Here is a 72089-nt window from a genome sequence, read left to right as displayed (position 1 = left end):
ACAAGGAAACAGCCGATGGGGTCGATGTAGAGGTTCAGTTTCTAGAACCTGGAGACTGGAGAGCCGATATCTTCAATTATTTGAAGGATCCGGCTCGGGGGGCACCCAGAAGGATAAGACTCAAAGTTATGAAGTATGTTCTGATAGGGGACGACATGTTCTATAGGACTTTGGAAGAACTGCTGCTTAAATGTTTGGGGCCTTCGGAGTTGAATCGGCTCTTGCATGAGGTTCATGAAGGAGCCTGCGGTACTCATCAATCAGCTCATAAGATGAAATGGCTGATTAGACAATCGGGATATTACTGGCCTACCATGCTTGAGGATTGCTTTAAATATTACAAGGGATGTCAGGCGTGTCAGAGATTCGGCAAGATTCAGATGGTGCCGGCATTAGTAATGAATCCTATCATTAAGCCATGGCCGTTCAGGGGTTGGGCCATGGATATGATTGGCCAGATTAACCCGCCATCTAGCAAAGGTCACCAATGGGTGTTAGCTGTTACAGATTATTTCACAAAATGGGTGGAGCCGGTACCCATGAGGTCGGTGGCATCAAAAGATGTGATCAGTTTCGTTAAAGAGCACATCATTCATAGGTTTGGGATTCATCAGACCATTACGACCGATGGAGGATCGGTCTTTATATCGGAGGAATTTAGAAAGTTTGCCGATGACACGGGGTTCAAGCTGATCAGATCATCCCCATATTATGCCCTGGCTAATGAACAGGCTAAAGCATCCAACCAGAACCTTATCAAGCTAATCAAATGGAAGATCGATGAATATCTTAGACGCTGGCATGAGGTGTTGTCAGAAGCTTTGTGGGCATATCGTATTTCATGTCACGGATCCATCAAGACGTCACCATACCATCTAGTCTACAGTCAAGACGCTGTGTTGCCATGGGAGATCACGGTCGGATCAAGGCGTGTTGAGTTTCAGAATGATCTATCGGCTGAAGAGTATGCAACCTTGATGAGCGATAATGTGGAGGATCTTACAGAGCTAAGACTTTGGTCACTTGAGAAGATCAAGAAAAACAAGGCTAAAGTTGCTTGTGCATACAACAAGAAGGTCAAGCCGAAAGAATTCCAGGTTGGAGACCTAGTTTGGGAGGCAGTGCTACCATTGGGAACTAAAGACAGGAAGTACGGTAAGTGGTCTTCTACTTGGCATGGACCGTACAAGGTTGATCAGGTCCTGCATTGAAATGCGTACATGCTTGAAGAATTAGATGGTGTCAAGTTTCCTGTAGCCGTCAATGGCCAACACCTCAAGAAATATTTCCCGAGCATGTGGGAAGGCGAATAACAAGAGCCGATGAAATCCATCTGGCTGTATTAAAAAAGACCAACACGTTGAGTTGAAATCCATCACCTCCAGGAACAGTGTGGTGAGCTGATATGTTGCCATCGCCTCAAGGAACAGTAACATTAAGGAAAGCCGATGCGTTGCCATCACCTCCAGCATATAAAAAAAAAGAGAGCAGGATCTATTCTATCGACCAATTGTTGGGAACATCGGGAAGCTACAGGAGATCATCAACAAATTGCCGATGCCGCCAACACTGCTGATACCGGTATAACGAGCAAACTTTATTTCTTACTGCAAAATAATTGGGAATTTTGAATTTAAATAGCTTAGCTCCTCAGTGATATGCTAAATTCCTACCAGAGCCATATATACACATTTAAAACCTTTATACATATGCTGCTTGTGTTTGCATTGAGCATTGTCAAATTCTTTGTGATCCTTGTGAGATTCTGTAACACCCTAATTCAAATTTCAATATTAAATAATAAATTTAATTAGCTTTATTTAATTTTCTATGATTTAATTTGCTTAGCCTTACATTTATAATTTATTTTTGCTTCATAAAGTAATTAAAATTTATTGTAGGTTCAACATGTTTGAGCATTCATGCTGGTGCATATTTTTAATTGGTTGAGTGCATAGGGTTTGAATTCAAATTTGATTTAAATTCAATTAGTCTGAGTGATGTTTGAGAAAGAAAAGAAGAGGAAGGAAATAGAAAAGAAACCCAAAACCCAACCTGTGAACCAGCCCAAACCGGCCCAACCCACTCTTTCATCACAACGCGGGCCCAGCTCACTCCTTCTCACCCCGCGCGGCCCACACCACGGCCCAGCCCCTCTCCCGCAAGGCCCAGCACCACCCTCAGCCCGCGTCCCCTTCTCACCCCGCGTCGCGCCCCAGGCCCACCAGTCATCCTCGCTTGCTTGCCATGGACGCCCGCGCTTTCCTCTCCCGTCACTCGCTGACCAACACGGTCCACCTGTCATCCCGCTCCACCAGCCTCAGCGCAACGACGCTCGCGATCACGGCCGCGTTTCTCGCCGGACTTTCCCTGGGCGCGCCTCCCCTAGATCCCCGGCTTCCCCCTTTAAACGCATCCGCGACCCCCCCTCGCAATCTCTGCCCAAAACCCTAGCGCCAACGCCCCCGCTCGCTCCGCAGCTCAGAGTTCCGCCGCACCCCTCCCGGCCCCTGCTAAGCACCGCCTCGGCTTCGCTTTGACTCCAGGAGCCTCACTGAGCCCGCTGCCCTCGGCTCCAAACTCTGCAGCTCCCGAATCACCCCGAGATCCGCCGCCGGTGAGCACATTCGGCGTCGAAATTTCTCGCCGCCACTGGTGCTCCGGCCACCCTGAACCCCGTAGCTTCTTCGCAGGAATACCACGAGTCGAGCCGTGGGATCCTAACGCCCGGACCTCCACTGCAACAACCTCCTCCCCAAGCGCCGCCCGCGACTCACCGCCGGTCCACGACGCCGACGCCCTTCATGGGCTCCCTGCTCGAGCCCGAGTCCCGGTGAGCTTTAGCACCTCCTCCCGCCCCTATGCGCTAGTTTTGGTAGGCCGTAGCCCACTGGAAACCCCCGAACGGCCTGCTCCGGCGAGACCTCACCGCCAGAGCCGCCATCATCGCCGAGCTCCAAGCTCCCAGCCCCGCAGTGCCCCGTTGAGTGCCCTAGTGGCTTACGCGTGCCACGGGCATGCTCCATTGCTAATCCGCGGTCCAAACCGGCCACGGGAACGCCGGATTGGTCATCTCCGGCGAGTTCGCCGCCGCGGAGCTCTGCTCCAGCGGTGTTCCGCCACCGCTCCGCGCACCCTTTGCCCTGAGCCGCTAGATCTCGATCGAACGACCAGAAACAAACCGGCCCAAGTCAACTGAGGGGAAAGAACGGTCAGCGCCCGCCTTTTTGCAAAAGAGACCCCACTTTTATCCGAAATCAACCCGCACTCCGTGGCAGTATAAAAGTAATTGCGGTTTGGCCCAGGTTTTTACACGTACCCCCCTGATCCTTCTAGTTTTTGAACCCGCAGTCCATGCCCTGTGTTTTTACATGCTAGCCCTTAGAACTAAGGTTTAATTACATTTAGGTCCTCGGTTTTTTTGCAGAAAACCCCCAGAAACTCTATTTTTCTTACAAATAAGCCCCTAGATCTTGTTTTAGCTCTAGTTTTCGCATTCTAGCTTCGTTTTAGGCGTTCTTTATGTTCACGGGATCGTTGTAACGCGTAGAATAGTTTTAGACTAGTTTAGTGTGCTATTTTTATGTATTGATGTACTGTTTCTTAGTTTTTGCTATTGTTTGCATGTATGTTTATGTTGTGCCTTGTTTTTGGCCATGTGGTCATGAGTAGACGTTGATCCATCTGAGGAGCCCCAGTACCAGTACCCGGAACAGCCATCTTCTGAGCAGTTTGAGCAGCAGCCGGAGCAGTTCGAGGAAGGCAAGTATAACATGAACAACACCTATCACTTTTAAATACATTTTCATACTGCATTTTAATACTGTATGCCTATAAGGATTTCCTAGCCACATTTATCCTTTATATAATTACCTTGGGTTGCATTTTGGTTAGTTGTGCTAGGTGCCGCGCTATAACACACTTGGTCCTTTTTAATTAATTTGATTAACGGTATATGCAACTTAATTCTGAGAGTGGCCCGTTTGAGGGGCTCACGTCTCGTTCTAAAATATGTTTTGTTAGAAACATGGTTTAGGGGGCCAGCACGGTGCTTACTGCTGGGTTGGCCACTCTCCATAAGGATCGGTTCATAGAGCGACAACCTGGGATAACAGCGCTACCACAAGACTGGAATGGGACGGTCTTGGCGTAATAATTAGGTCTTTTTGGTTTGGAGTAACTTACCTGCAGGGCAAGGGTGGTAAGCTTCTATGTCCCTCGTACTGAGTGGCCTCGTCTGTGGTATTTTTGACGCCCACTGGACCTGCTCCATAGTCGCCGATCGAACCCTCGCGGTTATTCCTTACCAACGAGATTCTTTGTAAAGGCCTCGTAGTGAGTTTGCTAGTCATCTCACCTAAGGAAGTGTGATGAACAACTAGCGTAGCTCACGACTTGTGGGTAAAGATGTGCAACCTCTGCAGAGTGTAAAACTGGTATACTAGCCGTGCTCACGGTCATGAGCGGCCCAGATCCTCCTTTTGATTAGTGGGGTTATCTTCCTTTGACGAGGCAGGTTTCCCCGGGTGGCTTGGTTTGGTATGGTTCTCAGTAGTATCATGATTAATTTTGATTAATTACTATGTAATTGGGTTTATGGTAATTCATCCACTTGTAGTAAAATAGCTTTAATAAAATTTTGCCAAGACTTAAAAGCTAATGCAGTTGAGTCAGCCAACCTTAGAGCCTCATAGTTTGTGTTATACTTGTTGAGTACAAGTTGTGTACCCACTCTTGCCTACTCTACTCTTTTTCCTCTTGGGGATACTCTACTGCTGCTCAGTTCCTGCCGACGCGAGGGAGATCAACCGGAGCTACCAGGAGTACGAGGACTTCTAGGCGTTCGTCTCCCAGTCGACGTCCCTGTGGCGCCCTGCTCAGCTTCGGAGAGTTTTTATCGTATTTGTACTTTGCTTCCGCTGTATCAGACATTTTTGTCATTAATGTAATAAATAACATTTGTACTCGTTTTATTATATTTTTTTACATGATATGTGCTATGATATACTGTTCATTCTGTTGTATATACGTGTGACTTGATCCTGGCACGTATATGATTGCTCGGTTTATGTCCTTTTATAAACCGGGTGTTACAGATTCGCTTCATATTTTTAAGATCGAGATCACGTACACTCCATGTGCTCAACCACTCATATGCTGACTTCTACACTGGAAGTTACGTAAGTATATGCCTTCCATCTATAAAAATGCTCCATTCCTTTTTTGACAGAACTCTTTATATTCATCATGTAGAAAGATTTGGGCTATGTAAAAAAAAAAGAAGAAAAAAAATAAAAATGTCCGTGCCCCAAAAAGCATGCGAAGAAAAAAAAAGAAGAAAGAAAAATGAAAGACAGCTCATATCTCAGCAAAAGATAAAAGGGAGAGTTTGCAAAAGGGGGATGCGAGTTCCAGCCACAAAAATTCCACACACATGCACATCTTGATCTGATTGTATGACTTGCATTCTCTATTGGATCCGGTCTTTGACTTTGCAACATGTGCGGCCCGAGTATGCTACCTCTTCATTCCCTACCCTGAACTCCACAAAAAGTCGTACTAGAGATAGGGAGAAAGGTGGCAATATAATGCTTTGGTGAGGAATCATACACATTGAACGATTTAAGAGAATCATTTGAGGAGTGAAGTTATTTTCTATTCAAAAGATCCAAGTTATTTAGCAGGAGGAGTAAAGTCGATTCGTCTCTTTGCGTTGGCTGTCAGTAAAGCATCAGCTATCAGTAAAGCATCAGCTATCAGAAGAGCAGCATCAGAAGAGCCGAGGCGCTGAGTCTATCATGCAGATTGAGGCATCGACTATACAAAGTTTCAAAGCATTCATACTTTGAGACTTGGGGGCATGTGTTATCGCCATAAATTAACAGGTTAATTAATGGGCCGCGAGTGAGTTGGGCTTAATGAAGAAATTAAAGGAGGCTTACGAATTGGCTCCTACGTGAGCATTTGGGCCGTGTGGGCCATGTATCTTTAGATTTAGTTCAGTTTGAGTTAGAGATAGAGTCCGATATGGACACTTTAGTTTAGATTGTTTTCCAAGTCTCCGGACTATAAATATGTACTCTATGACATTTATCGAAAGAAGAACGTCATCACGTTTCGCAAACAACAACTCTCGGCGCACCGCCACCCCTAATTCTAGGGTTTTCGTCCAAGTAAGCGCCATGCTGCCCTGATCGCTTCTTGCGATCAGGGCAGCATTGTTCTTGCTTTTACCTTGGTATTACTCGTACTGAAGCATTTTTGATGGCGAGTAGTGCTAGTTATCCTGATTTTCGTAGCATGACTTTTAGTAGATCTATCATGCTTTGGTTGTTTATCATCTACAAATATCATGTTGTTTCTGTGTAGTCACGTTTTAATGTTATGCTAATTCTCGTTGCATAGAATTAGTTGCGCGGAGACAACACCCTGCTTCTTTTCTATCTAGTAGATCTAATCTGTTGTGGTTTGTTCTTATGCTTAAGAATTGGCGTAATATCTGCTAGTTTAGGCCTTGCAAATGGGTTGGACGATCCGGCAACGAATTAGATGCTTTGCCTTGATCTTAAATGGGATTGATCCGGGAATTGGCTTTCGCTTGTTCTTAGGCCTCTTTTTTGGTTAATGTTCGGTTATCTTTTACGCTCGTTAGGCCTAACTACATGTAGGATGTTCCGATCTAGCAGTGAAGTTTTTACTGTCGTGGATTAGATTAGCTAATTGAAGCAGTTTTTGCAGTTATTTGCTTTATCCATTACCATCTGGATATGCAGATCCAATCTGACACCGGGACTCGATCGGCTCTTTAAAGCCGATGTAAGAGTCGTCCCGGGGGGCCGACCACGGCTCGGACTAATGTTTACACGTGTCTGTGCTTGTAGGCAAATCGTCGAAGGCACGTTCGCACCTTCCTGATCAGGAATAGGTCAGGTGGCACGCCCTGCGTCTTAGAAAGCCGCGGCGTGTGCCAGGACTGCGGGCCATTGATGAGGTAGCAGTGCCTGCCAGCGCCCCGGCAACCTCTCGGGTCTTCGTGTTGCCTGTCGCTACTCGCTGGTGGGTTTTGACCGACAACACGGATCAAGGCGTGTTGAGTTTCAGAATGATCTATCGGCTGAAGAGTATGCAGCCTTGATGAGCGATAATGTGGAGGATCTCACAGAGCTAAGATTTTGGTCACTTGAGAATATTAAGGAAAACAAGGCTAAAGTTGCTTGTGCATACAACAAAAAGGTCAAGCCGAAAGAATTCCAGGTTGGAGACCTAGTTTGGGAGGCAGTGCTACCATTGGGAACTAAAGACATGAAGTATGGTAAGTGGTCTCCTACTTGGCATGGACCGTACAAGGTTGATCAGGTCCTGCCTGGAAATGCGTACATGCTTGAAGAATTAGATGATGTCAAGTTTCCTGTAGCCGTCAATGGCCAACACCTCAAGAAATATTTCCCGAGCATGTGGGACGGCGAATAACAAGAGCCGATGAAATCCATCTGGCTGTATTAAAAAAGACCAACATGTTGAGTTGAAATCTATCACCTCCAGGAACAGTGTGGGGAGCTGATATGTTGCCATCGCCTCAAGGAACAGTAACATTAAGGAAAGCCGATGCGTTGCCATCACCTCTAGCATATAAAAAAAAGTGAGCAGGATCTATTCTATCGACCAATTGTTGAGAACATCGGGAAGCTACAGGAGATCATCAACAAATTACCGATGCCGCCAACACTGCTGATACCGGTATAACGAGCAAACTTTATTTCTTACTGCAAAATACTTGGGAATTTTGAATTTAAATAGCTTAGCTCCTTAGTGATATGCTAAATTCCTACCATAGCCATATATACACATTTAAAACCTTTATACATATGCTGCTTGTGTTTGCATTGAGCATTGTCAAATTCTTTGTGATCCTTGTGAGATTCGCCTCATATTTTTAAGATCAAGATCACGTACACTCCATGTGCTCAACCACTCGTATGCTGACTTCTACACTGGAAGTTACGCAAGTATATACCTTCCATCCATAAAAATGCTCCATTTCTTTTTTGACAGAACTCTTTATATTCATCATGTAGAAAGATTTGGGCTATGTAAAAAAAAGAAGAAAAAAATATAAATGTCTATGCCCCAAAAAGCATGCGAAGAAAAAAAAAGAAGAAAGAAAAATGACTTGCTAGATTAATAGCTGCTAGATTAGGCCTTGCAAACGGGTTGGATGATCCGTCGACGTATTAGATGCCTTGCTTTGATCTTAATAGGGATTGATCCGGGAATCGGCTTTTGCTTGTTCTTAGGCCTCTTTTCTGGTCAAGGTTCGGTTATCTTTTACGCTCGTTAGGCCTAACTAAATACGATGAAGAGCTACCCCCCGAGCACAAGCAGAAATACGATGAGGTCAAAGCTCAGTTCGAAGCCGATCTCATCGGCTCTTTCGAGAGGACCCGCAACCACGGCATCAGGTGGAAGGGGTTCTCACCCGAAGGTGCTCTCGACAACGTTGATTTGTCTGTACAATCAGAGGAGCTCACCAGAGCCCTGCGCCAAGAGATAAACTACATGGTAGATCACACGCTTCATCGGCACTCAGAAAGCCTGGTGAATGAGCTCGAGCGTGTGGTGCATCGTGTCGTCCAGGAGGTGATCAAGAACCAGTACTCCCCAGCAGGATCAATCCTAGGGAGTCACAGGGGAGAGGCCTCACTTGAGTCTAGGCCGCCAATATCGTACTCGCTCGCAAATCCAGGCCCGTAGGCTTCGCCGATCTATGTCGTCTACAAGATCGGCGGTGATCCCGGGGAGGGCCAATTCCTGAGCGTGCCTTCTAAGGAGATCCCACACGGCTACACATGCGTGTACATACCTGACAACATCAACCCAATGCGCGCGCGACAGCTGGCAAATACGGGAGCTTCAGGGACAGACGCGGAGAAACATTCATGGCTAGCGAAGTACACTACCGGGCCGAGTGCAGAGCCCTCGGCCCTAGGAGTTCTGAGTGTGGTGCAGGTCAGTGCAATATTAAGGGACCAGTTCGGCATCCTACCCAAGAGAAAGGCGATCGGCTATTCTAAGCCGTATCCAAGTGATTACGACTTGATCCCGTTGCCACCCAAGTATCAGCTCCCGGAGTTCACCAAGTTCAGCGGGTCAGAAGGGGCCAACTCTATCGAGCATGTGAGCCGATACCTAACGCAGCTCAGGATGATCTCAGTGTCGGATCCTCTAAGGGTTCATTTCTTCTCCCAGTCTCTCACGGGTTCAGCCTTTGGGTGGTATACGTCACTGCCCCCAGATTCGATCCGGACTTGAAGGCAGCTGGAAGATCAGTTCCACAACCAGTATCACTCAGAGGCTACTGAAGCCGGGATTGCTGAACTCGCCCAAGTCAAGCAGAAGCGAGGGGAAAGTGTGTCGAAGTACGTGCAGCGCTTCAGAGAGATTAAGAATCGATGCTACTCATCGCGCATCACAGAGAAAGAGGCAGTCGATTTGGCTGTCCTGGGGCTCGGTAAGCCGATCAAGGATCTGGCTTTTCAGTTCGAATTCACCTCTCTGGCGCACATGGTGTAGAGGCTCACGGCGTATGAACACTATCACCCGAAGCTGTACCAGGAAAAATTCAAGCGCCATGTTAACATGGCCCAAGCAGAAGATTCTGACGATTCTGGCGGGGAACAAGAAGTGGCTGTGGCAGAGTGGACCTGGGGGACAAACCCCGTCCCGTGCAAGTGGGTCAAATAGAAGGGGCTTGTGAAGGGCTTTGATTTTGACCTGGCCAACGCAGAGCAAATATTCGACTTACTGCTCAAGGAAAAGCAGTTGAAGCTCCCAGAGAATCACAAGCTGCCAATGACACAAGAGCTGCAGGGGAGGCTGTACTGCAAGTGGCACCACTCATTCACCCATGCCACGAATGACTGCAAGGAGCTGCGTCAGCAGATCCAATCGGCTATCGAGCCAGGCCGATTAATTTTGGCCCAACACACGATGAAGGTGGACAGTCAACCATTCCCACAAGCTAACATGGTGGAGCTGTCAGATTTTAGACCTGAAGGCCAGAACTTGGCGTTCCAGATTAACATGGCGAGACCCATGCGCCGCCATGACGAGCAGAGGAAAGAGGCCGCTTCTGGCAAACGGCCCTAGGATGGAGATGAGCCAGAGCAGCAACATGTTACTGAAGAACATATGCGGCACATCCGCAATCAACTCCCAGCTTCCAATCGGCTTTTGGAAAAATACCAGTACCAGTATAAGTTGCGCCGCCGATATGAGACGGAAGAGGAGGAGTATGAGAACAGCACAGGGAGGACGCTGGGGAGGCACCAGGCTATACGCGACCACTGGCATTGCCCGTTCTTCAGGTACTGTTGGAATTCCGGCATGAGCCGATTGCCTACTATCGATGATTGCTTGGAGTGCTGGCCTCGGGGACGCCAGCCAGGCGAGACGTCGGTGTTCCAGCGCTTGGGGCCCAAAGCACGTCACGACGACCATATTGAGCGGCCATCCAGGGATGATCTTGAGCTAGAAGGGGAAGATAAGTATCATCGTCCATGATGGTGTCCTGACGGGCTCAGCCGCTCACAGAAGCACAGAGTGCAGCGCTTACGCAATCTCGTGGAGGCAGAAGCAAGGTAACGCGACGTGCTGAGGAAAGAGCGTCCGGATCTCACTGAGCAAGTCAGACACCCGCGAAGGGTGGAAAGGCGCCCTCCAAGGAGGGAGTGGTGCCCCAAGCAGCCAAGAGCTGATGAGAATCCATCGGCTGATGTGAACATGGTGTTCGTGCTCCCGTCGGAGTTTCGGGCGCCCCAACCGGAGGAATTGGCCGTCGCATAGCTGGATCTTGGCTCACAGCCGATCATCTTTGAGAAGCCCAAGGAGAAAAGCTACAAGCACCTGAAGGGACTATATCTCAAGGGCTTCATCGACGGCAAGCCTGTGAATAGGATGTTGGTCGACACTGGCGCCGCGGTCAATCTAATGTCGTACTCAGTACTACGCCGAGTGGGTCGTTCTGCTGCTGATCTTATCAAGACCAACGTGATGCTCAATGATTTCAATGGCCAGCCGTCGGAGGCATTGGGCGTCCTCAATGTGGAGTTGACAGTTGGCCGCAAGGCCATCCCAACCTCGTTCTTCATCGTCAACAGTAAGAGTACGTACACAGTGCTGCTTGGGAGGGATTGGATACACGCCAATTGTTGTGTTCCTTCCACGATGCACCAGTGTTTGGTCCAATAGGATGGCGATGAAGTGGAGGTGGTCCATGTAGATGACTCCAGCGAGGTTTCGCTCACAGACATGAACGCCTGGGATGCGGAAGGGCAAGAGCCAATCTCAGGGATCGCGCTGGAAGACTGTGATCGGATCGAAGCGACAAAAAACGGATTGAGGCTGGTCTTATCCTCACAGAATAAATACATCCTGGCGTGCTACGGAGCCTAGCAGGTTTAGAGAGGCCGGTCCCAGCGACCGGCCCCAAAAAATAGACAATTTTTGTTTAGAGTCGAAACTGTTACATTGCGGACAGACTTTAGCTTGCTCTGGCAGTTTGTTAGTTAATGGACATTCAGTTTCGAGGGGCAATATAGAGACGGCCGGCTCGTCCGGTCGGCCGAAAATTTTCTTTTGTCATCTCCCCGTGTTTGCTGTCGACATGGCAGATGATGATGAGATGCCTGCGTCCACAGTCGATTTTACAGGCGACGTCAAGTTGGGGTACGGGTTTACATCAGCTGACGATTTGGAGGAAGTTGATATCGGTCCCGGGGATAAGCCGCGACCAACATTTATCAGCAAGAAGCTAGACCCGAGCCTGCGTAAGCCGATGATAGCACTGTTGAAGGAATACCGGGATTGTTTCGTGTGGGATTATACTAGAAATGCCTGGTCTGGATAGAAGCATTGTCGAACATCGGCTCTTGCTTAAGAAAGGATTTCGGCCGTTCCAACAACGAGCAAGGTAGATGAAGGCTGAAGTCCTGGAGGAGGTCAAGAAAGAGGTGCAAAAGATGTTGGACGTAGAGTTCATCAGGCCATGTAGGTATGCCGAATGGATCTCCAGTGTGGTCCCTGTACAGAAGAAGGATGGCCGTTGGAGAGTCTGCATGGATTTCAGAGACCTCAACAGAGCGACGCCAAAGGACGAATATCCGATGCCGGTGGCAGAAACATTGATCAACGCCGCTGCCGGTCACAAAATGCTGAGCTTTATGGATGGTAACGCCGGCTACAACCAGATCTTCATGGCCCTAGAGGATATAAGCAAGACCGCGTTTAGAGTACCAGGCGCGGTTGGCTTGTTTGAGAACTTGGTTATGACCTTTGGACTAAAAAATGCCGGTGCAACGTATCAACGCGCCATGAACTACATTTTTCATGATCTCATCGGCAAGCTGGTAGAAATCTGCATTGACGATGTTGTGGTCAAGTCCACATCGGCTAGGGGGCATCTAGAAGATTTACGTAAGGTTTTGGAGCGGACTCGGAAGTTTGGGCTCAAAATGAACCCAAAGAAATGTGCCTTTGGCGTATTGGCCGGTCAGTTCTTTGGATTCCTGGTACATGAGTGAGGAATCGAGATCGTCTTGAAGAGTCAAGAAGCGGTAAAGGCAATGAAGCCGCCTACTACGAAGAAGGAGTTACAGAAGCTCATCGGCAAAATCAACTTTGTCAGACGATTTATCTCCAATCTGTCTGGGTGTATCGAGCCGTTCATGGGTCTGGTGAAGATCAAGTCTGAGGATGAGTTTCACTGGGGGGCAGAACAGCAGTAGGCTCTTGATGAAATCAAGGAATATTTGTCGAAGCCTCCAGTATTGGTTCCGCCTCAACAGGACAGGCCTTTCTACGTGTACCTGTCCGTGGGTGACACTTCCATCGCCTCAGTTCTGATTCAGAAACATGATGATCAGGAGAGGGTTGTCTTCTACCTCAGCAGGCGCATGTTGGACGCCGAGTTTAGGTATCCTGAGATTGAAAAGCTTTGCCTTTGTTTATTCTTTACATGTACAAAGCTTCGACATATTTTGGTCTCGGCGGAAACGATCGTCATTTGTAAATCGGATGTCATCAAGCATATGCTGTCGGCTGCTATTCTAAAAGGCCGACTAGGAAAATGGATGTTTGCGTTGTCAGAATTCGATATCCGATATCAACCTGCAAAGGCAGTCAAGGGACAGGCACTGGCGGATCTCTTTGCAGATAGGGTCAACACTGACGTGTCCGCACTTTTTGTACGTGCTTGGGCCATGTTTTTCAACGGATCGGCTTGTGATGATGGGTGTGGTGTAGGAATTCTTTTGGTATCGCCTCGTGGGGCGACTTATTCTTTTTCCATCAGGATGACTACTCCATGCACCAATAATTTAGCAGAGTATGAGGCCGTCCGCAAGGGGATGGAATTACTCCTAGAAGCTGGTGCAGAAGCAGTGGAAATATTTGGGGATTCGAAACTGGTGATTTCTCAGCTCACGGAAGAATATAGATGTGAGAGCGAGCTTCTTTTTCCGATATGGATGCAGTGCCGTGAGTTGATGTCACAATTCAGGTACATTAATTTCCACTGGATACGAAGGACTTTGAACAGTGAAGCCAATGACTTGGCACAGATGGCTTCCGGATACAAGGAAACAACCGATGGGGTCGATGTAGAGGTTCAGTTTCTAGAACCTGGAGACTGGAGAGCCGATATCTTCAATTATTTGAAGGATCTGGCTCGGGGGCACCCAAAAGGATAAGACTCAAAGCTATGAAGTATGTTCTGATAGGGGACGACATGTTCTACAGGACTTTGGAAGAACTGCTGCTTAAATGTTTGGGGCCTTCGGAGTTGAATCGGCTCTTGCATGAGGTTCATGAAGGAGCCTGCGGTACTCATCAATCGGCTCATAAGATGAATGGATGATTAGACGATCGGGATATTACTGGCCTACCATGCTTGAGGATTGCTTTAAATATTACAAGGGATGTCAGGCATGTCAGAGATTCGGCAAGATTCAGATGGTGCTGGCATCAGTAATGAATCATATCATTAAGCCATGGCCGTTCAGGGGTTGGGCCATGGATATGATTGGCCAGATTAACCCGCCATCTAGCAAAGGTCACCAATGGGTGTTAGCTGTCATGGATTATTTCATAAAATGGGTGGAGGCGGTACCCATGAGGTCGGTGGCATTGAAAGATGTGATCAGTTTTGTTAAAGAGCACATCATTCATAAGTTTGGGATTCCTCAGACCATTACGACCGATGGAGGATCGGTCTTTATATCGGAGGAATTTAGAAAGTTTGCCGATGACACGGGGTTCAAGCTGATCAGATCATCCCCATATTATGCCCAGGCTAATGGACAGGCCGAAGCATTGGCGTAATATCTGCTATGGGTGGAGGTTCGGTTATGGTTTGTTCTTATGCTAAAGAATTGGCGTAATATCTACTAGTTTAGGCCTTGCAAACGGGTTGGACGATCCGGCGACATATTAGATGCTTTGCCTTGATCTTAATAGGATTGATCCGGGAATCGGCTTTCGCTTGTTCTTAGGCCTCTTTTCTGGTTAAGGTTCGGTTATCTTTTACGCTCGTTAGGCCTTACTACGTGTAGGATGTTCTGATCTAGCAGTGAAGCTTTTACCGTCGTGGATTAGATTAGCTAGATTTAATTGAAGCAGTTTTTGCAGTTATTTGCTTTATCCATTACCATCTGGATATGCAGATCCAATCTGACACCGGGACTCGATCGTCTCTTTAAAGCCGATGCAAGAGTCGTCCCGGGGAGCCGACCATGGCTCGGACTAATGTTTACACGTGTCTGTGCTTGTAGGCAAATCGTCGAAGGCACGTTCGCACCTTCCTGATCAGGTATAGGTTAGGTGGCACGCCCTGCGTCTTAGAAAGCCACGGTGTGTGCCAGTATTGCAGGCCATTGATGAGGGAGCAGTGCCTGCCAGCGCCCCGGCAACCTCCTGGCTCTTCGTGTTGCCTGTCGCTACTCGCCGGTGGGTTTTGACTGACAACACCATGATAGATGCAAAATTCAAGGGCATGATTGAAACAAAAAAATGAAAGCAAATGTCAGGCCTACGACTTTTATGTTGGATGCTTTTGACATTTATATGTGAATTTGGGACGAAAGGGAGCTAGAACATGCTGGTTTTGAAGGAACTCGAGGCAATTCAGAGATGAACAGTAGATTGTTGTTCTTATCTTCTTCCTCAAACAATAACAAGCAAGATTCATAGCACCCACATGCCGGCAAGAGGGGCGAACAACATGGGGAGTGCAAGCATATCACACCCTATTTCGAAAAGAAGACCAGATGTACCTCATATGTGTGTCAGGATCATGTTTCACACAAAAGGAAGACGTCATAAGTGAATATATCAAAGACAATGTTCAACAATGCAAACAAAATAGAAAATAAGTACTTTATTATACACTCTGATAAATAGACACGAAGGTCTTTAAATGTTTCACCGAATATCCTAAACGAGATCTTCAACAAAGGTTCATCAACTCCCACAGGAACTTTGACTGGTGAATGCTCCTAGAACTCCTCAAAGTCACTGAAGTACTCCACTTCATTGTTCTCTTCTGAACAACAATTAGGCTAGGGTGAGTACTCTTATGGTTGATACTCGGCAAGGGGGAAAAATGCAAGGCCATCAAGGAAAGGCTAAGGTTTATTGATGTTAGCATTTTAGTTGGTCAAATTTTATTAGCAAGCGCCTATTATCTAGGTATAAGTGTATACCAACCCACTTAAGTATAAGCATAAAGGATCCAACATTTCAAAACCAAGAACCACAAGTTAATAATTCTTCAAGTTCAATTATCATGTGAGGGTCCAAGCCACTTATGACCGCGAGCATGGCTGTTTTAACAGTTTTACACTCTGCAGAGGTTGTACACTTTCACCACAACTCATGTTTCCCTGAGTCGCCTGGGTTTGCAAGGCCCTTAAACACTTCTTTGGTGAGTGGCGAGGGGTCCACTACGAAGCCTTTACAAAGACATGCAATAAACTAGGTAGCACGCTAGAGTTTCAGTAGCGGTGCGGACCATAACCCTCCCTAATGGTCTGTACCTTAGCAAAGGCTACTACCCTAAGAGGACCGGGCTATACCCCATCACCGTCCCCCTCCTTGCCCTTTTGGTAAGGCTACCAGTTAACTACACACCTAATTAATCGGCTAAGGTCAGAGCCATGAGACAATGTGGTTGTACGGTTTTCTTGGGTGGTTATCCATGTTCCATTTAAACAAAGTAATCTTGTCCAAAAACCTTGATATAACAGTAAATAAAGTCATGTTTAACATTTTTCAAAGATTTATAACATAACCATCCCAAGGTAAAGCAACTAAGCATTTCTATCCAACAATATATTAAATACGGTGTTCCAAGGCTTAGGTAAAAAGACTAGGTAAAGTCCTTAATAAGATTCCCATCATTTTCATGCATATAACAATAAAGTGTATCATCATGCTATTATTGGGATCAAAATGGAACATGTAGAGGGGGAAAATCCACTAGCCTTCCTCGGCTAATTGCTAAAACTCATCCTCGTAAGCTTGATCTTGTTCTCCCTCGAACAGCACGTCGTCTATACGAACACACAAGCAAAGCAAACAAAACAAAAAAAAGAAATAGTATAAAATAGTAAAAACAGTACTGGAAAAGTTGATAAAGATGTAGAGCACGATGCAAGGATCGCGTGAGTGCAAGAGTAGCTAAAAACAGAGTTAAAACGTGAAAGATAAGGCTAGAACAAGGTTCTAGGGACTTGTTTGCGACAGGTTTGAACTTCCAAAGGCTAGCTAAGAAGGAACTAGGGGCTAACACCTAATTAAACCCTATACACAGGGGCTAGCATACAAAAACAGGGTCCAGGGATGGTGGGCACAAAAACCAGAAAGGTCAGGGGCCTAAACAAAAGAAAAAGGACCTATACCTAATTACTTTTGAACTGGACAGGACTGCAAGTTGATTTCTATAAATCTCAGGGGCTCTTTTGAAAAATCACCAGGGATGGCTCTAGTTGACCGGTATTGACCCGATTTTAGACGGATCTGTTCCGTTGGATCTTGATCCAACGGCTAAAGACTGCTTAAGGCGGCTCGGCTCAGCTCGACGCGGGGCGGCGGCTCGGCTCGGCTGCAGGCGGGGACACCACTTGGCGGGCACGTCTCACGCAGGACGGGTGGCTCCGCGGCTCGAGCGGGGCGGCGTTGGTGCCGGTGGGCGGCGGTGCACGGCGGCGAGACCGCCAGAGTTCACCGAAACAGTGCTCCGGGGCTCGGTTCGGGCTGGGTTTTGCCCGGGGAGGTAGAAGGGGCGTCAGCGAACTCAATGAGGGCTTCGGCGCGGCATTTTGGAACGGTGGAGGAGCTTCTCAATGGAGAGGGGCTACGGCATCACTGGTGATGGTCGAACCTGACCATCCAGAGCTCGACCTCGCGCGCGGGGCAGTCGAGGAGGACTAGAGGGCGACAGCGCATGTGATGGAGGGTCTTGGGGGCAACAACGACACTGGGTGAAGCCGTCGGCGGTGAGGGGAGGCCATGGCATGCTGGTGAGCAATTGCCGTGGCACCAGCGTGAGAAGGAGGGGAAGAAGGAGTTGGTGACTGTTGACGGTCACTAACGAACCATTCTGACCGTCAACTCCAGCACAAAATTCAACCATAATGTGGAATACATGCTAGGACAGTTTTATTTACTAACGAATTTCATAGATGGTGTTTGAGAATGCGTGCAGATGATTTTAAGCAAAATTTACAGCAAAACGGTGTGGCATGATCCAAGACACGATGTTCCGGCGAATCGGGACGCGACACATGTCAAAACATGGATTGGAGGGCCCATCAGAGCAAGAAACCGATATGACAAAAGCCAAGACACAAGCCAATGACAAGTGGGCCCAGAGAATAGCCCACATGACAAAAGGGGAAGGTCAGTGGGCCCACTGGGTGGTCGGCCGACCAACCCATGGGCCCCACTGCCTTTAGGTCCCACATGGAGGCTCCTCATTGGATGATGAAGTCAGTATTCGTGCAGTTGCAGATTTTATTCGTGATGTTATAAAGTACCAACAAGCTTTCTGGCGCCGTTGTTGGGGAATGGTAGTTACATTATCTTCGGACTCAGTCGTCCTCGTATCGTTTTCTTTTTCTTTATTTCTTCCTCAACCCCCGTTATCCATGTAGAAGCTATCCGTTTTACAGCTCTCTTCACCCAAGAGTGAGTTCTATGAGCCAGTGTCTCCCGCTGACCCAATTCTTTCCACCAGCTATGAACTCAGCTCAGGCTTTATAGCCTTAGTTCAGGAAAATTCCTTATCAGGAAGGGATTGTGAAAATCTCTACCAATATCGGCACAAATTTGAGCAAGTGTGCTCGTGCTTGAAAATTTTAGGCATGACACACGAAACTCTCAAAAGGAAGTTGTTTCCTTTCTCCCTTTCGGAGGAAGCGAAGCAATGGTATATTCGTATCATAGGATGTGTGAACGGAAGTTGGAATGAACTTCGAAACATATTCTGTTCTATGTTCTTCCCGCTTTCGCGAATATGTGCCATACGAACGGAAATTTTAACTTTCTGTCAGAATGATAAAGAATTGATTGGTGTAGTTTGGGCTCGATTTACATTATTGGTTCAATCAGGACCTGACTTGTCATTACCCGAGCATTTATTGCTCTAGCATTTTTATGCTTGTCTTGACAAGGAGTCTGCATACCATCTCGATCTTACTTCTAGAGGATCTTTCGCTCATCTTACCCCATCCGAAGGCAGGGAAGTCCTTAATAAAATTTTGGACAAAACCTCTTTCATTTGTATCCACAAGCCAGTTCCGACAGAACCCGAGATGTGTCAAGAGGAACCTTTAGAGATTGAATCAGAACCTTTAGAAAGCCAATCAGTAGATTCGACCCCTGAACCCTCTCCTGAACTTAAACCCGAAACACCAGAGGAAGAGGATCCTCTACTTCCAGAGTTTCGCCAAAGTATCAAGTCCGATCTCTTTGAAGATTTCGGCAACACATCAAAATACTTTTGTCAGAAGTGACCATCGGTCCCTGCAACCCCTATGGATCCCTCAAAAGAGAATTATCTTCGGGAGACGATCCAAGAGTTGACAATGTTGATGAGTAACGAATGGCTACAAGAAGGAGAGTTGTCTCTGGACCCAATTCAGCTCACCTCCCCTTCCTCATCATTCCATTGCCGTCTACGAGATCAAAATGTGGACACTCTTTATAGTCCCACTATCGGAGCCAATCTTATGTCAGCCGAGTTTGCCTTAGCTTTTTTGGGCAACCACAAGCTCACTCCGACAGATAGATAACTTAAGAGAACTTCAGGTTCTCTTACAAAGTAGTTATGGGATACTCATAGACGTGTCATTTTGGCACGATGATGTTAATGTCCGACTGAATTTTCATGTCTTCGAAGATCTCAACTTCAATTTCATGATAGGACATCCCCTTAAGGCTCTCCTTAAGGATGTACCTAAAGAAGGATGTCTAAACATCAAGTTAGGGAAGGACACTCTCCACATTCCCATGGATCGAGCACTAAAATGCTTAGTAGAAGATCTCCCTACTCTCGAGCCAATCAAGGAAATAATGGCCACTTTCGTTCCCGAGTCTTTTGACTGAAACCACGAGGAGGATATCGAGGAAAATCCAGAAGAAGTTGTCGAGGCAGATGAGGACTCTAACGAGATCGAAAAGCCATCACGACCCACGATTAAGCTAAAGCCTTTACCTTCTGGGCTTAGATACGCTTTCTTAAATAGCGATGTAGAGTCTTGTGATCATTAGCGATAAACTATCAGAGGAGGAGACACATAAGCTCATCGCTATCCTAGGGAAGTACCGATCAGTCTTAGGCTATACCCTACAGGATCTCAAGGGCATCGGTCCCGCTCTTTGCACACACTGAATTCCTCTGGATCCCCAAATAGCACCTTCAAGTGAACCCCAAAGAAGGCTAAACAACGCTATGAGGGAGGTGGTGAAGAAAGAGGTCCTCAAACTCCTCGATGCTAGAATTATCTATCCTGTTCCTTATAGTGAGTGGGTAAGCCCTGTTCAGGTCATGCCCAAGAAAGGAGGCATGACGGTGGTGGAAAATAGCAAGAACGAGCTAATTCCACAACAACCCGTCACGAGATGGAGGATGCTTATAGATTACAGAAAACTCAACAAGGCCACGAAGAAGTATCACTTCTCACTACCTTTCAACGATGAGATGTTAGAATGGTTGGTGAAGCACTCCTACTTCTGTTTCCTTGATGGTTATTCTGGCTATCATTAAATACCCATCCATCCTAAAGACGAAAGCAAGACTACGTTCACATGTCCTTCTGGAACGTATGCCTACCGATGAATGTCGTTCGGGCTATGAAATGCATCTGCATCGCTATTGGCGCCTACCAGCGTCACCACCGGGAAAACAGCGATGATGCCCGCAAATGCCAATTGGGGTGGCAGGTATTTCATGAACCATGAATAAATCCGCAAGCGCACAGAATATCGTTGTAGCATTTTACCTGGGAGTATACCAGGGTGTCATTTATATTTCCGCTGGGAAGGTGGTGAATGAAGAGATATAGACTAGTTGATGAACTTTATCTAGATTGGATATTCTCTTGCATAAACATGGGTAAGATAGATAACATGGTAGGAGGTAGTCTGACACACCCACAAACTACCCTCTAGATAAATAAATAAAAGAAATGGAAAGATGGTTTAGGCCAGGAGCAAGGTAGAAGTTGGAGCTCGAGTCAACTGTGCTAGGCTAGCTATATCTATGCCATCTTATGGTTAGATCGTCAGAGATTAAACTACACAATAGGGAGACCGCTATCGAAGCAACGGGAGGAGCCCGTACACCCCGGTGGCTTTATGCACCTCCTATCCCCCATAACGAATGTGGAGGATTACTAGGGCTCGAACAGGGCTGTCAGCACCTGCCGGATATCTACAAACCATGGGTATAGTTGACATCCAACAACTCTTAGCTAATCTAGACACCATGTTTACACTAGTAAGCGATACTCTAGTGTCCCGCGCGGAGCCCCCACCCTCCGGACGGACAGACATCATACTAGAGCAAACATACGAATACTGGAGCAGTTGATAGAGTTCTAAGGCCGATATGTTAACCATCGCAATCACAGGGCGATCATGCAATGCAAATATTGAACAATAACACAACTAGATCAAGAAGCATATATCTGATAACTCAGAACATACTTCGAGCAGATATCGGTAACCATAGTCTAATTCTATTACAAACAACAGAATATTACAAGAGAGAGCTAGAGATGAACCCATACCAAAACTCTCGAGCAACTCCGGCAACTCGATGACTCCTAGACTTCTCCTAAACTCCACTAATCCTAAAGACTATACAAGAGGTGAGTGTGTTGAGCTGTGTGTGTGTGTGTGTTCATTCTTTATGCCCCCCTTGTATTTATAGCAGGAAGCCACGGGGTGAGAAGCTGCAATCCTCGGTGAACTACCATTGGGAGCCTTTGAGACGTCACCACGTGGTTGGATTAAGGCGGTGGGGCCCACAGGCCGGTGGCCGACCAGGCTGGTCGGCCGGCCTGCCAGTGGCGCCAACCGCCCCCAATCTTGTCTGCTAGGCTTGTCTGGGCCTCCTCTGGTCTGAACACTGGGGTATAGCTTGTCTTAAGTGGATTTGGGTTGGTTCTTGGGCTACACTTGGTCCGATGAGCCTGAATCGACGCTCTGATATTTTCTGTGATTTTATGTCTAGCCAAAGTGTGCTTGCAACCTGCATATTAGCTCAAAAACACAACTTGCATTTTCTAGAAGGTGAAGTGTGGTTTAGGGACTTTATTGGATAAAGATGCTTGTAAGAAATGCAAACTCTCATGATTTTCTGATCAAGTTGACGCCTGGAAATGGTTGTTAGAGAGCATCAACAATCGTTCCAAAGGTGCATGATGTCCATTTTCTCATATATGATCAAGGAAATAATGGAAGTTTTCATGGATGATTTCTCGGTCTATGGAACAACCTTTGATCATTATCTAGAAAATTTGGACAAAGTCTTGCAGAGATGCCAAGAAAAGGACCTGATTCTCAACTGGGAGAAATGACATTTTATGGTCCGTGAAGGCATCGTCTTAGGACACTTGGTGTCCGAATGAGGGATAGAGGTGGATAAGGCAAAAATCAAAGTCATCGAGGGACTTCCGCCTCCCACCAATGTGAAAGGAATCCAAAGCTTTCTAGGCCATGCAAGATTCTATCGATGGCTCATTGCGAACTTCTCTCAGATCGCTAGACACCTCACAAGCCTTCTAGCTAAGGATGTACCTTTCCAATTCATAGACGAGTGCCATGAAGCCTTTGAAACTCTCAAGAAGGCACTCGTATCAGCTCCAATCATACAACCCTCAGATTGGAAGCTCCTGTTCGAGATCATGCATGATGCTAGTGATTACGCGGTGGGGGCCGTACTTGGTCAAACCAAGGACAAGAAGCATCACGCGATCGTGTACGCCAGCAAGACACTCACAGGAGCCCAGCTCAACTATGCCACAACAGAAAAGGAGCTCCTAGCAGTCATCTTTGCTATCGATAAGTTTAGATCTTATCTAGTGGGGACAAAGGTCATAGTCTACACCGACCATGCAGCACTCAAGTACCACTTCACTAAGAAGGATGCTAAACCAAGGCTGATCAGATGGATTCTCCTACTCCAAGAATTTGATCTAGAAATCAAGGATAAGAAAGGAGTAGAGAATTCAGTGGCGGATCATTTATCGCGCATGCCCATCACCAGCACTCAAGAACTGCCGATAAATGACTTCCTACGGGATGATATGCTTCTCAAGGTAACAGCTTCGCACCCCTGGTATGCGATTATCGTGAACTTCATGGTTTCAGGGTACCCACAGGGGAGAGCAGAAAGAAGTTGAGCTATGTGAGCAGACGCCACTTATGGGATGCACCATATCTGTACCGTGTATGTGCAGATGGGTTACTCAAACGTCATGTACCTACGGCAGAAGGATGCAAGATCATAGAAAAATGTCATGCAGTACCATATGGAGGTCACTATGGTGTATTTCGCACTCAAGTGAAAATCTGGAAAAGTGGATTGTATTGGCCATCTATGTATGAAGACACCAAAAACTTCATACGAAGATGCCCAAATTGCCAGAGGCATGGAGGGACCACAGCTCGCAATGCGATGCCCCTAACTTAGAACCTTCAAGTTGAACTTTTCGACGTGTGGGGCATCGACTATATGGGACTTTCGTAAGATCCCAAGGTTGCGAGTATATATTGGTCGCCGTTGATTACGTCTCAAAATGGATCGAAGCCATGCCATGCAGGGCCGCAGATGCAAAGCATGCCTGTAAGATGTTCCAAGATATTATCTTCCCAAGGTTTGGCACACCAAGGATGGTAATCAGTGACGAAGGATCGCACTTCATTGACTCGGCCGTCCGAAGCTTTCTCGAGGAACTAGGGACAAGGCACAACATCGCGACCCCGTATCACCGCCAAACCAGCGGTCAGGCAGAAACATCCAACAAACAAATCAAGAATATTCTGCAGAAGACCGTGAATGAAATAGGGAAGGGATGGAAGCTGAAACAACCGGATGCTCTATGGGTATACCGCACAGCATACAAGACACACATTCGAATGTCACCCTACTAGATTGTCTAGGGGAAAACTTGCCATTTACCCGTAGAGCTGGAGCACAGAGCGCACTATGCCATCCGAAAATGGAACATGGATTTAAAACAAGCCGGAGAGTACCAGAAGCACCAGATCTCAGAACTTAAGGAATGGAGAGATAAAACTTATCACAGTGCCTCGATCTATAAAGAAAGAACCAAGAGATGGCACAATAAGCTGTTGAAGCCCAAGACCTTCAACCCAGGAGACAAGGTATTATTTTTCAATTCCAGGGTCAAATTGTTTGATCGTAGAAAGCTACGCAGTAAATGGCTAGGACCGTACCACATCATCGACACTTCACCCCATGGAGTCATCACATTACAAGATGATGACGGTAATACCTACAAGGTAAATGGTCAATGCCTCAAACTCTTCTTAGACCTTAATAGAGCTCTCGATGAAGAAATAGACGTGATTGACTTAGTCGATCACGCTCACATATTTAACTAAGAGCCATATAGGCCAAAAGGGAAAGTGGGCCCACAATATCTATAACATCCTAAGCCCTACCGTCGACCAGAGAAAGCTGGGGCCCACTAAGGCCCAGCCATGGTCGGCCGACTACCATGGTCGGCCGAGCATGGGCTGGCCTCAATGCGGCCGATCCTCGGTGCACGGCCCCTCTGACCCGTGAAAAGCTCGAATCCATCATGCATGATGGCGTTCGCAAGGAGAAAAAGAGAGTTCTCGTGCCTCCCTTCCAGAAAACCTAAACCCTCTCCTTCTCCACCTTGTTCCCATCTACCCCAAAACCTCCATCAACTCCAACAGCATCCCGTACACCACTCGCCATGGCCGGTAAGGAGATAGTTCCGTTCGCTGCCGCAGAACCCTGCCAAGAAGAGGCCCTCAGTCCAATGGAGCAATACTTTGTGGAATCCCTACAAGAAGAAGTCTACTCAGTGCCCGCGACCTCACCGGCGACACCTCCGAGCACCCCGAGAAGGAGGGACCCGAGGGACTCCAGGGGATGGTCGGCCAACCATGGTGGTCGGCCGACACCCCCATGAGCCCGCTCAGCCCACGGTTCCTCCAGAGGTTCTCCCTCACTTGGTGGAGTACCTTCCATGGAGGACTGGCATCGCAAGCCACAAAACAGACCCTCGAAGAAGAAGTTAGAAGTCTTCACTATAAAGCTTTTTCAAGATGAGAATGCACCCGATCCAAGATTAAAGCCCGGTGAAAAATATGTACATTCTTGGGTAACCAAGGAGGGCCGCGTGATCAGCCATGATTACCGGCGCAACAAGATATCTCCGGATGAGCCACCACTCTAGCTGCGCCTCACAATCTTTGGAGTTCGGCCACCAGCCAAGGCAGAGGATCATCAAGGTAAAACTGAGATGGGTGAATTCTCCCATGAACTCAGAAGAGCTCACATGGCCAACGTCAAATTGGACGTGTCTCAACAAAGACTGAGGTCAGAAATCAAGGATATGCAAGAAGACCTCTACCTCTACCTGGAGTACCTTGATGACAAGCTGGATCTCCTAGTGAGGGCACTAGGAATTAGAGGTTCGAGTAGGGGTCTTAGAGAGGGGATCCCTCATTATCATTAGTTTAGTTTGGGCGATAGTTTTGGTTAATTCGTTTAGGTTTAGTTCGGTTTAGTGCGCAGAGCCCCTTTACCTTCCATATTTTGTTTTGTCTATGATCGATGAGCAGGTCGAAAACAAGTGTGGGGGGGGGGGGAGATCCCATGATGTCGCGCATACACCTACAATCATCCTCATATGTCACGCACGCCTCTCACTCTAACTCCTGAGTTTGCACTACCTCACTTGTTTCCTCCCTATTACATGAGCATAACGTTTTAAATATCCAAAAAATTGTTTAAGCATATGCTAAAAGGAGTTCTTGATGAACGCTTGCATAAATGTTGTTTCATGTTGCGCTTGAGTTTGTGAACCAAATCTTATAGGACCCCATGATGCTTAATTATTGACTAACGTGATATGTTTGGTTCAAAGCTGTTCATCCTTTCATGTTGATATGTTTACCTCCATGTATGCTTTCCTACCAGAGCCATATGATGTTTCCCACTTGAAAATCATTTGCATATGTCTCTTGACTATGTGTTGAGCTCGATCAAATTTTGTGACCCATCATAGTTTTACTTTATTCACGTTCTTGATTAAAGGTTGTATGCATAGATGAAGACCAATGCTCCTTAAATATTGTCTGACAATAGTCACAAAAAAAAGAGAGGAAGAGATGGCATGCCAAAGAAGCATGACCCAAAGAGAGAGAGAGAGAGAGAGAGAGAGAGAGAGAGAGAGAGGGGGAGAGGAAGAGATGGCATGCCAAAGAAGCATGACCCAATAAATAAAGTCAGACATGAAAGGAGCATGTAATTATCTGTGCACTAACCTAATCAGTTCACAGATATAAGTATTATACCTATGGATCCAATCTTTGATCTTGCAACGGATTTGAGTCAAGCATATGCCTTTTTACTCCCTTTCCAAACTCCACATATGCCAGCCATATCAGTAAGGCAGAGTAGAGGCAAGCCCTGGTAAGAAGATACGCATGAGTGATATTGAGAGACCTATGAACGAGAGTAAGACCATGAACACTTTCTTTATGAAAATTCTTGCAAAAAACCCCAAGTTTGGTAGCATGGCAAGATGGCACCTGAGGCAAGGTTCATTCTGTTCTTCAACAATTACAGACATCATGGTAGACACACTCAAGTTCACAAGCAAAAGCAAGGTATGGAATAACTTTTGTGCAGGATGTTCTATCAAGGACAGGCCAAGGCACCTCAGTCTTGACCTTTACTCGAGACGAGCAAAGGGCCAAGTGTGGGGGACCCTATTAATGGTCACTAACGACCTATTCTGACCGTCAACTCCGGCATAAAACTCAACCATAATGTGGAATACATGCTAGGATAGCTTTATTTACTAACAAATTCCACAGATGGTGTTTGAGAATGCGTGCAGGTGATTTTATGCTAAATTTGTAGCAAAACGGTGTGGCATGATCCAAGACACGATGTTCCGGCCAATTAGGACGCGACACGTGTCAAAACATGGATTGGGGGGCTCACCAGAGCAAGAAATCGACATGACAAAAGTTAAGACACAAGCCAATGACAAGTGGGCCCAGAGAACAGCCCACGGGACAAAAGGGGAAGGTCGGTGGGCCCACTGGGTGGTCGGCCGACCAGCCCATAGGCCCCACCGCCTTTAGGTTCCATGTGGAGGCTCCTCATTGAACGATGAAGTCGGTTCTTGGAGGTACACCTGCAGATGGAGCTCCCCTTAGCCGTGGCTCCCTCCTATAAATATAGGGGGGGAGAAACACACACACCACACACCTCACCTTCACCTTCTCCTCATTTGGAGCTTGGAGATCTTCATCCTAGATGCTTTATGCAGCCCAGGGGTGTAGAAGATTAGGAGGAGAGTGAGGAGGAGTCGGGGAACTGCCGGGTTTTTTGGCACTCTTCTCCGCTTGTACCTCAATAGATGCTTATTCGGTTGTAAGTGTTCGAGACTTTCTTATTTAGAATTAGATTTTAGTTGCATGTTATTTCTTCTGTCTTATATTGAATTGAGAGTATGCTTAAAGTAATATATGATCCTAGCTTAAGATTCCAGTTAGAGAAGGATAATCTTGGCCAGGGTTAGGATTAATACGGTAGAGCGTAGACGTGGTGTCTAGGCTAGAGTTTACCACTTAGTTGTCTTATACGCCCACAGATTAAGAGGTAGCCGGCAGGAGGTGACAGCCCTGTTCGATCCCTAATAACCCTCCACATTCAGATACCGGATAAAGCATTATTATTGGAGCTACTGGCTTGTATAAGCCAGTTGAAACCAGTTGCTCGAAGTATAAGGAGAGGGATCTCTTCTTCTAAACGTAGATTCTAAATCTTAGGAAGTACTCTGTATCCTATCTCTCTTACACCAGTGTGTGTCCTTGGATGATCCTAAACTCGTAGATAGTGTACTCACGTTCCTCAGTGTATATGATATCCTGGAATACTCTTGGGTGAAAGCTACAGCGGTATCCGTGCGCTTCCAGATTTTATTCGTGACGTTACATAGGACCAACAGTGACGAGGCTTGACCCAAGGCGAAGCTCCGGCAGTGGTCGTAGTCGTCTGGGATGTAGTGAGATGGCAGATCGACGGCGCAACCGAGCGTGGAGGCGCTGAGCAGAGGTAGCAAGCAGAGCAAGATCGAGAGCGAGGAAAGGAGGTGTGGCGGGGCTCTGGTGCCTTTTATAGGGCGGGTGTGGGAGCAGATAGGTCAGCAGGGAGAGGAGAGGGTGGAGCTCATTGGTGCGGCACCAATGTCAATGAATGGCGCATGGTGGCGTGGCCGTTTGCAGTGGGAAGGAAAAGAAACGGAAGAGGGATGCGGGGAGGTGGAGCTAGTGCTCCACTGAGCTCGGCCGGTGGCACCATGACACGGGGAGGTGAGAGGGCGAGAGGAGGAAGGAGGATCTGACGCATGGGACCAAGCTGGCGGTGACGGGGAGAGAGGGAGAGGTGGGATGGGCCGGGTTGGCCTTGTTGGGCTGACTGGGCCGCGCAGGGAAAGAAAAGGAGGAGAGGAGGAGGGTGGGCTGGGCTGGTTTGAGGAGAGAAGAAAGTTTTCTTTTTTTATTTTTTTTAACACAAACTTCATTTGAACAAAAAATTTATTTTGATTTCAAACTCAATTTGAATTTTGGGTGTTACAAAGCATGAGGTGGCCCATGTTGGCGGTACGAAATCAAATAAAAGCCACATTGAGACAGTCATCTTCAACCTCCCGCCGGTTGGTCCCTCTTTTTGCTGAGCTCCCTTTGTTGCTGAAATTCATCACCATCGATCCATTCCTATCCGATTCCTTGCAGCCACACTATCACAAGCCAGCCACAAATTCTTTTGAGCCGTTCCCGAGTCAAACTCTCCACCGGAATTGCCTCACTGCCGTCATCTTCCTCCTTCTGCCACAAGCCACCACCGATTCGGCCCCACCGCCGCCTCCAGCACCGCACGGGACGATGGCGAGCTAGGCCTCTGGGAGGAGAACCTGGCGCGCTGGAGGAGGACAAAGCGCACGGGACAAGCAGATGGCGAGCGGAAGGGCCTCGCGAAAGATGACTAGAGAAGAGTGCTGGATGCAGAGCTGGATAGCGAGGAGAAGATTCTGAAGAGACTGTTGGATCCGATTTTTACCCAAGTTTTGCTATTTTTATCTGGTTAACATGTTTTACAAAGGCTCTTGGAGATGGTTAGCATTTGCTAATCTCATCTGCTAAGTCCGACATGTACCGCATTCGACATAAGGTGCATGATAGACAAGCATTCGCAGTTTCATAATTAAAGGGAAACAAATACACATATAAGCTGTGCTACCTCCATTATATATATAACGGAGTGTAGATAAAACTCGTCCTACGTACACACACCTGAACATACACTGTCTAGATACATAGCAAAATCTATGTATCTAAATAAGCTAACACGAATTGTAATTTTGGATGAAGGAAGTACGTATGCACGGTCGTATAGCATGCAAGAAGCAATACAAGCACCAGTCTGCCAACACGCAAACTTATTTAAAACTACATATCCACCCCATATAAGCTCTGATCTGGTTCACCATGGTATTGGAAAAGATGCAGATATATTGCATGAATGTCATGGGTAGACCTCGATGATTGACCGAACGCCAAGAACCGGTGTTATCTTGTAGTCGTGGAATCCTGCTTCGAAGAAGATCTTCTTCCACTGGTTCTCATCTCTCTCAGTGCCGTTGATAAACATGATGAACAGATCAAAGACGACCTGCATCTCTCTCCGCTTCTTTTCAGACTGTCCTGCACCAATCACAATATCTATGATTACCAACTTTCCTCCTTCGTCTCTTGGAGGAATAGCTTTTTTGCAGTTCTTCAATATCTTAACACATTCTTCATCGCCCCAGTCATGCAAGACCCACTACGAGAAAAAAAGAAAAAAAGTCATATTTATCTTATAAAAGATTATGTCATTAATTAAGTGCAGAGAAGCTGAAAATTGAAAAGAATCATATTTATGTTGTTAATATTTAGAAGCAGAAGCATTTCAAAAGCAAAAATAACCCGGACCAGCCGACTGGTCTGATAACGTGCTACACGACCACATACCTTGAGGAATATCATGCTCGCTGGTGGCACAGTCTCAAACATGTCGCCAGCGATATAGTGCACGCTGGTGTCGTTGGGAGCATCTGCAACAACATGGCCAAGTTCTAGCACACTGCATTTCAGATGCGGGAACGCCTTCACGATGGCATGTGCCGCGCCGCCATGTCCCCCTGCGACGTCGATCAATGAGTCTGCCCCGTGGAATACCTCCCCGAACTCATTGACAACAATGTCCATGATGAGTTCAGTGTCTGAGTTCATCCCGTTGTTGAAGAGCGCGTTGAACGCTGGGTCACTGTCGGCTAGCTCCCAAAGTGTGCGATCGTTCCTCAGCTGGAACATGCATGGTTCGGGCAGCTCACGCCGAAGCCACCCGCCAAGCTCAAACAAGGAGGAGACGAGGGTTGATTGGAGTAGCATGGTGGTGATGGGGACCTGGTTCCGTGAGCCGACAAGGAGGCGGGACATTGGTGTGAGCGTGTACAGGAGCTGCTCGCAGCTGCTGATGCCCGGTGGTGCCTGTTGGGCATTGAAGACACCAGTGGCCGTGAGCACACGCATGAGGCGGCTCAAGCAGGGGATCTTGGCCGGAGGGACCATAGCTCTGGTGGCTATTTGGGCTAGGGTGGCGCCGCCTCCATGGTGTTGGATGGTCTCGGCGATGCGGAGGTCTATGGCAGATTTGAGGGCCATGGATTTGACATAGGCAAATATGTTTTGCCAGAGATCAAGCTGAGCGTCAAGCAAGGCCTGGCCTGCGAGCGCCATGGTTCTATGCTACTGCTGCCGTTTTCTATTGTAGTGATCCATCTGTAGGTATAGAGCCTCTTTATATAGATGTTGTCCGAGGAATACTTCATCAACCCAGGCTGGACCAATGATCATAAAGTTTTAGCAAATTTTTATTCTGTTTAATTTTTTAAATCAACTTTTATGGGCCATCGTACTCCTACAGATACCTTATTTTTAGCTGTGAAAAGTAGAAACTCTTGGTATATCTATCCCAAAAATACTACTTTATCTGTCCCTTATAAACACTTTTTGTAATAGTAGTTTTGTGCCGCTGGTGCACGCCCACTGCTGTGATAAGAAAACGGCTAGGGTCCTCGATGATGCCACTTTCAAGTCAAAATTTGCCGATCTAACTTTTGAACACTGTATGTATACGTATTCTCTTTGAAATTCATTTAATTTAGCTTCAGAAAGGACACATATGAAAGCTCCTGCTCCAAACGAACATGTGTGCACATGTGCAGCTGCAGAAAATAAAAAAACAGTTGCCATCTGATGGATTGCGACCAGCCCGAAAAGGATTGGAACTTATGTAGCCGCGCGTTTTATTGGTCGCCTCTTATATACCATTTGATTTAAAGTTAAATTCTAAAAAAATTTAGCAGTTTATACTACATGGTCTGGAATGGAAACTGATCTTTCTAATATAGCAAGCACATGGACACGAAACATTCATAACATGCATGCATCCATGGCTATGGGAAAATACTTTTCTACTATACTCCCTCCGTCCCAAAAAACAAGTCATCCTAGGAATTCTAGAATATATTAACAAGAACGTAAAATGACTATATTTGCCCCTACTTATTATCCATATTTGGCACTAATTGATTCTTGCATGCACATGCACTTTCTAAATAGGGTAGGATGACTTGTTTTTTGGGACAAATTTTGAATCCTAGAGTGACTTGTTTTTCTGGATGGAGGGAGTAGGTTGGATATAGTTAGAAAACATGTTTTGAGATCCCGCAGAACTCACTTGGATAGGGGACCCACTTGTCCTGCCAATGTCATGGTCGTCGTCGCTCATGAACCCCGTGGGTCCCGCCATCACCGTCCTCCTACGCGTCCGGGGCCTTCTCATCGCGAGGTCCGCGGAACGGGGGACGTGGCGTCCTCCCATACAAGCGGCGCACACCTCTACCCTACCCTATTGCTGCATAGGCGACGTGGGGCGTGCACTCCACTGTTCACCATGTCGGCAAGTGTCCCATCTCCCTCCTCATCTGTTTCCTTGTCGGTGTGCGGACGAGATGGGTCACTGTGGACCCTTCCTAGGGGACAAGCGGAAGGCAGCCATCCGATCAGAGGTCGGTCGCGAGGCCACCCTCCAATCAGAGGTTTGGCGCGAGGCGGCCCTCTTGTCAGAGGTCGGGCGAGGCAGAGCCCTTCCGTAGAGGTCGGACAAGGCGGAGCCCTTCTGTAGATGTCAGGCGAGGCATAGCCCTCCCACAGGGATCGGAATGAGCAGGCTTGACGCGTTGTCCTTTTAGGTTGACTCGGGCGTGTGTCTGTTCATCCCATGCTTTGGGTATCCCAAATACCCGACATGACGACGGCACCCCGTGCGGTGGTGGTCCTCCCCGTGGGGTGATGTCAAGCCTTGAACACCAGGGCATAGGGGTCTTGGGGGGGGTGATGACGGCGGCAGAACTGGTCGGGGGATATTTGAATTTTGAATGGTGCATGTTGATTGGATTGTGGTCAGGTGCGTGGGCGACGGCTGGGGATGGATCACGGGCAGGGATACCCACGCGGCGGTGGTGGAGAGCAGAGTGCGGGAGATGGGGACGGGGTGGGAGGTAGTGGAGCGGTGTGAGAAGGGCGCACCGCGGAGCGAGCCCACAGTCACACGTGTGGATGATTCCTTAATAATAGGGCGCACTGCGGAGCGAGCCCACAGTGTGTCACACGTGTGGACGATTCTTTAATAGTGGTTTTGTGCTGTTTCATGGTTCCCACGGCCACGGTTGTGAAAACAAAATGACTACTGTAAAAGCCCTAAAATAACGACTGTTGTAAAATAGATGTCATCATTAGGGTACGCGATCATGTCACTTTGATGAAATTTACTGATCTAACTTTTGAACACTGAGCGTATATATTCTCTTTGAAATTTCTTTAGTTTAGCTTCAAAAAGCACACATATGGAAGCTGCCTGCTCAAACATGTGTTCACATGTGTAGCTGCAGAAAATAAAAAACAGTTGCCATCTGATGGATTGCGACCAATATGTTTCTTGTAACTAGAAACCAACACTAGCGCTAGCCACAAACTCCCCGTTTCCGAAAAAAGATTGGAACTTAAGTATCAGCCTCAGCAGTTTTATCGGTTACCACTTGCATAGCATTTGATTAAATTTAAATACTAAAAAAATACTTGCATCTGTAGCAAAATTTTGAAAATATCTGCAAACTTGTATAGCATTTGATTTAAATTTAGATACTTGCGCATGTGCGAGCCTCTTCGTAGATTTAATATTTTTTTGGCCAAAACTGCATTGGTTCCGGGTGGAACCTTAACTTGGTGCTGATAAGAGCCTTAGCTACCGGGTGTTTTACCCAGTGACAAAGACTAAAACTTTTCGTCTCGAGTTTCACAGTACCGGTTGCAAAACTGGTATAAGGCTCTCTCCAACTGGTGCTCATGGCGTGTTTTCTAGTATAGTGTCAGTTTATACATGGTCTCGAGTGGAACCTCTGATCTTATCTACCACCCAAGCACACGCACACGAAGCATTCATAAAATACATCCGTTGCTAAGGGAAAACACTTTTCTAGTATAAGTTGAATATATAGTTAAAAAACGTGTTCCTTGATATATTTGAATAATTATCTTTGTAATGAATATTGTCTAACTATGGTCCCAGCTGCGCCAACGACTAAGAATGCATATACATATCCTCTTTGGAATCAATTTAATTTATTAGCTTCAAAAAGGACACATATGAAAGCTGCCTGCTCCAAATGAACATGTGTGCACATGTGCAGCTGCAGAAAATATAAAACAATTGCCATCTGATGGATCGCGTCCAATATATTTCTTGTAACTCGTTAACTACCACTAGTGCCAGCCACAAACTCCCATTCCCAAAAGGAATGGAACTTATGTGTCCGCGCGCGTAGGCAGTTTTATTGGTCACCTCTTATTTAGCATTTGATTAAGATTCAAATTCTAAAACATTATATCAGTTTATACATGGTCACGAATGGATCGGAACCTGATCTTATCTTCTACTGCCGCAAACACATGCACACCGAAGCATTCATAACATACCATGCACTCTGAGGGCTTTTTTGCTTGGAGACCTGGTGTTGACACTCAAAATTGGCATGATCTAAAGCAAGCAGGATAAAGGCCAAAATAACCAATTCAATATTAACTCCTATTATTTTGCAAGTTTGGCATGTATAACTATTGTGGAGGACATAAAGATCGTTTTTGGATATTTTGGACATGATTTCATCAATGAGATAAAGAATGACTCAAAACAGCATTAAGATGAGGTCAAATCATGAGTTTGAGTGCACCAAAATGAGGCCCTTGTCGAGATGATCAAAACGGATATACGGATCGCCTAATTTGCAGTCCAGACATAGGAGATATGGCACTTGAAAGTTTCCCTGTCTGAGTGGTCACCGGTCTGACCGGTTTTATCTGCTGTGCGCCGTAGTAAATCCGGTCTGACCGGATTTGGTAACCGGTCTGACCGATTTTTAGCAGTTTAGTCTGAATTAGAGTTGTGATGTATTTTCGACCTCCCACGGGTACAGACCTTTCCACCATATAAATATAAAGGGTCATGGCCTATTGAGGGATCCAACCCAATCAAATTTATCAAATCAATCTACTTTTATCGTTTTTACCTTTCTTCCTCATTACCCTACTTTTCCAACTTCGACATGTTGTTCTTTTCTCGTCTCCATGGCATTTGAAGACGCCCTAGCTGGCCCGCCGAGCCTAGGGCAACCCTACGCGCGCTTGCCCCGACAGGGTCCCTCCCGGGTGAGCGTTCGTCGGATCATCACCATTCTGCATGGCGACCGGTCTGACCGCTCTATGCAGGAGGCGCTGCAAGGAGCCCCTCCTCCCACCGCACGATCTAGCGCATTCGTGTGTTGACCAGAAAAGGCGTCAACACAAATTGGCGACATCACTGGGAAGAAAATCAAGTTGTCATGGCCGATTTGTCCCTAGCAATATGGCGATGCATGATAAGCTACTTGAGGAGTATAAGCGATAACACAATGGGGCAGTCAAAAGGTTATTCTTGTCCCATTGCCATACAACAAAGCAAGGAGTCAAGGTGATAAAGGAGTGGCAAATACCATCCACCATTGACATATTGATGTAGATGCGATCTTCAGGTAATTTATCGGATATTGTATCTAGTATTATTAAAGATTTGATTGATCAAGAAAATAGTTCAATTCAAGCTCCTGTTGTTCAAAAGTTGGTTATTGAAACGCCGGCTAACAATCCTTGCAAAAGTTTGCCTGATGTTGCTCGTCAAGATACAATTCGGCCGTCTCAAGCCAAAATTGTTGAACCAAATTCTCCTAGCAAGTATACAGAAACTAATTATAGTACTTCTATGCTCCGGGGGCAACAAAACAAAGGCAAAGGCGTTGGTTGTACCACAACCGGTCTATCCGCCTCTCCCGCGGTTCCGCAAAATAAATCAAAGCCAAAGATGGTTAAGCCCAAGAGACCTGAGATTGGTGTTTGGAAAATTGTTGAATCCAAAATCCGTCATAAGTATGAAAAAGAAAAGCCGAAGCCAAATAAGAAGCTTTCGGCTAAATCCTCCAAATAAAAGGATATCAAACATGCTAGTCAGGCTAAAAATTCCAAGCAATCAAAATTTGTTCCAAAACAAAAATTCTATAATCAAAATCGGCAATGGAATTATACTCTTATGTCAATGCTGTTTTCGTCATATGGATTCCCTATGAATATGCCATGGGGTGCTGATTTCAGTTTGTCTTATTCTTGTGCACCATGGTTTTATAATTCATATATGCCGTCCCTCCCTACGTATTTGTGCCCAAATTATATTACCTATAGAGAGCCGGCAATTATTAAGCCATCACCTACGAATAATGGCTGTTTTGATCCTAAAAATCGGCCTGTGCAGAAAAAGAAACATAAGGTGATCAAACAAGTCTACTGTGTCAAAAGGGATGGTAGATTAAATAAAAATTCAAATTTGACACTAGATAAAGAAAAGTCGGTTGTTGAAGAGCAATCGGATAGCTCAATTGGAAAAAATTTCCCCAATGATGATCATGATTCAAAAAATATAGTCGAACAATGTTTAAGTTCGGCTGGGGGGCAAGATAAGAGCAATCATATCGGTTTTGACAAGACCGGCCCAGCCGGTTCGTCCGACCGGTCCGCCCGGTCTGAACCTAGGAATTCTGGTGGTGCAAAAAATAAAACCAAGCTAACCTTTGAGGAGCTTCTGGATAAATACAAGATATCTGAACAAAAACAAAGCAATCAACTGAAAGGCAAACGAAGAAGGAATTCTTCACCACCAAGATCAAGAAAGCGTCAACGGTTATCATGTTGGTCTTCATCATTTATTCCGTTGATGCATGTGCCATGGAATGTATATTCAGGTATACCCAATTAAAATTCATGGTTTTGATATAATCCTTGGTTGCCATGTTATGATTATCAATCTCATACTTATACCTTACCAAGGGGCCATGATTTGAATAATCGGCTGCATTGGCCGTATCAGGATTTCTGTTATTAGATGTGCTAAGGAATTTAAAAGCTGAAATAATTTGCTGATTTTAAACCATAAATTGTTGTATTTGCTAGTTCCTTATTTTGGCTCTATTAGCATGCCTAACAAGTATAGAAAAGAAATATATGGCCGATGTATTATTTGTCATCGTCCCTAAGCAATTTTGATCGTTGGGAATGTTTCTTGGTACGCAAGTTTTACCAAGAAACAGGGGGGCATATATTGACACTCAAACTGGCATGATCTAAAGCAAGCAAGATAAATGCCAAAATAACCAATTCAATATTAGCCCCTATTATTTTGCAAGTTTGGCATGTATAACTATTGTGCAGGACATAAAGATCGTTTTGGTATATTTTGGATATGATTTCATCAATGAGATGAAGAATGACTCAAAACAACATTAAGATGAGGTCAAATCATGAGTTTGAGTGCACCAAGATGATGCCCTTGTCGAGACGATCGAAACAGATATACGGATCGCCTAATTTGCAGTCCAGACATAGGAGATATGGCACTTCAAAGTTTTCCTGTCTGGGTAAATCCGGTCAGACCGGATTTGGTCACCGATCTGACCGGTTTTAGCTGCTGTGCGCCGTAGTAAATCCGGTTTAACCAGATTTGGTAACCGGTTTGACTGGTTTTTAGCAGTTTAGTCTGAATTAGAGTTGTAAGTTGATTATAGTTCGGTTTTTATGTATTTTCGACCTCCCACGGGTACAGAACTCTCCATCCTATAAATATAAAGGGTCATGGCCGATTGAGGAATCTAACCCAATCAAATCTACCAAATCAATCTACTTTTATTGTTTTTACGTTTCTTCCTCGTTACCCTACTTTTCCAACCTCGATATGCTGTTATTCTCTCGTCTCTATGGCGTTTGAAGACGCCCTAACTGGCCCGCCAAGCTTAGGGCAACCCTACGCGTGCTTGCCCCAACGGGTCCCTCCCGGGTGAGCGTTCGTTGGATCGTCACCATTCTGCACGACAACCAGTTTGACCAGTTCCTCTGACCGGTCTGACCGCTCCATAGGGGTGCTGCAAGGAGCCCCTCCTGGCACCACGTGATCTAGCGCGTTCGTGTGTTCACCAGAAAAGGCGTCTAACACCTGGCAAAACTGCGTGGTGCAGGCAGCGAGCCCAGGCATCCGATTTCGGTCGCGTGGGGCCAGGATCGCTGCCTGGGCGGCAAGCTGCCTGCTAGGCTCCATCCAAACAGCCCTTCTTTGCATCGATTGGCTCACACATGCATCATCAAGTAGACTAGACCACATCATCTCGAATTGCCTTATACTCTCATTTCTCTTTTAGTATACATCGCATTGAATTCTAATTGTGATAGGAGGATTCCTATCTCCCACGAAAGTACATGCACGCGAGCAATTATTCAAAACTTAAAGAATTATAGTTCTTGAATCGGCCATCAATTTCAAATTCTGAAAAGACTTTCAATCAGACGTCACATATACTTCAACAATAATTTTTATGGACAAAAAAAATTGCTTATGTAGAGTAGAAGAATACCAATATACACAAGTAAAAATGCTCGGTTGACTTGCTAAATTTGCCTATCACTCATCATGCAATAAACATCCACCTACCAATACAATTGTTTGCTATAATTCTCTAACCACATTAATATTACAAAATTTTACTTTTATGATCTGTGACTTTATTAAGAAAAGTAACTTTATACTTTGTGAAGTTAAGAAAAAGCTATATCGTAGTATATGAATTTTAGAAAAATCTAATTCGTGACAGAAAGTAACGTACCAACAATATACATGATGAAGTAACTTGTGACTAGTTTATATGGTAGACGAAGTAAGATTTTTTTTGAAAAAGTAGATTTTATACTTCGTGAATGTTAAAAAACACAAGCATTGTAATATATTAATTTAGAAAATGTAACTATATTAATATTAGAAAATATAACTTTCTGGTTCGTGGTAGAAAGTAACTTGCTCATAGTATACACATGATAGGAAGAAACTTGTCACTAGTTTTATATATATAGCAGAGGAAGTAAGATTTGCTTTTGAAAAAGTAACTTTACCATTGCGAGCAAAACATATTCAGGAGGGGGGCTTATATTGAAGCTCTAGTTAAAATGATCATAATTGTATAATCGGATTTTGATTTGGATATATGGTTGTAGAACTATTGATTTTTTTAGAGTTGGGATTTATCATGCAACATAGGGAAAGATGGGAGGAAGGCACGTCCTTTTTCTAACACTGGAAAGGCGCATGCATCGTGCAGGAGGGAAGACTGAGTTATATTCCAAACTAACATAGTTGAACAAAAATAAATTGTATGGAGAGGCATGCCCGTGTAGTTGCCTCCTTACATTATTGTGCCAGTTCCTGTTGAAGCTAACCCGCGGAGTTTGAATTTTGAACCAATGGGTCACCTCCACACTCGGTGATGATGCACATAACTTTAGTCCGACTCGGAGGGGTATTGTAGACCGTCTTGAGTCTTGACTCGTAGTTTCCCACATGCACGTTGCGTCGGACACCGTAGCCCAACGGGAAACCATCCAACAAAAGTCGCTGGCTCGCACGCGGCCGTCGCAAAAGCGGACCCGGCCTCGTCGCCGCCGTGCTGCTCGATCTATTCGATCGTCGAGTTCCTCCGGACAACAATGCCGAGCGGCCGGGAAGCCACCACGTTCATGGCGCTCGTCGCCCTTCTTCTCCTCTCCGTAATGCCCACCACCACCATAGCCGGAGCTGTAGCCGCTGATGAGGGCACGTACGTTGACTACTTTCTCGGCGACTTGTTCCACAACCCTGAGAAGAAGATGGTACGCGTCTGTTCTCTACTATTTCACAAATGTTGCAGCCTAATAAGAAAATCCAACACTCGAATTTATTTCTTGACGGAGCTCAATCGATCGATTCCTGTGCTCTTTTATTTCATCCTCTGCAGGAACCGAAAACGCTGCGCTTCCGGCCGTGGCAGATCTTCAACGTCTCCGGCGGTGGCGTCCCGGCGTTCCACTGCGACGGCGACGCCCCCACGCTGCGCCTCGTTCCGAGCTCTGATCACCCCGAGCGGGTCGTCAGCAACATCGACGGCAGCCTGCCGCAGGACACATGTGGCGGCGGCGGCGGGACGCCAGTCCAGTACAAGTTCAGCCGCCCGGACAAACCCACCGGAGGGTACTCGGCACTGTTCTGGGCGCGGCCCGCCGGCGGCGGGGATGAGAACGGATCTCCGCTCATGCCGGTGCCGAAGCTGCAGCTGAAGGCGATCCTGAAGGCCCTGGCGGCGATGATGGAGGCGGCGTGGAGGGGCGAGAAGGGCGAGGCCATGCCGGAGTCCGTGCCGTTCCAAGCTGACACGGTGGCTTTTTACGTCAAAGAACTCGGGTGGCTCGTCATCATGGGACGTGAGGACGTGGAGTTCCGCAGGCCATGGGAAAGGCTCGAACGGAAGATGAGGACTCTCACATTAGGAGCCGCCGTCGTCTAGCTGCGTGCGTGTGTGTGTGTGTATATATATATATATATATGCAGGCAGCAAGTTTATGATGCTGTCACTTTTGTGGATGTTTTTAGTGCACTACCAGAGCCCATGTGCCGTGTGCGGCACACACATATTTTAAAATCAAGTAATTTCTAGCAGAGCAGCCATATGTGGCACACTCGTGTTTAAAAAATATGAGATAGTAAATTTATATTTATATCAATAAGTCAATAATAGACATGTGATAATTATATAAGAACCTAGGAGACAAGATATTTATATTAACCAACAATTTAGCATAAATCATAATTCATATGGTAATTATTTTTATCCACTCATTATATTATATTATTCATTTCTTCTCTTCTCTATCTCTACTACTACTACTAAAACAAGATTAAGGGTGATGTTTTTTCGTCTACATGGTCGCCCTCCCTCTTTGGTTAAACCTCCGACGGTAGTGATTCGTCCGTTTGAATCTCCACCTGCGATCCTTCTCCTATGATTCAATCTTGCCGCCTCCGCCCGCTAATCTCTGTTAGGTCCGACGATCACGTTGGTGAGCCGGCGACCACGTTGCCGCTGTGCCCGGCGACCACCTTGATGAGCCTAGCGACCAAGTACAGCCACCCAGCGAGCACACACTAGGCTAACTCACGCGAACACTTGGAACAAGAGAGAACGAGGTGATGATGACATTGTTGCCGAGGAAGAACAGGACGCCAGAAGTGCTCTTTCTTGTGTCAATGTCCCCTGCAAGGCACTGTCACTATATCCCACCAGCCTTGCCTCCCACTCCCTCTGATAGAAACAGCCATAGTGGAGAGTTCCTGCAAATGTACCTCAGAATTCTCTTCACTGCTGTCAAGTGTTCAGAGGTAGGATTCTCCATGAACCTGCTCACATACCCCACTGAAAATGCCAAATCTGGCCTAGAATTCACCAAGTAACGCAGAGAGCCAAGAATGGATCTGTACTGAGTATGATCAACAGCAGGAGCAGAGCTTTTCTTACTCAGTTTCAATCTGGACTCCATTGGTGTTTCACTTGGATTGCAGTCTGAAAGTCCTGCACCTTCAAGGATCTTAGCTGCTTATGCCCTCTGACTTACAGTGATTCCTTCCTTGGTTTGAGCCACTTCCAGCCCAAGGCAGTATACTATACTAGTATTTCAACAGCCCCGAGTCACTCATCTGGAAAGTGCTCTTCATCTCTTGCTTGAACTTGTCAATGTCGAGATGGTTCCCTCCTGTAATCACCAGATCGTCGACATACACGCCAACAATAAGCCTCCTAGCACCCTGACCTCGTAGGTACACAGCATGTTCTGATGTACATCTGGTGAAACCAAGCTTTAGCAGTGAGGCGTCCAACTTTGAGTATCAGGCACGAGGAGCTTGACGAAAGCCATACAGTTCTTTGATCAGATGAAGTACCTTGTGTTCTTGCCCCTTCCTCACAAATCCTGGAGGTTGCTCTACATAAACATCCTCTAGCAGTTCACCATTCAGGAAGGCTGACTTTACATCCATGTGGTGTACCTGCCATCCCTTAGCTGCAGCACATGCTAGCAAGAGCCTCACAGATTCCAGCCGAGCCACAGGTGCAAACACTTTATCAAAATCAACACCTTGGCGTTGCACATTCCCTTTCGCGACGAGTCTACCCTTGTACTTGGAGATCAACCCAGCTTCATCTCTCCTGGTCTTGAACACCCACTTGAGACCAATTGGCCGCACTCCAGGAGGGGGATTGACCAGAACCCAAGTGTTGTTGGTCTCAATTGAGGTGAACTTATCCAGCATGGCGTGGTGCCAGTTCTCGAACTTCTGCGCCTCTTCAAATGTCGCCGGCTCAGCCTCACTTGCCAGTAGGAGACGCTCCTCCAGCTCACGTGCAGCAAGCCTTGGTGGAGAGGCTGACCCTAGCACGTTGTCGATGGTGTGGAACCGGAGAGGAGCTTCATCGTCGTGATCTGCATCCAGCAACTCAGACATGCTCGAGCTCGGTGGAGATAGAATGCTGGTGACGCTGGTGATGCCGCGCTCTGCGGCGCTGACGTGCTTGGTGTGGAGCTCCCAGGAGCGAGTCCTGGTGTCAGACCTGGAGCAGTAGGATTGCTCACGGGTGTGGAATATTCCAGAGTAGGGAGTACTACATGGGTACATCCTACCTCTACTGTAACTACTCGTACACCATCGCGTTCTGATCTCAGTGAGTCCCTACTCATAACCACTCTCCTCAGGATACCCCTCGGAGAACCCGACGGTAAAACACCGACAGCTGGCACCCACTGTGGGGCCTCTCGCCAAAGATCATCGGAAGAATTCGATGGCATCCTTCAACTTTGGCTTCCCGGCGATCGACGCCGGAACCATCTTCGTCTTCGGGTCGTGGGTCTGCATCGCCAATGGATCAGGAGGCTTCTCTAGCCATCTGATCAACCCCACAAATACGAAGGACCCCAGGAAGAACAGCTCGGCGAAATCACTTCCGCCGAAATCCTTCTTCCTGGAATCGTTGAGGAAATCGAAAACTTGTCCTTGTCGGACTCGACACCTACTCGTTTCCCTTTTGGACTGAAGAATTCGGTCGTGACGTATTCAACACTCTTCCGCCAACGGAACCGGACTGGAACTCGGAGTCCTCCCCTGTTCGACTCCAACCCGGACTCGGACGATGACTTCGATCTCGACTCGGATGCACTCGATTGCCAGAATCTGACCATCCTAGCTGAATGGAGAGAAAACCAAGTACCTACCCCGGCATCCATATCAGATCACTGGACCATGTACTTCGACGGTTCACTAAAATTGGCGGAGGAGGAGCAGGCGTACTTTTCATCTCCCCAAAAGGCCACAACTCAAGTATGTCTTCCAAATTCTCTTCAAAGTATCCAACAACAAAGCAAAATATGAAGCTCTCCTACATGGTCTCCGACTGGCCATCACACTTGGCATCAAGCGACTGCTTGTCTACGGAGACTCCCTCCTTGTGGTTCAACAAGTAAACAAGGAGTGGGACATCAACAAAGAAACCATGGACGCGTATGTTGCAGAAATCAGGAAACTTGAAAACAAGTTTTTAGGATTGGAAATCCACCACATCGTCCGGGACAACAATGTGGCAGCGGATATCCTTTCAAAACTCGGATCCGACTGAGCAGAAGTCCATCTGGGAATTTTTGTCCATGAGCTTCATCACCCCTCAATCGATACTTCCACCCCAATGGAAGTCGACTCAGTTCCTCAAGAAACCAGTCGAGAGGTGATGATGATTGAAGCCGACTGGCGCTCTATGTTTATCGAATACATCAAGGACAAGTTACTCCCACCAGGAATCAAAAAAGACGACGTAGAAGCAGTACGCATCATGCGCCGCAGCAAGAACTATGTCCTTATTGATGACAAACTCTACAAAAGAGGCACAGGATCCGGAATCCTCATGAAATGTGTAACAGCAGAAGAAGGAAAAGAAATCCTACATGAAGCTCATGAAGGCATGTGCGGAAACCACGCAGCCTCGCGTACGCTAATTGGCAAATTCTTCAGATCAGGATTCTACTGGCCAACAGCATTATCAGACACAGTACTACTTGTCAAATGATGTCCAGGATGCCAGTATTTTGCCAAATAGAGTCACTTGCCTGCCCACAATCTGATAACCATACCTCCATCTTGGCCTTTCGCTTGCTGGAGCCTTGACATGATAGGACCACTCCCAACAGTGCCAGGAGGCTTTTCACACATTCTAGTGGCAGTCGACAAGTTCACCAAATGGATTGAAGTCAAGCCAATCAAGAAGATCTCATCAGATCGTGCAGTCGAATTCATCAGTGAAATACTCCACAGATTTGGTTTCCCAAACACAATCATAACCGATCTTGGATCAAACTTCACTTCACAAAAATTCTGGGGTTACTGCGAGAACTCCAGCATTGAGATCAAGTACGTATCTGTTGCACACCCAAGAGCCAACGGCCAAGTGGAATGCATCAACGGGCTGATAATTGATTGCTTAGAGAAAAGAATCTTCGATTCTACAAGCAAGAAGGGAGGTAAATGGCTAGCAGAATTACCAATGGTAATCTGGGGGCTACGCACCCAACCTAGCAAGGCGATAGGACAAACACCTTTCTTCTTGGTATACGGCTCCGAAGTAATACTGCCGGCAGACATCATGTGGAAGTCACCTCGACTAGAGATGTATGACTCAGCAGAAGCCGATGGAAGCCGACAGCTAGAACTGGACTCACTCGATGAGATGAGATGCAATACACTGTTACAATCAACCCGATATCTCCAAAACATGCGAAGATATCACGATTGCAACATCCAGACAAGATCTTTCAATGTTGGAGACATGGTCCTCCGCAGAATCCAAGATGAGACAGGCCTCCACAAACTCAACTCAAGATGGGAAGGACCTTTCATCGTTACCAAAGTCACAGGACCAGGATCCTATCGACTAATCTAAGCGTTACAAGCAGATACCAGTCTGATCCGGGTGAGACTCACTGGACAGCTGTGAAGAACATTCTTAAGTACTTAAGAAGAACTAAGAATGTGTTTTTGGTCTATGGAGGTGAGGAAGAGCTCGTTGTAACGGGTTACACCGATGCTAGCTTCCAAACTGACAAAGATGACTCAAAGTCCCAATCAGGTTACGTGTTCACAATAAATGGTGGTGCTGTTAGCTGGAAGAGTTCCAAGCAGGAGATGGTGGCCGATTCTATGACAGAGGCCGAGTACATCGCAGCTTCAGAAGTTGCGAAGGAAGGTGTTTGGATAAGGAAGTTCCTTATTGAGCTTGGTGTGTTCCCTAATGCCTCTAGCCCGCTGGATCTCTACTGTGACAACAGTGGAGCCATTGCACAAGCCAAGGAGCCAAGGAATCACCAGAAAAGCAAATACGTTATGCGGCGATTTCATCTCATTCGAGAGTTCATCGATTAGGGTGAGATCAAAATATGCAAAATACACACGGATCTGAATATTTCAGATCCGTTGACAAAAACCCCTTCCACAGCTCTAGCATGAGAGGCACACAAGAGCAATGGGTATTAGATACATTCTGGATTGACTCTAGTGCAAGTGGGAGACTGTTAAAAATATGCCCTAGAGGCAATCATATTTCCTTGTATTCATGGTTAATAAAGTGTACCTTGAATATTTATGGATGACAACTTGTATCGATTAATGCTTATGTGAAGTATTTGTGAAACTCTATACTTATATGAATATTCTAAAATATTCTTAGGCGGAATTCATGTGAGGACACACATGAATATTAGACTAGCACATATATTAGTTGATTGACTACGTTTCACAAGTCATGGACATGGGGATGTCAAACTAATAATGTGGGCTCATGTGAGACATGAGACTGAACTGACCAAACACGAGATGATGACTTCTCATTACACAATTTGTACGCTGTGTCCTAAGAACTGAGATCGTCGTATGTACTTAAGATGTGAATCGACTTACTTAGGAGCCATCAAACGCTGCACCGTAACAGGGTAGTCATAAAGGTGGCTTTCGGGTCTGTCAAGAAGCATGCCGTGAGACATAGTCGGTCAAGATGGGATTTGCCCCTCTCTACAAGAGAGAGATATCTCTGGGCCCCTCGAGTGATACGGATCAGGAAATGCATGGCCATGCTGGGGTTAAGGGTTAACCAAGTATTCCGAATCACAGGATCAAGAAAGAGTGGTCGGCTTCAAGCAAGACCAAATATCGTGAGGCAAAGGGAACAGCATGTATAAGATTGTGACGGCTCGACAGATATGATTCGCGCATGCTTAGGAGTTGACACGTCTTGCTAGAGACCGCTATCAACTATTGGCCAGTAGGAGTACTGGGCCATGTCTATTCACGCATGAGCTCATAGGGTCACACACTTAAGGGCCAGAAGCCTAATGAGGATGAGATCCAAATTAGACTGGGCTTAGATGCACTAATAGGCTTCAGTTGACCCATTAGGGGATGCCTAAGGTGGGGCCCATGGAAGCCCACCTAAGGGGCGCCCAAAGGAGCTATAAATACAGAAGGGGGTACTGTTCATGTGAATAGTACCGCCACCGCCACAGTAACCCTAGCTGCCCCCTCCTCCCTGCTACGCTTCCTCGTGCATCTAGCCCTAGTTCGTTCTCGCGGATCTAGCAATCCAGAGTGCGAAGCTTCTTCCCGTACGTGTGGACTTCGTGGAGGTGCTGCGCTTGCTGCACAAGGACGAGCCGTTCGTGAGGAGGTTCACGCAACTGCACTACCGGCTTCCATCTGCACTACACCGACGCGGTACAGAAGTTCCGCAACCGCACGTCTAGTGGTAGTCCCGTGATCTATAACTGCAGTAATCCTAGTTTATGTGGTAGAAATTTTTTGTTTTTGCTACCCCTTATTCCTATAGCGGTATCAAGAGCTAGTTCTGTCTCATTATAGATTCGGATATGTGCATATGGAGATATGCGTAGTTTCAGATCGATTTATGACCTAGTTTCGTAAACTAGCTGCGAAGGTTGTGGAACGACATACTCCTACCAGTCGGTTTTCCGCCATCGGAGTTAAGTGATGCACATAAACCTGGTTGCTGCGGTTGGAGATCAATGTGATTGGTTGAATCGAAACTTAGGGCTTAAGACAGATGCATGAGATGCATAGGGCAGTAGATTGGATCTACTGCGAATTCTGTTTTGTTGCAAAAGCGTGTTTTACAGTAAAACAGTCCTAACTTTTGCATACGAACTCGGATTTAGGCGAATTTTATATCGATTTGTATCTACAGAAAAAGTTAGACTTGGTTCAGAACAGCACTATTATTTTCGCAAAATTTAGATTTGTGAAATTCGGCCCAGAAGATAGAGTTTTTGGCGTTTTAATTTCAGACATTGGAATCACATAACTCTGTTTTGCAGGTTTTGTGATCAGTATGGCCCCTATGTGTATGTGATGCATGTGTGTAATTGTTTCATGACCTGCATGTCGTGATTATGACAATTCAGCTGGAGCCATATGAATTGTTGCATTTGATGTACTGGCCTGCGTGCCAGCCTGTGATGATCCAAGTCGTGAATGTAATTTTATTTACTAGCTATTAGGTGTAATAGCAAGTTCTAGTTCTTGGAGTTTTCATGACATGAAGGATGGTGCACATGTATATGGAGATGGAGATCAACATGGTGAACAAGTTCCATGAAGATGGAGATCTACATGGCGAACAAGTTCTATGGAAATGGATATCACCATAAGAACAAGGGCTATACTGATTCACAATTATGTGCTTGCCGTTCTTGATGTTTTACTACTACGTGCGTCATAGTAGAAGTAGAACGATCCCTCACAAATTTCGAGCTATCATGCCCTACCAAATAAATCTTGCACTGTCCCATGTCTTGTACGATTGGTGGTGGGTCTATGAAATTGGGGCACCACTAGTTTTCCTTGACTAGACAGGCTGTATCGGATACATGCACACATAAATAGTTGGTTAGCTTGACAATGTCATATTACGGTTAAGGACCTTGGGGCATAAAGGTTGGGAGCGAGACATGGAGATGTCACCCAACAACAAGAGTCATATGTGATATGATTAGCAAAGAGTTGCTTACCGATCTGTCTAGTCTTCTAGCGGTGATGCTAAAGCTCACTAGTCGACATGATAGTTGTGGGTCTTGAATCGCTAAGAATCAATTGAGGGATATTGATTTTGGTGGGAGTAAATTCTGTTAATTGCTTAAAGTCATTTACTCCATCATGAATATGTTTGTCTTAGTATTATGCATTATTATTTTGTTGTAGATCATGGTCCGCAATAACACCCAATCCTTTTCATTGCGTTCGGTCCTTGAGAAGGACAAACTGAATGGGACTAACTATGCGGATTGGATCCGCAACCTGAGAATTGTTCTCAGGGCAGAGAAAAAGGAAGATGTTCTGGATATCCCATTACCAGAAGAGCCTACTGATGATGCACCTGCTGAGGAAAAGACTGCTTACAGAAAGGCTTGTGACAACGACATTGAAATAAGCTGCCTTATGCTCGCTTGCATGGAACCTGACATACAGATGCAGTTCGAGACAAACCATGAGGCACATGATATGATCGTGGCGCTTCAGGACATGTTTCAAACTCAGGCCAGGACTGAAAGGTTCATTGTGTCCAAGGCCTTTGTCGAGAGCAAGCTGGCAGAAGGCGCTGCAGTGGGTTCGCATGTAATCAAGATGGTTGGTTACACACAGAGGTTGGAGAAGCTGGGCTTCCCACTTGGCCAAGAATTGGCCATTGATTTCATTCTCGCCACTTTACCGCCAAGCTATGGGAACTTCATCTCGAACTACCATATGCATGGGGCTGAAAAGGGCCTGACTGAACTGTGTGGCATGCTCAAGACATCAGAGAGTGACATCAAGAAGAGCACAAGCGGCAGCCATGTGATGACTGTCCAGAACAAGCCTGCTTTCAAGAAGAAAGGTTCTTCTTGGAAGAAGAAGGGCACGGCTAAGATTGCGAACCCTAAGGCAAACCCTACACCCAAGGCTAAACCTAGACAAGCTGCAGATAATGAGTGCTTTCATTGTCACGAGAAGGGACACTGGAAGAGGAATTGCAAGCTGTACGTCGCCTCGTTGAAGAACCATTCTTCCACCTTAGGTACACTTGTTATTCATATTACAGAAATATTCCTTGCTGATTCTTATGTTAATTCTTGGGTATTTGGTACCAGATCGGATGCTCACATATGTAATTCGATGCAGGGACTAACAAAGAGTAGAAGCGTTGGAAGAGGAGAAGTTGACTTCTGCGTCGGCAATAATGCAAGAGTTGCTGCTGTGGCCGTCGGGACGATGCAACTTCACCTACCGTCAGGATTTGTTTTGGAGCTTTATAATTGTTATTTTGTTCCTAGTTTGAGTCGTAACATTCTGTCTCCTTCATGTTTGATGAAGGATGGTTATTCTTTTGCGAGTGAAAACAATGGTTGTGCTATCTCTAAGAATAATATGTTTGTGGCTTTTGCGTCCATTGTGAATGGGCTATTTGTTTTAAATCTTGATGATTCACCTATCTGTAATATTAATGCTAAAAGGCCTCGGCTTGCTAATTTGAATCCTACCTACATGTGGCATTGTCGTCTCGGTCATTTAAGCGAGAAACGCATGAAGAAGCTCCATTCGGATGGACTTCTAACTTCGTTTGATTTTGAGTCATACGAGACATGCGAAGCTTGTTTGCTAGGCAAGATGACCAAGACGCCATTCACAGGTTTTACAGAGAGAGCATCGGACTTACTGGAACTCATACATACTGATGTATGTGGAACAATGAGCTCGATTGCTAGAGGTGGATTCCAATACTTCATAACTTTCACTGTTGACTTGAGTAGATATGACTATGTCTACTTGATGAAGCATAAGTCTGAAACTTTTGAAAAGTTCAAAGAATTTCAGAGTAAAGTTGAAAATCAGTGTGGCAAGAAAATTAAAGCTTTTCGATCTGATTGTGGAGGTGAATATCTGAGCCACGAGTTTAGCAATCATCTAAAGAGTTGCGGAATTATTCCACAACTTACGCCGCCTGGAACACCTCAGAGAAACGGTGTGTCTGAGCGACGTAATCGAACTCTGTTGGACATGGTTCGATCAATGATGAGCCAGTCGGACCTACCGTTATCGTTTTGGAGTTCAGCTCTAGAAACAGCAGCTTTCACATTAAATAGGGTGCCATCAAAATCCGTAGATAAGACACCATATGAGATATGAACTGGCAAGACTCCAGTTTGTCTTTTCTAAAGATTTGGGGTTGTGAAGCATTTGTCAAATGACTCCAGTTTGACAAGCTTGCACCCAAATCGGATAAGTGCATATTCGTGGGATACCCAAAGGAGACCTTAGGGTATTACTTCTACAATCGATCTGAGGGCAAAGTGTTTGTTGCTCGGAACGGAGTTTTCCTAGAGAAAGAGTTTCTCAAAGGAGATAAAAGTGGAAGAACGGTGCAATTCGAAGAAGTTTGAGATGAGCCAATAGGACAAGACTCTACAAGTGACGCTAATGTAGCTGAACAAATTGAGATGCCTGTGGGAACAGAAGCACCTCCGCAACCATGAAGGTCAGCAAGGCTCCGCGCAGCACGGGAATTATTATTGTTAGACAATGATGAGCCTGCAACATATGCAGAGGCGATGGCAGACCCTGACTATGAAAAATTGCAAGATGCCATGAAATCCGAAATAGAATCCATGAAAGAAAATCAAGTTTGGAACTTGATAGACCCGCCTGATGGTGTGAGAACCATCGAGTGCAAATGGATCTATAAGAAGAAGAAAGATATAGATGGAAATATTCACATCTATAAAGCTCGACTTGTCACAAAAGGTTTTCAACAAGTTCAAGGAGTTGACTACGACGATATTTTCTCGCCCGTGGCGATGCTTAATTTTGTTCGGATTATTATAGCTATTGCTGCATATTTCGATTATGAAATATGGCAGATGGATGTCAAAACAGATTTCCTTAATGGAAATCTGACCGAGGACGTGTATATGATGCAGCTCAAGGGTTTTGTCGATCCGACCAATGCTGGAAAGATATGCAAGCTTCAAAAAATCCATTTATGGATTAAAGGAAGCATCTCGGAGTTGGAATATTCGTTTTGATGAAGTAGTCAAAGGGTTTGGCTTCATTAAAAATGAAGAAGAAGCTTATGTTTATAAGAAGGAAAGTGGGAGCTATGTTGCATTTCTAATCTTATATGTAGATAACATACTGCTGATTGGAAATAATATTCCTATGCTTGAGTCCATAAAGACTTCATTGAAAAATAGTTTTTCGATGAAGGATTTAGGAGAAGCAGCATACATACTGGGCATCAAGATCTATAGAGATAGATCAAGGAGGCTTATAGGATTAAGCCAGGATACTTATATTGACAAAGTGTTTAAACGATTCAACATGGAAGAGGCGAAGAAAGGGTTCTTGCCTATGTCACATGGCATACATCTTAGCAAGAGTCAGTGTCCTACGACAACTAATGAGTGGGATCGCATGAGCAAAGTTCCATATGCTTCGGCAATTGGATCTATTATGTATGCAATGATAAGTACCCGTATAGATGTTTCTTATGCTCTAAGCATTACAAGAAGATACCAGTCTGATCCGGGTGAGAGTCACAGGACAGCTGTGAAGAATATTCTTAAGTACTTAAGAAGAACTAAGAATGTGTTTTTGGTCTATGGAGGTGAGGAAGAGCTCGTTGTAACGGGTTACACCCACGCTAGCTTCCAAACTGACAAAGATGATTCAAAGTCCCAATCAGGTTACGTGTTCACAATAAATGGTGGTGCTATTAGCTGGAAGAGTTCCAAGCAGGAGATGGTGACCGATTCTACGACAGAGGCCGAGTACATCGCAGCTTCGGAAGCTGCGAAAGAAGTTGTTTGGATAAGGAAGTTCCTTAATGAGCTTGGTGTGTTCCCTAATGCCTCTAGCCCGCTGGATCTTGTTGGCGCTCCTTAAGTATCCATTTTATCCCCTGTTTAACTTTGATAATGGCATGAATTTAATATCAAAATCATTAACCATCCTAACCTCGGCCCAATTATTGGTCGCTTTTGCGTTTGCACATATATTTTGGAGGTACTTCATTTTTGCAGATTTTTGACCAATTTTGGAGCATGAAATGACGAGGCCCACGATCACTCGATGACACGAAGAAAGACGAAGGCCAAAGCCCGAACAAAGGACCGAAGGCGATGATGATTAGAGGCCCGTTCGTGCACATCCACCCTCCAATGAAGCCCAAAGGATAAAGCCCAAAAGATAAGATCAAGATACTTCGGGGCTATGCAAAGCAAAGAGAGATTTAAGGAATGATTTCCCATCCTATCCTTTTCCTCGAAGAAATCTCGAAGATAACGACGTCTAATGGGGTGCAATCGTGAAAGGTATAAACTCTAGAAGACTCCGGGAGACTTGGGGAGAAAGGAGGACACGAGGCGGCGAAGAAATGGGCCAGGCCGGCCGGCCTGGGTCCATTGGGCCGGCTGGCCCAACCCCTTTTTGAGGCGGTTCGGCCTCCCCTTTGACCTAGGGTTTCCTGAGGCTATTTAAAGACCCCTCCCCAAGGTTCACGCAGGAGATGAATTCGGGAGACGACGCCAAGGAGCAGAGAAGATAGAGGGACACCTCTCGGAGAGCCGAGGGTTGTGCTAGTTGTCTAGGGGCTTCCCTAGCCGACGTGAGAACCTTGCAAGGAAGACCACGTCGGAGTTCTGGTGCTAGGATCATCAAGATCAAGGTAGGGCCCCGGTTGTGATCTTGTGATGTACTATCATTCATGGTGAAGTTATTTGTGATTCCAAATGTTTAGCGACCATGTTCTCTCTTTCGATTTCGTTCTTTTCTTTGGGTTTACTTCATCCTAGATCTATTATCGAGATAGATCGCTTAGCATGATCTTGTAGTCATGGTGGCTAGAGGTTCATGACGGAACTATCAAAGGGGGGTTCGACTTGCTTCAGGGTACTTTCGTCCAAAGGGGGGTGTCGTGACAGGGCATTGCCACTGAGTAGGTTGGGTATCGAGGGATCGGATTGGAGATTTTGAGTTTAAAGATGCTTTTCATTGAGATTCACAACTATCTTACTTCACTACATCTAGCTGGAACTACAACATATGCATGATCTAGGTGATCTAGATTAGTTATCTCTAACTTTCTCTTGCTACCTTCGATGTTTGTCGTTTTTAGTAGATTAGATTCGTTTTTCACCATCTCAACACAAAGGAATCTCTATGCTAGTAGATTGTTTCTTGTATCTTTGGTTCCGTGGATTGATAAACCTTTGGGGAATACTCTAAGGGAAAAGCTACACGAACCGTGCGCTTGTGGTATACAAATCAGGGGCGCTAAGGAGCATCAACAAGCTTTTCTGGTGCCGTTGCCAAGGAACCATCGATTTAAGATCCAATCTTACTTGCATTCGTAAATATTTCTTTTTCTTGATTTTTCTTTTTGACCTTTTTAGATCTCTTATTTTTTTGCGCTAACTAAAAAAAGGATCTATTCAACGAAAATCAATCTAATCTAGAGTTTTCATTATTTTACTTTATTTTTCTTTTATGTTTTAGATCTTGTATATTCATCTTTTATATCTAGTATATATATTTTTTTTCACTAACCCCTAACAGGAGATGGACGGGAGCCTCTCCAACAAACCCAAAAATTTTGTGGATGATCCAGAAAAAATTTACAGGCAAAGGAGACGAGAAGCACAATCAAGGAAGCCGGAACTAGTAGATCCAAAAGTCGAAGCCGACGGTTCATCGTCTTCACCTCAAGCAACTCCACCAACAAGTCCAAAGGAGGCGCCACTTCACCGAGGGATGGTGCTACTGGAGCAGGAGCGTACGATCGGAGAGCTATGCACTCCGGACATTCGGGACTTGCCGATCCAAAATCTCGACAACATCGGAGTTCCGTTCGAGATCAAGACTTCAATCATAAGGATGGTGCAAAGCTCGCCCTTCACTGGAAAAGAAGACGCTAATCTACATCTTCAAGCGTTCCTCCAACTATGCCGCACCTTCGACATGCAAGGGATGACTCAAGATCAAATAAGAGCGAGGCTCTTTCCGTTCTCTCTACTTGGGAGAGCATTGCAATGGTTTCATTCTCTACTACCGCGCATGGTACAAAATTGGGAGTCCTTGATGAAGGAGTTCATGATGGAGTTCTACTCGCCGGGCAAGACCCAGATTCTGCACAACAAGATTGCAACATTCGCGCAAGCCCCGACGGAGACTATTGCGGAAGCCTATGAGCGCTTCAACGACTACATCCGCGTCGTACCTCATCACAAGTTCTCAAGGGAGGATGTGGTCCAGAAGTTCTATCAAGGCCTCACTACTGCATCAAGGGGGATCATTGATGCATCGGCCGGAGGTTCTATCATTGTGCTCACGCCTACTCAAGTTTTCAAGCTATTCAAGAAGGTGGCAGACAATGACGCATGGGCATCATCAGGGCGCCTACAACCACTCCAAGCCGTGGGCGCCGCGAAGAGTGTATTGCAAGTGGAACGTGAAGAAGTGCTAGAAGGGAATATCGACTCGCTCATGAGAAGGTTGGAGAAGATTGAAGTGGAAAAGAGAGAAGCCCAAGCTATTGATTTGAAGGCGGCCGAAGCAAGGTCTACATGTGAAGAATGTGGAGAGTATGGCCATGTCCAAAATAATTGCCCGGAGGAAGCCAAGATGCTCGACTACATGAAGAAGGGAGAATGGATCCCGCAACCCAACTTCCGCTACGGGCAAGGTAGACCTCAATTTAATGAAAGCTCTTCCATTCAAAACTCGGTGCCTCTTTGTATATAATTGAAGGAGTTCATGGAGGAGCAAGGAAAGATCAACAAGGACACCGTCACCAAGTTCAAGGCTATGGACAAGATCTTGGAGAACATTGATGGCAAGGTGACGGAGGTCGGGAGCTCTAACCTTCAAGTACTCAACATGATGAAGATGCTAGAGATGCAAGTAGCCCAGCTCGCCGGACGCCTATCTAGCAATGAAGCAAAATTGCCCGGGCAACCTCAAAGTCCGGAGACGGCAAAGCCAATTCAAACTCGCTCGGGAAAGGAGACCGAAGAACCCAAACATGCAGCAGGAGCAAGGAAGCCTAAGCCAAGAGTTGAAGTGAAGACCATCATCAAGGAGAAGCCGGAGTTTGAGCTAGATGATATAGACACCAAGATTCAACTGCCAAGGCCACGATACCGCAAAGGTAAACATGAAGATGAGCAATTCAACAAATTTGTTGACATGGTACGCAGGTTGAGCATCAATATGCCGCTCTTGGACACTCTACAAGTTCCGATGTACTCTCGCTACTTCAAAGACATCATGGGAAACAAGCGCGAGATACCGCGAAGCATTGTCAAGCTAACCGAGGAATGTAGCGCGGCAATCGCTAATGAAGCTCCTGAAAAGAAGAGGGACCCCGGATGTCCTACCATCCCATGTTCCATTGGATCTCTTATGTTCAAAAGAGCACTTTGTGATCTCGGTGCAAGTGTGAGCGTCATGCCAAAGAATGTGTTCGACAAGCTACGCTTACCGGAGCCGGAGCCCACCGCCATGTGCCTAGAGTTAGCGGACAATTCCGTTCGCTATCCTTTGGGAATCGCCGAAGACGTGCCCGTGAAGATTGGAGAACACTTAGTCCCCGTTGACTTTGTGATTCTCGATATGGAAGAAGGGAGCAAGGCGCCTCTCATACTTGGGAGGCCTTTCGTCAAGACTGCAAGGGCGAACATCGACGTTGGCAAGGGGGAGATAAAGTTCGACATCAATGGCACCACAAGCGAATTCAAGTTTCATCCATGCCTCGAGGTATGCAACATGATCAATGTCAAATATGTTCCGCCTCACCGCCGTGTCACAGTGGAGAAGCCAAAGAAAGAAGAGGAGCCGAACAAGAAGGAAGCGAAGAAGGAGATAGAAGTCATCGCGTCCATCGCGACAAAGAAGATCGCTGCACCCATCAAGAAGAAAGCTAAAAGCCCGCCTGTGAAGACCAAAAAGACGACTAACCTAGAAGACAAACCCGCACCACGGATTGTGCGGAAGTGGGTACCAAAGACTGCAGCGCCATCACCGAGCGTTGGTCCGAAGTGAAGAAGAAGAAAGTCTAGCTATAGACTATAAACGAAGCGCTTTGCGGGAGGCAACCCATTCGTCGAGTCAAGAATAAAGCTGCCGGGAGTTCAACCCGTTCGTCGAGTCAAGAATAAGCTGCCGGGAGGACATCCCGTGAAAGGTTTTGGTAAGTGAGTCAAGAATTTTGCTACGCAAGGACATGATAAACTTTTGAACAATTTGTCGTTCGGTCGAACAATTCGATTTGGATTTTATTTGCTCGGTCATTTCGATATTGTTTCTTATTTTAAACCAATGAAATGAGCCATCCTATGATTTATTTGCCTCTTCTTGAGAAAGACACATCCGAAATTCCATACCCATTTTTGGCGACGGTCCTGTCCATGACGGCCGGACCAAGTTGAGATAAAACACACGAGTAGAGCTGCGCTATGTTTATATTATTTAAATTCTTGATGCGTAGGTTCGCACAAACATAGAGAGAATTTTCAGTTTTATTACCATAGGACTAGAATTTTCCGAACCTTAATTATTCTCTTTTTTCAAAAATCTCTCTCTCATTTTGGCAAAAATTAGAACCTAAACCCAAGACCCACGGTTGAATTCGAGATTGTTCACTATCAATTCATGAAAGTAAACGGTTCCGGTGCAACGAAAATTAATGTATTTGGGAAATATTTTTCGACTTACAAATGTAAAGATGTTTCAATTCCCCTCTGATTATTCATTTAAACTCATTACATGCTTTTAGTCAATTCTGAAATTTCGAAGTTAGAGGAGGATTAAATATCTAAGCATGATTTGGAAAGGGTTTATGTGCTTGATTAACATCCATTGATCAAAGTGAGTTCACGGGAAGGAATTGTGCTCTCTACCTACCACCACATGCAAATAATCCAAAGGAGGGAGCAGCCATACATGGGAAGGACATGTGATTTTCAGCAAAGATGGCACCATGTGATGAATGATTGGGCATGGGACAAGGTGAATGACACAAAGTGAAGAAATAATGTTGCAAGTGGACATCAAAGGCAAAGAAGGAGTGGTTCACAGGATTTGGATGGTGCAAAGCATGAAAGATGTACTGGACAAAAGCAAATAATTACACCAGGAAGCCACCAGAGAAAGATGAAGTGAAGGAGGGCCAAGAATGCCCTAGGCCGGCCGGCCTGGCCCCTTTTTAAGTGCTCTGGTGCTCCCCTTTGACAGGTACGATCCTCACTCAGTTCATTGCTTATGTTCTTCAAATTCTTCACTCAGAAACATTAGTTAGAGCCCTGAAAAATTCGTCCACCAAAATCTACTCCAAAAATCTCCGAAAATTCGCCACAAATCCTAGTTTGCTCCACTCTTCGATATATTGTTCTCCCGCCGGCAAGAAAGCCACGGTGTGTTTATTTTTGATTGTGGGCAGCAAGGAGTCACCATGAGTGTCATCATGAGGTTCGTTACCGGGAGGAGAAGGACGCGTTCATCGACATCCGACGCATCGGCAAGTTCTTCGCGGAGGCACTCGGTCTCCGAGTCTCCACGGAGCATGGTGGAAGACAACCCCGCACCGATGAGCGACATGTTGCTCCTTGGCAGGATGAGAGACCCGAGAAGCTCCTCCATGAGATTCACCGAAGGGATGCCACCTCCTCCATGGCGTTCGACAAGGTCATCTGCACCACCACCATACAAGCCCATGAATTCAGAATATGGGTTTATTATCTTGTCGAAGGAAGAAGAAGAAAGGCTCAAGTTCATGAAGGGAAGGCTGCGAGCAAACTATGATTTTGATGATGAAGCATTGGAGAAGTTGGGATTTCATCATGACATCTACCAACTCTTGGAGAACATCGGTTGGAAGTTATTTTCCGATGGTGTCATGGTAGACATGCAAGAAGAAGTGGCTTTGGAGATGTTCATGACACTGGAGAAAACAACGGAAGTGGTGGATGATGAAGAAGTTTCATGTCTGAAATTTCGGCTCAAGAATGAAGAAAAAGTCATCACCTATGGAGAAATAGGGAGTTTGCTCAGATTCAAAAGTAATGCATATGAAATGGTGCGAGTTGAAGATGGAGAGCTTGATGAATTTTGGACAAAGATAGCAAAAGATGTCAACCGCCAAAGGAAGAATATAAGTAATGTGACCCTCCAAATATTCCACTCTTGGTTGAGCAAAAGAATTCTCGGGAGGATGAGAGAATCGAAGGTCACCGACCAAGAATTATATTGGATGTATGCTGCATTGGTGAAGAAGCAAGTGATTGATCCCACCTACATCATGGTTGAAAGGTGGATTTGTGAAGCATCATCTGGTATGGGAGAAGTTGGTTCGGGGAGTTATCTCACAATGATAGCCCGAGCCATGAATCCAGGGTTACGAGTGATCCAAAAATATTACGTCGTGACAGGGCGTTGCCACTGAGTAGGTGGGGTATCGAGGGATCGGATTGGAGATTTTGAGTTTAAAGATGCTTTTCATTGAGATTCACATCTATCTTACTTCGCTACATCTAGCTGGAACTACAACATATGCATGATCTAGGTGATCTAGATTGGTTATCTATAACTTTCTCTTGCTACCTTCGGTGTTTGTCGTTTTTAGTAGATTAGATTCGTTTTTCACCATCTCAACACAAAGGAATCTCTATGCTAGTAGATTGTTTATTGTATCTTTGGTTCCGTGGATTGATAAACCTTGGGGGAATACTCTAAGGGAAAAGCTACACGAACCGTGCGCTTGTGGTATAGAAATCGGGGGCGCTAAGGAGCGTCAACAGATCTCTACTGTGACAACAGTGGAGCCATTGCGCAAGCCAAGGAGCCAAGGAATCACCAGAAGAGCAAATACGTTATGCGGCGATTTCATCTCATTCAAGAGTACATCGATTGGGGTGAGATCAAAATATGCAAAATACACACGGATATTAACATTTCAGATCCGTTGACAAAACCCCTTCCACAGCCCAATCATGAGAGGCACACAAGAGCAATGGGTATTAGATACATTCTGGATTGACTCTAGTGCAAGTGGGAGACTGTTAGAAATATGCCCTAGAGGCAATCATATTTCCTTGTATTCATGGTTAATAAAGTGTACCTTGAATATTAATGGATGACAACTTGTATTGATTAATGCTTATGTGAAGTATTTGTGAAACTCTATACTTGTATGAATATTCTAAAATGTTCCTAGTCAGAATTCATGTGAGGACACACACAAATATTAGACTAGCACATATATTAGTTGATTGACTACGTTTCACAAGTCATGGACATGGGGATGTCAAACTAATAATGTGGGTTCATGTGAGACATGAGACTGAACTGACCAAACACGAGATGATGACTTCTCATTACACAATATGTACGCTGTGTCCTAAGACCTGATATCATCGTATGTACTCAAGATGTGAACCGACTTACTTTGGAGCCATCAAACGCTGCACCGTAACAGGGTAGTCATAAAGGTGGCTTTCAGGTCTGTCAAGAAGCATGCCGTGAGACATAGTCGGTCAAGATGGGATTTGCCCCTCTCTACAAGAGAGAGATATCTCTGGGCCCCTCGAGTGATTTGGATCAGGAAATGCATGGCCATGCTGGGGTTAAGAGTTAACCAAATATTCCGAATTACAGGATCGAGAAAGAGTGGTCGGCTTCAAGCAAGACCAAATATCGTGAGGTAAATGGAATAGAATGTATAAGATTGTGACGGCTCGACAGATATGATTCGCGCGTGCTTAGGATTTGACACGTCTTGCTAGAGACCGCTATCAACTATTGTTCAGTAGGAGTACTGGGCCATGTCTATTCACGCGTGAGCCCATAGGGTCACACACTTAAGGGCCAGAAGCCTAATGAGGATGAGATCCAAATTAGACTGGGCTTAGATGCACTAATGGGCTTCAGTTGACCCATTAGGGGATGCCTAAGGTGGGGCACATGGACGCCCACCTAAGAGGCACCCAAAGAAGCTATAAAGACAGAAGAGGGTACTGTTCATGTGAATAGTACCGCCACAGACATAGTAACCCTAGCTGCCCCCTCCTCCCTGCTACGCTTCCTCGTGCATCTAGCCCTCATTCGTTCTCGCGGATCTAGCAATTCGGAGTGCGAAGCTTCTTCCCGTACGTGTGGACTTCGTGGAGGTGCTATGCTTGCTGCACAAGGATGAGCCGTTCGTGACGAGGTTTACGCAACTGCACTGCCGGCTTCCATCTGTACTACACCGACGCGCTACAGAAGTTCTGCAGCCGCACGTCTAGTGGTAATCCCGTGATCTATAACTGTAGTAATCCTGGTTTATGTGGTAGAAATTTTTTGTTTTTACTACCCCATATTCCTACACTTTCTTTGTTCACTAAAAGTCAAAGGCACGGTGAATCGAGTAGTCGGGGCTAAGGGCCATGAGCCTTGCGGCCCTAGAGACAAGTTCTCTACCCTCTTCAGGAGTCGTAACTCTATCGGCTACCTCGAATACCAACCTTTCTTTGTTCACTCAAAGTCAAAGGCACGGCGAATCGAGTAGTCGGGGCTAAGGGCCATGAGCCTTGCGGCCCTAGAGACAAGTTCTCTACCCTCTTCAGGAGTCGTAACTCCATCGGCTACCACGAATACCAACCTTTCTTTGTTCACTCAAAGTCAAAGGCACGGCGAATCGAGTAGTTGGGGCTAAGGGCCATGAGCCTTGCGGCCCTAGAGACAAGTTCTCTACCTTCTTCAGGAGTCGTAACTCCATCGGCTACCTCAAATACCAACCTTTCTTTATTCACTCAAAGTCAAAGGCACGGCGAATCGAGTAGTCGGGGCTAAGGGCCATGAGCCTTGCGGCCCTAGAGACAAATTCTCTACCCTCTTCAGGAGTTGTAACTCCATCGGCTGCGTCGAATACCAATCTTTCTTTGTTCAGTCAAAGTCAAAGGCACGGCGAATTGAGTAGTCGGGGCTAAGGGCTATGAGCCTTGCGGCCCTAGAGATAAGTTCGCAACCCTATTCAGGAGTCGAAACTTCATCGGCTACCTCGAATACCAACCTTTCTTTGTTCACTCAAAGTTAGAGGCACGGCGAATTGAGTAGTCGGGGCTAAGGGACATGAGCCTTGCGGTCCTAGAGACAAGTTCTCTACTTCCTCCTGGTGTCACACCTCCATCAACCAGTCGACTACCCTGGTACTCGACTTTTGGATGGGACAAGCTCCCTATTTCCCAAGAGGATTCCATCATCTACGAGATGACAATTGATCGACTACTTCGGTACTCGACATTCGGATGGGACAAGCTCCCTATTTCCCAAGAGGATTCCATCGTCCACGAGACGACAATTGATCGACTACTTCGGTACTCGATATTCGGATGGGACAAGCTCCCAATTTCCCAAGAGGATTCCATCATCCACGAGACGACAATTGATCGACTACCCTGGTACTCGACCTTTGGATGGGACATGTTCCCTATCTCCTAAAAGGACCTACTCGTCCGTGAGATGTGAATGAATCGACCACTCCGGTACTCAATCTTCGGATAGGACAAGTTCCCTATCTCCCAAGATGACCTTCACATCCATGGGACAATAACTGTCGACTACTACAGTACTCGACAATATACAAGACTTACTCGTCCACGAGACGTCAATTATTCAACTACTACGGTACTCGACCTGAAAGAGACAACATCTCAAGAAGAGTTACCCATTCACAAGATGGAAATTAAGGAAGAGACACGATCTCTACATCCACACAAGATGGTCAATCAAGCAAAGTTCTTACAAAAAGAACATACCAAATCATCGACCAAAAAAGTCATATTTACATGGCAAAGAGAAGATACAGTATATCCTACTGATCTATCAACTTCACAATTTGATCGGCCACAGGCTCCGCCTCCTCTACAAACTTGACAAATTGGTCATAGTCACAAGTTGAACACATGCCATCGCCAAGTACACCTATCTTGGCCCAAGGCCAGTATGACTTTACAAGACCAAGGGCCTACGCCACACAATTCCTAGAAGCTTCCGCTAAGTACTCGGCAAACTTCTAAGGAACCTTCCACAGCCGATCAGCAAAAACTGCCATCAGACTCCTCGTCAGAACCTACGGACTCGACCACAGTCTGAGCCGCCACCCGAAGCTCCCGCAACTCCTTCAGGTGCTCTTCAGTACCGTCTGCAGCCACAATAAAAAGGACACAAGCACTAGTAGAACCAAAAAGGAAAGCCTCAGTACATAGATCAAGAGGTCACCTCGGTTTTTCTGGATCACCTCCTTCAGCATCCTAACCCTCTACTCAAGCGCGGCTTTGTCTTTCTTCAAAGCAACATTCTCCGCCTCTAATAGAGTGATCTTCTGGTGATCCGCCTCAGTCGCTTTCAGCTTCTGAGACTTCAGATATGACCGGTTCACCATTTGCTGCAATAACACAATCAGTCTACGGAGAAATTCCACACAAGAAAAAAAGTACTCGACAATAGTACTTACCAAAGAGAACTTGGTGAATTCCCGCACAACTACCTGTAACTTCTTCATGTTTCCAGCCGTCAACTGTGGATCATCCTCAAGCTGCTCGCCATGATAGCATCCAAAGGGAGGAGGAGACGCCCTAATCTCCTCCAGCAGGCTATCACTCGACTCCTCCACCTCCTTAGCATCGGGCGAGACACCTATTGTCTTACCCATGTGAAGTAGTTGAGCAACTGGAAGAACCTTCGAACCATTGTAAGGAGGAACGATGGGCTCACCAACTGGAATCGCCTCCGGAGACTGCGACCACGCCCCACCAGCTCTCCTCGAAGACTCCGCCACATCAGAAGGAGCAGCAGAAGCAGGAGCCCTCTCCTCATCCACTCGCCTATGCTTAGACACTGGACCAGGGCTGAAATCAGAGGCAAAGATGTCAGGCAGCAAACACCAAGAGTGAGACAAAAACCACCCGACTGGTTACCTGACATTGTCGCTAGCCCTTCTCTTCCACACAATTGTCCTCAACTTCTTGGGACAACTAATGCCGGCTTCGGGTCCTGGACTCCCCTCACGAGGCAAAAATTTGACTCCTCCCGTCTTACCCTTCATCAAGTCTGCAAGGGTATCACGATCATCGGAGTCAGAACTCGACAGAGTCTCCGAAACAGTTGGATCCAAATCCGGCCGATAATCATGTGGCTGCAAATGAGCGCTAGGCATCATGTGGCTCGGCCGATGAACCTCTAGCAACGAAGGATCACTCCGATAGACCAACAAATCATCCTACAAAAACCGAGAGTTAGCCAAAGCGCAAAAGGATAGCCCAGAAAAGCACTCGATGACAGAGAACCTTATCTATTTCGGAAGATTACTTGCACGAAATAAATCCGGAAGCTCAGGCATGGAAGTAACACCCTCAAAGAGGTTATAAAGAAGCACCATAGCCTCATCTCGACCGGTCTTCTCCGAAGAAAACCGAGAGGGATCGCGCAATCCCGTATACTCGAATCCAAGATGACTGCGGCACTGCAAGGGCTGAACCTGCCTCCTAAGCAGGTGTTGCGTGCAACATAAAGATTGTTTACTGCTTGGAAGGCAATTAAAAGTATGGTGGCCGATTTTATTAATTAAGGAGCATGCATGCGTGGCGTGTTGCCTATGAAGAAGAAATAATCAGAATAAAGAAGGGACATGCATGTAAAGGCAAGAAGAATAAAGAAAAGGAAGAATGACGTCAATAAAAGAGGCCAGCATGTGCATGCGGGGTGAATAAAGTAATTGATGACCACGGGATAGTGTTCGGCCTGTCGAGAATAAAATATTTCCTAATCTAATTGCCTTGGCCGAAACAAATGCAAGGCAGAAGCTTCATTTGACAAGGATTCTACGGGAAGGGAAGATAGAGTCCGTGTATCTCAATATTAATTTGTTTAGATATTTCTTAGTTAGCAAGTTTGGTGTGCCGTAGACGGCTAGGTTGTCTAGGCTATAAATATGTACCTCCATCTATTGTGAAAGGTTTATCACACGATCAATCAAACAACTCTACTTTTTACCTGCAATTTACTTTTTCGGCGACTTCGCCTTTTCTTTTTCGACGGGTTCTTTCGAGTTCATCAAGGACGCCTCATATTTGAGCGACTTGATCTGCTGTTAAGCTTTCGTTTACCGAGTAAATCTGAGCTTTAGCTACCGGGCGCATCGCTGTGGCTTCGTTCAGATCTATTCAAAAGTTATCGAATTATATTTAGGCTTTGACTTCCGGGCGTATCGCTGTCGTCTCGTCTAGATTAGTTCACAAATTACCCGGCTTCACGATCTATTTAATCAGCTATTAGTTTTCTTGTTTTCACATTAAATCTTGCAAAGCCGGTTAGATTGGTTGTAAGCTCAGCTTTGTTCAGATCCATACATTCGTGGGTTTGTGCATTGTTTTCTGGCACGTGTCAGTTTAGATCAAAGCCGTCTGTTGTATACCGATATCGGCAGCCTCTTGCCGATCTCCCTTAGATCGCTTTTAATACACGTTTATCTTACCCGATCTGTTATCGTTTTCTGTATCGGCAGAGCCTTGCCGATACGCCACCTGAGAGACATTCGGAATTCCAGCCGATATGCTCTCAGATTTTACTTTGTTTATCCCTTGTCAATTACAGGTCAAATTGACTGGCACGCTTGGTTGACTTTCCGTGCTTGGCGAACACTTATCCTCGGATTCCAGTGTGTTGATTTTTGCGTCAACATCTTGATTAAAGGTTGTATGCATAGATGAAGACCAATGCTCCTTAAATATTGTCTGACAATAGTCGCAAAAAAAAGAGAGGAAGAGATGGCATGCCAAAGAAGCATGACCCAGAGAGAGAGAGAGATGGCATGCCAAAGAAGCATGAACCAATAAATAAAGCCAGACATGAAAGGAGCATGTAATTATATGTGCACTAACCTAATCAGTTTGTAGATATAAGTATTATACCTATGGATCCAATCTTTGATCTTGCAACAGATTTGAGTCAAGCATATGCCTTTTTACTCCCTTTCCAAACTCCACATATGCCAGCCATATGAGTAAGGCAGAGTAGAGGCAAGCCCTGGTAAGAAGATACACATGAGTGACATTGAGAGACCTATGAACTAGAGTAAGACCATGAACACTTTCTTTATGAAAATTCTTGCAAAAAACCCCAAGTTTGGCAGCATGGCAAGGTGGCACCTGAGGCAAGGTTCATTCTGTTCTTCAACAATTACAGACATCATGGTAGACACACTCAAGTTCACAAGCAAAAGCAAGGTATGGAATAACTTTTGTGCAGGATGTTCTGTCAAGGACAGGCCGAGGCACCTCAGTCTCGACCTTTACTCGGGATGAGCAAAGGGCCAAGTGCTGGGGACCCTATTGACGGTCACTAACAACCTATTCTGACCATCAACTCCCGCACAAAATTCAACCATAATGTGGAATACATGGTAGGATAGCTTTATTTACTAACTAATTCCACAGCTGGTGTTTGAGAATGCGTGCAGGTGATTTTAAGCTAAATTTGCAGCAAAACGGTGTGGCATGATCCAAGACACGACGTTCCGGCAAATTAGGACGCGACACATGTCAAAACATGGATTGGAGGGCCCACCAGAGCAAGAAATCGACATGACAAATGTCAAGACACAAGCCAATGACAAGTGGGCCCAGAGAACAGCCCATGGGACAAAAGGGGAAGGTCGGTGGGCCCACTGGGTGGTCGGCCGACCAGCCCATGGGCCCCACCGCCTTTAGGTTCCATGTGGAGGCTCCTCATTGAATGATGAAGTCGGTTCTTGGAGGTACACCTGCAGATGGAGCTCCCCTTGGCCGTGGCTCCCTCCTATAAATATAGGGGGGAGAAACGCACACACCACACACCTCACCTTCACCTTCTCCTCATTTGGAGCTTGGAGATCTTCATCCTAGATGCTTTATGCAGCCCAGGGGTGTAGAAGATTAGGAGGAGAGTGAGGAGGAGTTGGGGGAACTGCCGGGTTTTTTGGCACTATTCTCCGCTTGTACCTCAACGGATGCTTATTCGGTTGTAAGTGTTCGAGACTTTCTTATTAAGAATTAGATTTTAGTTGCAAGTTATTTCTTCTGTCTTATATTGAATTGAGTGTATGCTTAAAGTAGTATATGATCCTAGCTTAAGATTCCAGATAGAGAAGGATAATCTTGGCCAGGGTTAGGATTAATACGGTAGAGAGACGTGGTGTCTAGGCTAGAGTTTACCACTTAGTTGTCTTATACTCCCACAGATTGAGAGGTAGCCGGCAGGTGGTGACAGCCCTGTTCGAGCCCTAATAACCCTCCACATTCGGATACTGGATAAAGCATTATTACCGGAGCTACTGGCTTGTATTAGCCAGTCGAAACCAGTTGCTCGAAGTATAAGGAGAGGGATCTCTTCTTCTAAACATAGATTCTAAATCTTAGGAAGTCCTCTCTATCCTATCTCTCTTACACCAGTGTGTGTCCTTGGATGATCCTAAACCCGTAGATAGTGTACTCCCGTTCAAGTCAAAATTTACCAATCTAACTTTTGAACACTGTGTGTATACGTATTCTCTTTGAAATTCATTTAATTTAGCTTCAGAAAGGACACATATGAACGCTCCTACTCCAAATGAACATGTGTGCACATGTGCAGCTGCAGAAAATAAAAAACAGTTGCCATCTGATGGATTGCGACCAGCCAATATGATTCTTGTGACTCGCTAACCACCACTAGCGCGAGCCACAAACTCCCATTCCGAAAAGGATTGGAACTTATGTAGCCGCGCGTTTTATTGGTCGCCTCTTATATACCATTTGATTTAAAGTTAAATTCTAAAAAAATTTAGCAGTTTATACTACATGGTCTCGAATGGAAACTGATCTTTCTAATATCGCAAGCACATGGACACGAAACATTCATAACATGCATGCATCCATGCTATGGGAAAATACTTTTCTACTATACTCCATCCATCCCGAAAAAACAAGTCATCCTCGGAATTCTAGGATATATTAACAAGAAGGTAAAATGACCATATTTGCCCCTATTTATTATCCATATTTGGCACTAATTGATTCTTGCATGCACATGCACTTTCTAAATAGGGTAGGATGACATGTTTTTGGGACAAATTTTGAATCCTAGAGTGACTTATTTTTCGGGACGGAGGGAGTAGGTTGGATATAGTTAGAAATAATGTTCTGAGATCCCGCAGCACTCCCTTGGATAGGGGACCCACCTGTCCTGCCAATGTCATGGTCGTCGTCGCTCATGGACCCCGTGGGTCCCGCCATCACCATCCTCCTACGCTTCCGGGGCCTTCTCATCGCCCGGTCCGCAGAACGGGGGACGTGGCGTCCTCCCATACAAGCGGCGCACACCTCTACCGTACCCTATTGCTGCATAGGCCACGTGGGGCGTGCACTCCACTGTTCACCATGTCGGCAAGTGTCCCATCTCCCTTCCTCATATGTTTCCTTGTTGGTGTGCGGACGACATGGGTCATTGTGGACCCTTCCTAGGGGACAAGCGGAAGGCTGCCCTCTGATCAGAGGTCGGTCGCGAGGCCACCCTCCAATCAGAGGTTTGGCGCGAGGCGGCCCTCTTGTCAGAGGTCGGGCGAGGCAGAGCCCTTCCGTAGAGGTCGGACAAGGCGGAGCCCTTCTGTAGATGTCAGGCGAGGCATAGCCCTCCCACAGGGATCGGACTGAGCAGGCTTGACGCGTTGTCCTTTTAGGTTGACTCGGGCGTGTGTCTGTTCATCCCATGCTTTGGGTATCCCTAATACCCGACATGACGACGGCACCCCGTGCGGTGGTGGTCCTCCCCGTGGGGTGATGTCAAGCGTTGAACACCAGGGCATAGGGGTGTTTGCGGGGGGGGGGGGGGGGGGGGGGTGAGATGACGGCGGCAGCACTGGTCGGGTGATATTTGAATTTTGAATGGTGCATGTTGAGTGGATTGTGGTCAGGGGCGTGGGCGACGGCTGGGGATGGATCGCGGGCAGAGATACCCTCGCGGCGGTGATGGAGAGCAGAGTGCGGGAGACGGGGACGGGGTGGGAGGTAGTGGAGCGGTGCGAGAAGGGTGCACCGTGGAGCGAGCCCACAGTCACACGTGTGGATGATTCCTTAATAGTAGGGCGCACCGCGGAGCGAGCCCACAGTGTGTCACACGTGTGGACGATTCTTTAATAGTGGTTTTGTGCTGTTTCATGGTCCCCACGGCCACGATTGTGATAACAAAATGACTACTGTAAAAGCCCTAAAATAACGACTGTTGTAAAATAGATGTCATCATTAGGGTACGCGATCATGTCACTTTGATGTGGAAATTTACTGATCTAACTTTTGAACACTGTGCGTATATATTCTCTTTGAAATTTCTTTAGTTTAGCTTCAAAAAGCACACATATGGAAGCTGCCTGCTCAAACATGTGTTCACATGTGTAGCTGCAGAAAATAAAAAACAGTTGCCATCTGATGGATTGCGACCAATATGTTTTTTGTAACTAGAAACCAACACTAGCGCTAGCCACAAACTCCCCGTTTCCGAAAAAAGATTGGAACTGAAGTATCCGCCTCAGCAGTTTTATCGGTTACCACTTGCATAGCATTTGATTAAATTTAAATTCTAAAAAAATACTTGCATCTGTAGCAAAATTTTGAAAATACCTGCAAACTTGTATAGCATTTGATTTAAATTTAAATACTTGCGCGTGTGCGAGCCTCTTCGTAGATTTAATATTTTTTTTGGCCAAAACTGCATTGGTTCCGGGTGGAACCTTAACTTGGTGCTGATAAGAGCCTTAGCTACCGGGTGTTTTACCCAGTGACAAAGTCTAAAACTTTTTGTCTCGAGTTTCACAGTACCGGTTGCAAAATGGTACATAAGGCTCTCTCCAACCGGTGCTCATGGCGTGTTTTCTAGTATAGTGTCAGTTTATACATGGTCTCGAGTGGAACCTCTGATCTTATCTACCACCCAAGCACACGCACACGAAGCATTCATAAAATACATCCGTTGCTAAGGGAAAACACTTTTCTAGTATAAGTTGAATATAGTTAAAAAACGTGTTCCTTGATATATTTGAATAATTATCTTTGTAATGAATATTGTCTAACTAGGGTCCCAGCTGCGCCAACGACTAAGAATGCATATACATATCCTCTTTGGAATCAATTTAATTTATTAGCTTCAAAAAGGACACATATGAAAGCTGCCTGCTCCAAATGAACATGTGTGCACATGTGCAGCTGCAGAAAATATAAAACAGTTGCCATCTGATGGATCGCGTCCAATATATTTCTTGTAACTCGTTAACTACCACTAGCGCCAGCCACAAACTCCCATTCCCAAAAGGAATGGAACTTATGTGTCCGCGCGCGTAGGCAGTTTTATTGGTCACCTCTTATTTAGCATTTGATTAAGATTCAAATCCTAAAACATTATATCAGTTTATACAAGCTCACGAATAGTTAATAGGCCCCGAGCCTATATTTCTTTTCTCTACTCGTATATCTTCCTTTCAGTAGAAAGGAGTATGAAAAGTTCGAGTAGTTGAAAGACCCGAGCCTATATTTCTTTTCTCTACTCGTAAATTTTCCTTTTAGCAGAAAGGAGTATGATAAGTTGGAGTGGTTAAAAGGCCCCGACCTTATATTTTTTTCTCTACTCGTATAAATTCCTTGCACCAAAAAGGAGTATGATAAGTTTGAGTAGTTAAAAGGCGCGAAGCCTATATTTCTTTTCTCTACTCGTAAATCTTTCTTTCAGCAGAAAGAAGTATGATAAGTTCGAGTAGTTAAAAGGCCCCGAGCTTATATTTCTTTTCTCTACTCGTATATCTTCTTTTCACCAGAAAGGAGTATGATAAGTTCGAGTAGTTAAAAGGCGCAGAGCCTATATTTCTTTTCTCTACTCGTATATCTTCCTTTCACCAGAAAGGAGTAAGAGAAGTTCGAGTAGTCAAAAGGCCGTGAGCTTATATTTCTTTTCTCTACCTGTATATCTTCCTTTCACAAGAAAGGAGTATGATAAGTTTGAGTAGTTAAAAGGCCCCGAGCCTATATTTATTTTCTCTACTCATATATCTTGCTTTTAACAGAAACGAGTATGATAAGTTGGAGTAGTTAAAAGGCCCCGAGCCTATATTTCTTTTCTCTACTCGTACATCTTCCTTTCAGCAGAAAGCAGTATGATAAGTTCGAGTAGTTAAAAGGCCCCGAGCCTATATTTCTTTTCTCTACTCGTATATCTTCCTTTCAGCAAAAAGGAGTATGATAAGTTCGGGTAGTTGAAAGGTTCTGAGCCTATATGTCTTTTCTCTACTCGTATATCTTCCTTTCAACAGAAAGCAGTATGATAAGTTCAAGTAGTTAAAAGGTCCCGAGCCTATATTTCTTTTCTCTACTCGTATATCTTCCTTTCAGCAGAAAGAAGTATGATAATTTCGAATAGTTAAAAGGCCCCGGAGCCTATATTTCTTTTCTCTACTCATATATCTTCCTTTCAGCAGAAAGGAGTATGATAAGTTCGAGTAGTTAAAAGGCCCCGAGTCTATATTTCTTTTCTCTACTCGTATATCTTCCTTTCAGTAGAAAAGGGTATGATAAGTTTGAGTTGCTAAAAGGCCGCGAGCCTATATTTCTTTTCTCTACTCGTATATCTTCCTTTCATCAGAAAGGAGCATGATAAGTTCGAGTAGTTGAAAGGCCCGGAGCCTATATTTGTTTTCTCTACTCGTATATCTTCCTTTCAGCAGAAAGCAGTATGATAAGTTCAAGTAGTTAAAAAGCCCCGAGCCTATATTTCTTTTCTCTACTCATATATCTTCCTTTCAGCAGAAAGGAGTATGATAAGTTCGAGTAGTTGAAAGGCCCCGAGCCTATATTTCTTTTCTCTACTCATATATCTTGCTTTTAACAGAAACGAGTATGATAAGTTGGAGTAGTTAAAAGGCCCCGAGCCTATATTTCTTTTCTCTACTCGTACATCTTCGTTTCAGCAGAAAGCAGTATGATAAGTTCGAGTAGTTAAAAGGCCCCGAGCCTATATTTCTTTTCTCTACTCGTATATCTTCCTTTCACCAGAAAGGAGTATGATAAGTTTGAGTAGTTAAAAGGCACCAAGCCTATAATTCTTTTCTCTACTTGTATATCTTCCTTTCAGCAGAAAGGAGTATAATAAGTTCGAATAGTTAAAAGGCCGCGAAATTATATTTCTTTTCTCTACTCGTATATCTTCCTTTCACAAGAAAGGAGGATGATAAGCTCGAGTAGTTAAAAGGCCCCATGTCTATATTTCTTTTCTCTACTCGTATATCTTCCTTTCAGCAGAAAGGGTATGATAAGTTTGATTTGTTAAAAGGCCGCGAGCCTATATTTTTTTCTCTACTCGTATATCTTCCTTTCATCAGAAAGGAGTATGATAAGTTCGAGTAGTTGAAAGGCCCGGAGCCTATATTTGTTTTCTCTACTCGTATATCTTCCTTTCAGCAGAAAGCAGTATGATAAGTTCAAGTAGTTAAAAAGCCCCGAGCCTATATTTCTTTCTCTACTCGTATATCTTCCTTTCAGCAGAAAGGAGTATGATAAGTTCGAGTAGTTGAAATTCCCGGAGCCTATATTTCTTTTCCCTACTCGTACATCTTCCTTTCAGCAGAAAGCAGTATGATAAGTTCGAGTAGTTAAAAGGCTCCGAGCCTATAATTCTTTTCTCTACTCGTACATCTTCCTTTCAATAGGAAGGAGTATAATAAGTTCGAATAGTTAAAAGGCCGCGAAGTTATATTTCTTTTCTCTACTCGTATATCTTCCTTTCACAAGAAAGGAGGATGATAAGTTCGAGTAGTTAAAAGGCCCCGAGCCTATAATTCTTTTCTCTGCTTGTATATCTTGCTTTTAACAGAAAGGAGTATGATATGTTCGAGTAGTTAAAAGGCCCCGAGCCTATATTTCTTTTCTCTACTCGTACATCTTCCTTTCAGCAGAAAGCAGATTGATAAGTTCGAGTTGTTCAAAGGCCCCGAGCCTATATTTCTTTTCTCTACTCGTATATCTTTCTTTCAGCAAAAAGCAGTATGATAAGTTAAAGTAGTTAAAAGGCCCCGAGCCTATATTTCTTTTCTCTACTCATATATCTTGCTTTTAACAGAAAGGAGTATGATATGTTCGAGTGGTTAAAAAGCCCCGAGCCTATATTTCTTTTTCTCTACTCGTATATCTTCCTTTCAGCAGAAAAGAGTTTGATAAGTTCGAGTAGTTGAAAGGTCTTGAGCCTATATTTTTTTTTCTCTACTAGTATATCTTCCTTTCAGCAGAAAGAAGTATGATAAGTTCGAGTAGTTGAAAGGCCATGAGCCATTATTTCTTTTCTCTACTCGTATATCTTCCTTTCCGCAGAAAGCAGTATGAAAAGTTCAAGTAGTTAAAAGGTCCCGAGCCTATATTTTTTTTCTCTACTCGTATATCTTCCTTTCAGCAGAAAGAAGTATGATAAGTTCGAGTAGTTGAAAGGCCATGAGCCATTATTTCTTTTCTCTACTCGTATATCTTCCTTTCAGCAGAAAGAAGTA

At 45.6% G+C, this 72089-nt stretch overlaps 1 protein-coding gene across 1 annotated transcript; it reads right to left on the bottom strand.

Annotated features, from left to right (window-relative positions):
* Nucleotides 1–29031: 29031 nt before the first annotated feature.
* Nucleotides 29032–30684, bottom strand: LOC120644483 (O-methyltransferase ZRP4-like). Its single transcript, XM_039921110.1, has 2 exons — nt 29869–30684; nt 29032–29680 (listed from the first exon to the last, which is right to left on the bottom strand). Exons 1-2 carry the CDS (start codon nt 30634–30636, stop codon nt 29381–29383), a joined length of 1068 nt encoding a protein of 355 aa, XP_039777044.1. The 5' UTR covers nt 30637–30684; the 3' UTR covers nt 29032–29380.
* Nucleotides 30685–72089: the final 41405 nt, after the last annotated feature.

The sequence above is a fragment of the Panicum virgatum genome, chromosome 8K (assembly GCF_016808335.1).
Source record: "Panicum virgatum strain AP13 chromosome 8K, P.virgatum_v5, whole genome shotgun sequence".
In the NCBI taxonomy this organism is placed as follows: Eukaryota; Viridiplantae; Streptophyta; class Magnoliopsida; order Poales; family Poaceae; genus Panicum; species Panicum virgatum.
The sequence above is the reverse complement of the archived record's forward strand: the minus strand, read 5'-3'. Positions and strand labels throughout refer to the sequence as shown.

Coding starts and splice junctions, on each gene's coding strand:
- LOC120644483 (XM_039921110.1), bottom strand. CDS start 30,636: ATGGCGCTCGCAGGCCAGGCCTTGCTTGACGCTCAGCTTGATCTCTGG. Junction 29,681..29,868: donor CGAGCATGATATTCCTCAAG/GTATGTGGTCGT, acceptor TTTTTCTCGTAG/TGGGTCTTGCATGACTGGGG.